The sequence below is a fragment of the Amphiura filiformis genome, chromosome 9 (assembly GCF_039555335.1).
Source record: "Amphiura filiformis chromosome 9, Afil_fr2py, whole genome shotgun sequence".
NCBI classification, from domain to species: domain Eukaryota; kingdom Metazoa; phylum Echinodermata; class Ophiuroidea; order Amphilepidida; family Amphiuridae; genus Amphiura; species Amphiura filiformis.
Genome location: NC_092636.1, coordinates 34422681 through 34483628, shown reverse-complemented (window position 1 = coordinate 34483628; position 60948 = coordinate 34422681). Strand labels below are relative to the sequence as shown.

At 36.6% G+C, this 60948-nt stretch overlaps 2 protein-coding genes and 1 long non-coding RNA gene across 4 annotated transcripts in view; 1 reads left to right on the top strand and 2 right to left on the bottom strand.

Moving 5' to 3' along the window:
* Positions 1 to 5239: 5239 nt before the first annotated feature.
* LOC140160913 (sodium channel and clathrin linker 1-like) lies at positions 5240 to 29664 on the bottom strand. The gene is given in 22 exon segments (XM_072184247.1): positions 5240 to 8271; positions 8753 to 8853; positions 9472 to 9567; positions 10151 to 10229; positions 10677 to 10736; positions 11293 to 11429; positions 11902 to 12094; positions 12801 to 12943; positions 13870 to 13944; positions 14588 to 14758; positions 16385 to 16478; positions 17385 to 17471; positions 18169 to 18260; positions 18582 to 18743; positions 19337 to 19402; positions 19744 to 19794; positions 20744 to 20954; positions 21758 to 21813; positions 22647 to 22719; positions 23217 to 23269; positions 24843 to 24910; positions 29513 to 29664. Coding segments are annotated over 22 exon segments (2271 nt in total). The 5' UTR covers positions 29550 to 29664; the 3' UTR covers positions 5240 to 8105.
* Positions 29665 to 46682: 17018 nt separating this feature from the next.
* LOC140160308 (uncharacterized) lies at positions 46683 to 50575 on the bottom strand. Its single transcript, XR_011859936.1, has 4 exons — positions 50359 to 50575; positions 48722 to 48844; positions 47791 to 47918; positions 46683 to 46717 (listed from the first exon to the last, which is right to left on the bottom strand). It is a non-coding gene; the product is annotated as an uncharacterized lncRNA (long non-coding RNA).
* A 1189-nt stretch (positions 50576 to 51764) lies between these two features.
* Positions 51765 to 60948, top strand: part of LOC140160911 (ganglioside GM2 activator-like) — a 15486-nt gene continuing 6302 nt past the window's right edge. For both annotated transcript variants that reach the window (XR_011860028.1, XM_072184246.1), the window contains exons 1-3: positions 51765 to 52105; positions 57225 to 57422; positions 60605 to 60757. Coding sequence is in view for 1 of the 2 variants with exons in the window: in XM_072184246.1 (XP_072040347.1) it covers positions 51950 to 52105; positions 57225 to 57422; positions 60605 to 60757 (507 nt within the window). In the remaining variant the exon portion in view is untranslated. The remainder of the gene's footprint in view (positions 52106 to 57224; positions 57423 to 60604; positions 60758 to 60948) is intronic.

Below are 60948 nucleotides of genomic sequence, written 5' to 3'. Positions count from 1 at the left end.
ATGTCTGAGGGAAGATGCACACCCTCAGTATTTGGAAAAAATTAAAAATAAAGGCTGAATGAAAGCCATTTCATGGACCATGAAAGGGGACACGGTCAGGGGTGTACCCCTGCATGGATCGGCCACGGCATCATCCGCATGGGAGGCCGTTTATCATGAACAAATTGCGATTTATATCTTCCATAAAACATGTAAAAATGTAAAGCCAAACAAAGGGTTTTTATTAATTTTTTCCAACAAAATTGTAAAAAAAAATAAAAAATTAGGACCCTCGAAAAGGGGGGGGCACGGGCCCGGTGTGCCCATGCCTGGATCCGCGCATGCCCCATTTCAAGACTGATTGACACCACTCATACATGTTGTCTGCACTTCCATAATATGAATATCCACACAGCACATTAGGAAGTCAGGAGTTACACCCTACTCTTTACTTCCCTGACTGTGACCCATACTAGGCATTACATTGTCCACACAACAAAGAATGCAACACCCCCTCCAAAAGACACAGCACTCTCAAAGTTCATTCACCCAATTCTATGTGTGACATGCATTGAAGAGCAGAAATATGAATTTATTATGCACCCCATTCAACATGGACACTCTGGCATCATGTGGCTCCACCAAGAATTTTAAAATCTTTGATGGTCTTGCCTTGTGCGAAATAGGTAAAACCATCATCAATCATTGCGGCCACACTCAACTATCCATGACTTTGGCTCAACACTTTATTTGAATATTTGAACAATCCTTGCCCTTGATTATAAGGGGTTGTACAATAATTATGTGTACCAACGAAAGGTGAATCCTCAGGCTAGTCTGCAATAAATTGCTCTCAATTCCCTTTGAACTTGTCTAATGATGTGATGAACGCACAGCAAGCACAAAATTTTTTATGTTTTTATGGCATAATATCGAAATGGTTGTTCCCAAAATCGTTTGGCCACTGACCCCTTTTTTTGACCTGCTCAAAAATGGTCCCCCCCATAATTACTATGCACCATCCCTAATAGGACATTGACATTGCAAAACAATTGAGTAAATTGTTACACATTGAGAAATACTTTCTCAGATGGCCTCACATGCATACATAGGATATTGCTTGTCCTAATGAATAAATGCAATCAAGCAGCAATCATGTTTACTTACAGACCTGACCAATTCTATGGTCTCTCATACAATTGATTTTACAGCTGGCTCTTACATAAAATGTAAGCGTAATACTTTGTTCATTACCAAATATGCAAAATCATTATCCCGATAAGTTTTTGATAATATGCCCCTCAAATAAAATTTTATAAAACAGGTGGAAAATGACACAGCATGGACACTAATTTGCAAAATCTTAATTTTAAGATAATTTTGTGCCAGTTTGTCAACAAGTATTTTATTATAAGGTGATTCTTGATCCGCAGATAAAAGTTACTTTTTTAAAGAAAATTTCAAAACTTTGGACAGATTACAATAAAACTTTTGAATCAAAATTGATTCTATATGAAATTAGTCTGATATTTAATATACGGTACACTTACATTGATCCGCAGATAAAAGTTACTTTTTTAAAGAAAATTTCAAAACTTTGGACAGATTACAATAAAACTTTTGAATCAAAATTGATTCTATATGAAATTAGTCTGATATTTAATATACGGTACACTTACATATTTCCAGCCGTCTCCATACAATGCTCGCCATCCACGAGAGACTCTACCAGCTTGTACATGTAAGTAGTGGACCACTTCTTTCCAAGATGGAAATCTTTGTTATTCTTACATGCCAGATAACACCTCTTATCTCTGTCAGGAAGTCCATTTCCTCCCTTTCATTTACAAATGGGATTCTCTTTGAGTTTATGAATACACTGATAAGCACAGACCAACAGATTGTAACCATGAGACACTTAAGTATCCTGGCACATTCATTAGCTACACCATGATAAAACACCAATTTATATTAATTTTTAGTCCAGAGGGAACGTCTCATCTCAAATGACACTTTGGAAATGACCCCCCCCCCTATAACTGAATCTGTGACATGACAGAAGTAAATGAATTTGATGCCCTGCAGGCCTGTACACACAATTTATTTTTGGGACCTTTTTTTTTAATGAAAAGTACGCTTGCACATATTTTTGTTTTAAGTAGACCTATACACCCTAAAATTGTCCTCTTTTGGACTTTTTGAACACCTATTACCAAAATGTGGACATTTGGTCAACAAATAGGCAAAAGCCCATCCTTTGTGGATTTTGAAGCTTACCCCAAAAGGGGAAATTGGGGGGTGAAAAATATTAAAATCAGCTACATAATTAGCATACATTAATTTTTAGGCATTAACAGCTGAAATCTATGAGAAAATGCTGACAAAACTTGGGACAGGCACAGGTGACCTGGGGAAAGGGGGTTGCCATATATAGCTGGTTAGGGCATATTTACAAGACAAGCAAATCATTTATGCGTATTACCCTGCTCAGAATCGAATGTAACAATGCCTTTTATCATGGGGCATCTGCCACGCTTTTACCAGGTGAGCCACGGACAGAGCGGATCAATAAATGGACATACAGCTTACAAAGATCCCTTTTTTACCTAAATTGTTAAAATTTATCTTTTATAATTTTAAAAAAGCAACATCATATTAATAAGAAGACACAGTTTCACATTTGCACACTGAATAAAATATATATTATTTTCAAAAACAATGAATCAACAATGTACATAACTTCTACTTACAATTGCAGCATTGAAAATATTACAAAAACATATGAATACAATTTTTCTAATGGTACAAAAATAATAAACATTTTTACAATAAAATTTACATGTGATAACATGGAAACTTGTGTTACTTATTTACATTCATTATGACCTTTAGTTAATTTAGACCTTTAGAGTGGATACAGTGATGCACCATGTGCAGTGTCCGAAATAAGGAGGAAAAAGTTGCGGTTGTCCTGAAGACAACCCAAGCATCGATTCTTCTTGTCCGTAAATATTTCAGTTGGGCCAAAATTGTGTGATATTTTTGGGTATTACAAAATCAAATTTGTTAGATGTTTTTATGATCTGGACAATCTGTAGCTAAGAAACCTGTGCTTCCAAATTTGCCATTCTGATCTCGATCACTAGCATCATCGGTTAACTCAGTGAAATGGTTGATTGAAAATAATCAGACCTGAACATGCTGAACAAGCGGACATCATGGCATATGGCGTGCTAACGGTGATCACTGCAGTAGATCTTTCTTGATGATACAAATGACATCTAAACATGACAAGTCAAACATCATGTCAAGTTTTATTTAGTAATCATGATTTTGTTGGTAAAATATAGTGCTTGTCCTTTGGACAAGTACATTGATCATCCTGGTTGTCCCCAGTATTTCTGGAAAAGACGACAAGTGTATATTTCGAACACTGAACATGTGGTTCCTGCTAGTATGTGCAGATCCCAATTGTTGCACAGCTTATACAACAACTGCACTTTGCACATGACATCCACATAGTGTATCCCTTAACCAAATGTCATAATGATCTTTTGCAGCTACTATGTCACATACATATTGTGGTATAGGATGCTGACAGACATGGTGTTAATTGTAAATTCATAAACGGTGTTAATTTCAGAAGCAATGAACCAATAGCAACACTGACATTAACAATTAAGTGAGTTTCATGCATTGATTTTTGTCAATGCACGGATGCAAATTCATTTTTGCATATTACTTTGTGACTTGCCATTTAATTTCCCCCATTACAATGCACTCTCCATTCTGGGTTGTTCATTGTTCTGGTGAAAAAAACTGAAAAGGGTGTGTGCATCAACTTTTGTCATTTGCACATCGACAAAATCACTTTTAGTCATTAACTTCTAATTTTTACTTTGCTATTTATTTATTTATGACATATACATGTTAGCCATTAATAAATCCCCAAGTATTGCTTTCCATATGGGTCATCTTTTGGATGCAAACAGGATGGAGTGAGACAGTCAGGGGTGTACACATCTTTGATTGCGATAACAGGAACAACCCATTAGTCCGAAGAGTCATCAGTCCAAAAATGGTTTCAGTTATGGTTAAGGGCATTTTAGTTAGTATTAAGGTTAGGGTTAGCAACTAGCATTAGGGATCAAGGGTCAGGCTAAGGTTCAGTTATTGGGTTTTTGGACTAATGACCCTTTGGAGTATTGACCTGTAACTGCCAAAACCTTGCTTATATTGTCACAATAATAACAAAACAAATGATTTACAAAATGGTAGATCAGATTGTGCAAGGTAGGGAGGGGAGGTTTTTTTTAAAGAGAATATTAGGCCTATATTACTGTATGTTACTGCTGTGATCAAATTCAATGGAGAGTAATCAATATCTGATTTCGATCTGTAACATTTTTAATCTAAAATTTGTGGACATTTTCTTCAGTTCACAAAAGATATAAAACATAAGGAAACAGATTTTGTTTTTCTCAAGCACCATTTTGGTTACTTGAGGAAAAAATATTATAAAATATCATTGCATCGGTGAATATATTGCATAAAAACAAACCTAAATGTCATTACATTTCTGTAAATAGTTATAATTTCAGGAATCAATTATCAATTTACTATATTTAGTCAAATATCGCCAATTCCAAGTTACATCTAGCACAGTGCACTGAACTAGTAATTGTTTTCTATTTATATCCATTTTATTTATTTTATTTTATTTGAGAAAGCTTCTACATATTATATGAAGCAAACAAATAAAATGAACCACACTCCCAGATTATGAGGTCACAAGAAATTATCAAATTCTTATATGACAATACTGTCCCTTCAAGTTTGATGAGATTTTCAGCATATAGCCTGCTTTACAGTCAAGAATGTTAAATGGGATAAAAACTATAAAACTGTATTTTGTAGGCTATAGAATTAATACTCTGTGAAGAAAATGAGGTTATCCCACTTTTGACACATTTTGGCTTTTATATGCACAAATACAAAAAGATTTTATTAGCCCTAATACTTCACATAGTCAATGAGAAAATATGGGCTTTCCATGATAACAAAATAGGCTATTCCAGTTGAAATCCATACACCCCCTATGGAAGACATGACCTAATCTCCCACACACAGGGGTGTGAGTGACTTTTATTGAAAAAAGAGGAACTTTGTTCAAAAAAGTGGAAAAAAGAGGAAAAGCACTCAATATGCTCAAAATGGGATGAAAATGAAAGAAAAAGCTAAAATTTTGCCTGATAAAAAAAGAGGAATTCAGCTAAAAGAGGAGATTTCACACCCCTGCACACAGTGGTGTAGATTTCAAATGGAGTCATCCATTCAGGTAACCCCATTTGAAATTCACATTCCTTGAGTGGAAGATTAGGGTCATGTCTTTTACAGGTGTATGGATTTAAACTGTAATTTTGTTGAAAAAAAAGTTGGGATGAAGTCATTGATTGGACCATGATTTTTCCTGTAATTGTAGTCTTTTGAATGGTAGATCCCAAGCCCTGCAACACAAAGATGTATTTGATCTGTTTACTTTAACTAGATCAAATTGAATACCGCAAGAACTTGTTGCTAAATTCTACTTCAATAAAACTTACCATTTGACTACTTGTTTCACCTACACTTGCAGTTCATGTTGCAGAAAGATCTTGACACAAGAAGTGCAGTGCTTACCTTCTCAAATTTTGAGCTTCATTCTCAAGAGCAGGGGCTCTTAATTTGTTTGCTTGTGGGGTTATGGAGGGTCAAATTCAGTTCAAAGGCCCAATACACCTTGCTTTGCTAGGTTCACTGTATATTTCACAGCTGTTCAAGGGCCAACGACAATTGGTTGGTGGACCCAATTTGGCCTGCGGGCCACCTATTGAGAACCCCTGATCTAGAGTGACAATAATTGCAAAAGTGGAACTCATAAAATACTAACTTTTTAAATAGATATAAATTTTCCCCTCTATACTTCACAATAACTTATGGTTCCCCCCAGGTATGTAACAGTGACATCAATAAGAATTGATGGTGCATGTTACTTACATGCATGAATCTATTTCCCCCAAAAGTCATTTTTGTGTGTGTAGAGATGGTAGTGCTTAACATTCAAAAAATTTTACAAAGTAATGCAACATTTGTATTTATAGACCATTCATCCACTTCAGCCATAGATGGGAATGTAAAAAAAATGTGAAATAAAAACAAAACCGAGGTCATTATTTTTTATATTGTGATTGTGTCAAAATATTGACTGCAGTTTTGTTTTATTTTACGTTTTTATTTTACATGATTATATTGATAGCCTATTTTAAATGGGTGGAATAAGAATTAGCGTCAACAATGGACTATAATCTAGCAGGTCAAAAAGTTCTTAATTATCAAAATGTATATTGCAGTGATTTGGCCTGCTCAACCCATAAACATTTCAATTTTTTGTTTTTTCAATTTTGCATGCACATACTTATTTCACAAACAAATTATGATTTTTAGAAACATAATAATAATTTATATTAAAGCCATATATAAAAAGGCCATAGGTGTTCAAATCTATCTCACACCAAACATGAATTATACACCCAGAACTAGGAGGAATGATTAATAATTATTTGAGGAGTAAGCAGTTTTAAATCTTCAAGATTATTATCACTACCTTTTCATAATTTACCTTTTTTGTCATCAGTCAAGTTTCAATAGATCCATACCATTCATAACTGAAAACATCAACAGATTTAAAATTACCTACCAGCCATTTAAAAAAAATGAGAACTGGAAATTTCAGAAGGTAGAATAATATTAATTCACAATAGAAACCACCACCCTTGGACTGGAGTAAAGACTGGAGTACCATCAATATAATTAATACTGCTGGTATAGCACCACTGACAGAGTGAATATACTATCACTTAGCACACATGTAGCAATTCTCAAACAGTAAAAGTTCACCTGCTATGGGATATCAAAGCAAATTATGAAAGTATTATGTAGCCAGGATTTGAAAGCAGGGTCTTAACTAACCCCGTCTGCCCATCATTTTAGACGGGCAGTTTGCTCCTGGGACATGCAAGATTAATGCCACTGACAGATACTAAATTCTAAAAGTAATGATTATTCAAGTTCTCAAACTCAAAAAAAGACAAGACTATAGGCAAAATATCCAATTCTTGATTATGAGAGGATGTACCCTCTATGTACTGTTGAGTAGACATACTTTTTGTGGAATAACGCAATCGTGCAACCTACATGACTGAACCGCGACCTTGCCTAGCGACGACAGTATTCAAAGATCATGATGTTCTCAAAAGCTGTGCTTGCATCGTAAGTATTTGGTCTTTTCGTAGTACGCTCAACGAAAATACCTGTACACAAGTTGGCGCCCACATGATCGAGAATTTGATATTTTGACTAAAATAAACCAAGGCTATATAGTTATAGCTATTTTAACTGACTCATATTATCACATTCACAGCCTGGTATACATGTAAACCATAATAAATAATTACCAGTACTGAACATGCTGAAAGAACTCTTACACCAAAACTTATTCTTAATAGAGCCAAACATGAATAGGATTAGGAATGATGTTTTCTCATCAGCTGCAAATATAATGGGATACATATACATACATAACAAAATGATGTTTAATTTGTACACACTGAAAATGCCCACAATTTCCTTCAACCATGGGCACTACTGCCTTTCTCAAAGTGCCCCTGACTGGCTAATTACATGATAATCATTTGAATATCCAGTCAAAAGAGCTTTCAGATCTCTTAATTGTAAGCTTAACCCCCTTCCGCCCGATATCTCTGATTGGTTCAATCCATGATACAGCCTTCTTTGTAACCAATCAAAATAGTTCTTAGAGGCTAAACATTTGACTGGTATTGGCCATGGCATTAACATATTGTAGGATTTTGTTTCAGAAGACAGTAATTATGACACAAAAGTTGGTCTTTTCCAGAATTCAGAATCTGTATGGTGTTTGATGACATTTGAAGCAACTACAAATATTGTTTTAATGCATAAATAATATGTTCTGAAGACAGTGGAAATCTACAACAAAATACCTTCCTAGATATCATAGATAGCTTTATCACCTGCACGCTACTGAACGCTTTACACAATCATGATGGCTAAGGTTCACCTTCACTTGACCCCGATTTGGAAGACCTGGATCCTCTACGGTATTCACCATTAGACCTGGCCAGCAGATCTGCTGCTAACATTCTTCCTGTTCTGTGTGGTAGCGGGTCTGTAGGACCAACATCTAAGTCTGATATCCTCATCATATCTGGTACCCTGGGCATAAAGTAAGCATTAATAATAGTAATAATTTAGCATTATTTTGGAAATTAAAATTTGAAAATTGTTAAGGATACTTGTCACATGCATTTCTAAAATCCCTGCTTAGGTAGTAGTATCGGTACGTTTTTTTGCAAAAAAATCCCCAAAATGTGCTTTGCTCCCAATTTTTTTAGTCAATATCAATCCACTTTTTTGGCAAAGGTTTGTAGAACAAGTTTTGTACATTGCATTACAGGTACAATATACATTAGGTGTGTCACAAGCCAGACAAAATCTTGAAGTCAAAGATTGACTTCAAAATTTTGTTTGGCTTGTGACTCTTTAAGAGTATCCTTGACAAAAAATTCAGTCAATGAATTTTCCATGCCCCATTTTTTTTCCTGGGTAGTCCAGCTAGTGATCCCATGTTTAAGCTCAACACCATAAATAGGTTGGCTACCCACTGGTTGAGAACTCATGCCCTTATGCTACTCACCTGTTTGCCCTGGAAGATTCCATTTTACTCTTATCAAGCTCCCTCTGTAAGTACTTCCTGTCTTGTTGAATACGTCTTTCTCTTGCCAACTGATCAGAAAGCTATGGATAGAAATAGAAATAATAATCAATTCAAACATTCCAGTTTTTTTGTTTACCAAAATCAAAAACAGCAGAGTATAATACCAGTATACCTTAAACGTTTGCCTAATGGCGCTATGGGCTCACTTGACATAATTGAATTTTAGACACAAACTAAAAGTGCCCTCCCATAAAAATCCCACTAACAAATAAGGGCATGTACCTGTAATTCTTGTTGGGATTTTTAGGAGGGAGCTCTCTATTTGTACATGAAATTTACCCCAGCCCAGGTGCGCCATTAGGTGAACGTTTATAGTAGCCTTTGTCATATCAAATATTGCAAGAATTTGTACATTACTTTCTACTTGGGACAAACAAGCAGATCATCAACAAACTTTTGGTATGTGTTTTCCCATATACATCACAATTATGTAACTAAATAAATATATAAAATAAGGACAGAAAATATGGAACAGAATGATTTCTATAATAAATGTTGCTACAAGACAAAGTATAGATTGGCCTGTAGAACCTGTCATTTCATTCAAGCCATTCCCTGACTTCATTTGTTAGTTATTGGTTTGGGGGTAGGGGTTACTGCTGGTGTTACTGTCATCGAGTATACAAAACTCAACATACCTGTTTGGACACATCAGCTGCTCTCCTCTCAACAATAGATAACTGTTTGCTTTGCTTCTGATTGGATTCAACCTGTTCAGCTAGCTTAGATTCAGTCTGAAAACACAATAGAAATCACACAGTAAATTAGCTGTGCAATGTAGGTGCAAATCATAAATTTCAGACAACAAAGATGACATTGTAACAGGTTCTTATATGAATGCAACTTCTATCATATTACAATGATTATAGTGACATTCAATCATCACAGATATGATATCTGAATTGTTTTTCATCCTTTAGTTCACATGGGAGAAATTCTGTATTCACCACTTCTCACACACACATGTATCAACATGCAACATGCCAAGACGTGGCTGCTGCTCTGTTATTAAAATCAAGGAATATATTGGACCACTTTTCAAAGTTTACCACCAAGTTGGAAGATATAGAATTCATGGTCACTGAAGTATAATTTTGTTACCCTCTACATGTTCACAAAACACAGGAAAATTTTCTGGTGGTGTATTCCAATCAGCCAGCACAAGACCTTAGATATTTTCCCGTATTTTGTGAACCAGTGGGGGTAACTAATATTATTTTCATTTTAATCAAAAATGGTTTTGAATGTTTTTTTTTAGTTATCATCATCATCATCGTCATCATCATCATCATCATCATCAATTTCTTCAGTAATTACCTGGAGGTATAGCTCTCTTTGTTGGGCAAGTTGTAATGACAATTCTTCTGATCTCCTTTTATGTACTGTAATTTCAGACCTGGTAACATGAATACAAACAAAAATAATATTGAGAAACATTTACAATACCAGCTGAATCAACATCTACATTTTTTAATTAAGCAACATGACATATTACTGCAATAAGATTTTTATAAAATCAGTTCAGTATTCTTTTCCAAACCAGATTAGCATCCATATCATGAAATTGATAACATATTGCCAATTATATGGTCTTATACATGTAAATGATATAATATGATCAGCTCATAATAGGAGATAATTATTTTGTTTTTGTTACTACAAGAGTCAATAAAGTCCCACATTACGCCTGGGTAAATTCACAAAAGCGTGCATCAGTCATGCAATACACAAAATCCATTCTATATCAATCCATGATGTTATGAGTCCTGCCTATTAGGAGCTGATCTGAATATAGACAATATTTTAGTACCAATTATGCATTCTAAACAAACATGTTTCTTACCTAAGTTCACCTACTTTTGACTCAAATTTGTGAGTCAAAGTTTTAGCTTCTTCACGCCATCTAAAATTTAAAAAAGAAAAGAATTGAAACATCAAATGAAATCAAACAGCTAAATAATAAGAGTCAACATAATTAATTGTCTCATTCAAAAGTAGAAATGACTAATGGAACTGTAGCCACCTTTTATCAACTGCACATGAATTGAAAGATACAATATCCAAGTTTAACATTGTCAAAAGTTATAAACTTAACTTTTATAACTATTGTATTCTCCCAGGTAGGAAAGCAAACAGAAGTAATTCAGTATTTAACTCAAGGGTTTAACCAGAGACCCGTCCTCCCATGATTGTGATGGACAATCAAGAAGTTGGACACCCAGAAAATGACCAGGCCTTCCACAACACAGCCAATAAAAATCCCAGATGAGATAATTTTATAGTGCTATTTCCTTTTAAAAGTCTACATTTTTGTAAACACAACAACTTATAATGCTTCTATATGTCTATAAGATGGCAATTTCTGATGTATTTACTGTCATATCGTAGTAGAGCCGCAATTTTGACCTGCAAAATTTGCGTCGGTCAGATTTTGGATCCTGGCCTCCGATTCAACTTACTTGGCACTCATACGTTGATGTGATGTGAGCATTTCCCTGAGTTCTTTACTTGATTGCCTACTGCTTTCTTCAATACTTTCTATTCTAGCTTCATACTCTCTCCTCAGTAGAGTCATCTCTTGCTGCAAACATGCTACCTGTGAAAAAAAAAAAATAGATTTGTGTTCAGTTATATAAGGTATAAGATTTGGCATGCATTTGGTTTCTAGTCTTATTTGATACAAACTTACAAATTTGGTGCAACAAGTGATCTTTGTTGAGGCGATTTGTACTTCTTATTTGCCAAATGTTGAATACTAGTAATTAATTTATTTACTCATTTACACTAATCAAAATGATGCAGGTAAGAATATCTAAAATTTGAATTATGCATCCCTTTTCCCAGATATTAAAGTGGATTTAAGAAGTTCCAATGATTGGCTGATAATATGTCAGCTACAGTATGAAGCCCCACCAGTTGGCAACACATTGATGGCACTCGCATACTACTTGTAAAACAAATAATTATTTCATTTTGAGATAAACATGTTATCTTGGAAAAATCATTTTCATACCTTGAGGAAAAGAATTATAATATAACTCAACAAAAAACAAGAATAACAATCCTACCTCATTCATACGTTTTCTTTCACCTGAAGCCATTCCTTTCTGTGCATCAGTCAGTGTTTTCTTCACATCATCAATTTCTTCCAGTAACTTTAGTCTTTCTTCTGACAGATTCTCAGATTCTTTGGTAAGTTTGTTCAGTCTTCCTTTTAGTTGGTCACTGATGAGTGCATTCTGGGTTTTCTCTTCTTCGTGACTGTTTGATTGTAAACAAATAATAACATAAAGAAAGTTTGTATAAACTGAACTTATATAAAGTCTCTGAAATATGAAATCATTTGACTTAAAAGTCTAAAATCAGGGAAAATGTGACACAACATCCAATGGGGAATAAACAAAGTTAAAAATCCTAAAAACCTATTTAAAATAGTCTAATCAATGTACACTAAGGCAACTCTTATTCCATGAATAGCACATTTTCATATGACATAGCATATCAAACATGAACCTGTTCTCCTTTTAAAGTACCATCATTATCTTGTGTAATTTTTATGTGTCAACTGGTCAATATATTTTGTAAGGTCTACCTCTCAGACCTAATTGACCATTCAGCCCTTCATGTGGTTTCAAGAAGTTGCTTTATGCATGTGTGAATGGCTAAATGTGTACATCCATATCAAAGGATGCACTTGTCGGCTGCTACATGTGTCTCATTTTACAGAATTAGCTAGAACAAATACCAGACTCATCTCAAGTGGAAGTGACTTCAAACACCCCCAAGTCATAGGGTTTGAGAATAGAGCTAGAATATTCCTAAACCATGTGACTTGGGATGATTTGAAGTGACCTTCACTTGAGATGAGTCTGGTATATATCCCTAGCTATTATGTAAAAGAGACACATGTAGCAGCCGATAAGTGCATCCTTTTGATATGGATGTACACAAATATGTGTATCTTTACCTTAGCTGCATTCTCTTGATAGCCTTTTCCATGCTTTCCACTTGTAACATGGCTTCACTCCTTAACCTCTCTGCATTGGTAACCCTGTCTTGTAGCTGTCTATACTGGATGTCTTCAGGCCCTTGCTGCCTTCTTTTGTATACCTGCAATTGATCACACAACATTAACAGCATTTATGCATTGAATTCACAAAATTGAACTCAGAAAATGTGAGCAACTTCAGAAAATGTTAGGTTTTTGGGGAAAGAAAATGTGTATCTTCAATACAAAAGGTCACATTTTTTAAATGATAGTCGGCTTTTCCTCCCAGCTACATACACTTTCAGTACATATCATTAGATTTATAAAGTTCACTTCGAGGACTGTTCAAATTTTAAAATTTGCCATAAAATTTGTATTATACCACGAATTAAAAAAAAAAAATCAAAATTATTTGATATGATCAGGACATCCCTCATATTCAGAATGTAATTTAATAATGTCCCAGAAAAAATAGTATGCAAATGTTGCTATCCGTGCCCTTACTGATTTTTAAAATTCTTTATGTTAGCTAAGAAATATCTATATAACTTAAGTTACCAGTCAGTTGACTGATCAATTTTATGCACCACTTAGTGTTCTACATATGCTACTGACATTGTTTTTCTTTCTCAACAATCAATACATTAAAAATCAATATACAGAAATAATTACCATCGATTGAATGTCAAAAAGGGTTGCCTGTAAGAACTAGCAATTAGTGCTTCACTTGCTGGCATTACATTTTCACTGATCTAATTTCCAAATGCTACCAAGGAATATCTATATATCTAAATTGTTTTAAATTTTTTAATCCAAAAACTTGACATGTTTATCTCATGAGGTGTTGGATTTTGAGATTGTTCATCAGGAGATTAAAGTTGCACCTGTAACTAGCATTTCATGTCCCACTTCCCTGAGATTTAACACCTTAACAATACTGCAAGGTAAACGTCATGTATACAGGTTTCTTACACTAACATGACCATTGAGGGTCTGAAATGCTTCATATTTTAGTGGTAATTGTTGTCTTGTCAAATAAATAACTTACTGTTTCTAATTCTTGCTCCACAGCTCTCTTCTCCCTGACAGCTCTGTCAAGTTCTGCTTGCTTCTCAGCATTCTCCTAATACAATGAAAGCAGCATTCACCAATTCTCAAATTATGATCTTATAAAACAAAGGAATTTATATTATATTTTTACTTGTATCAGCTTTCAATGTATAATTTAATTTTTTTTATGTCATCAGGTCGGTGCATGAAAGTTGTCTAACTATTTTTGTCATTTTGCACAAGATGGACTTTTGCACTTTTCACCGCATCTATTGTCATCCATGGATGTAAATGGGCAACATATCCATTTCCTGAAAATCCACCTGGTAATTGCACAGATGGCCGCGGGTTTGCGCGCGGTATGGAACATTTAGAGGGGTTTGTCACGGGAATATGCTGCAGGGTATCACCCCCTCCTAAAAATGTGTTTTTGGCTTTTTTTATGACTAAATATCATCATTTAATTCCGGAAATGCATATTATATATATTTTTTTTTTACATTTCCAAAATTCCGGTAATTTCCGAAAGATTTACATCCCTGGCCTCATCAACTTAACAATCACAATCATCATCATCACCACCAGTATTAATTATAATTACCAATACCATCCCCATCACTATCAGCACCACCACCATCACTACCAACATCATCATCAACAATATCATCACTTTGAGCCTCCGTTGCTCTTTCATATGAATCCTTACATATACTTACTGTTTCCATGGCTTGTATCTCCTCCATGAGTTTTGCTATATTAATATTACACTGTTTGCGTACATTGTCCACCTCCACACGAGTTCGTTTGCCAGCCTCATTGATCAGCTTTGACAGAGCTTCTTGAAGACGGTTCAGTTCCTGAGCCTTCTGCTGTTCCCTCACGAGTGCCTTAACATAAGAAAGTTGTAAGTCCTCCATGTTAATAACTTAGTTTGGTATGAATATATGCAGCAAAATTATTTGGTTTGGCTCAGTTGCCAATATGAAGTAGTTGTTGGTAAAAAAAGCAGTTTCTCCAATATCAGTAATGAATCAGTAACAATTTTATTTTATTAATTTACAATAATGATATATAGTAAATACCTGACAAACTAGACTTAAAAGACAAATATTTCATTTCATTTTATCTATTGGCTTAAACATTGGCTAATCTTTACACTTCAGTCACAAAAATTATAATCATTTTCTGAGATGTTTTAATTGATTAGTTATTTAGTTATTTGTTTTACTTTGTTTTTATACAGTCAAGTTTTATTAAAAAACAATGTCAAATTGTAGAAACACTAGTACAAGGATCTAATTATGAACTATATTATATAAATCAGTCAAGCGTACTCATTACAGCTTGTCTCATTAGGCACAGTGAATGAGCAGGTCACTAGCAATAAATAATGAAGTGTTCTTGTTAATTGACACTTGATGCTCTATATCAATGACTTTAAGCATGCATGGATGATTTAGCTATTGACATTATAATACTACAGGCCATCTGTGTCATGTTTATATTCACAATATCTGTGCAATATCACATAGATAAGAGAAGTACATTATTTGTTAGCTTAGTCATTTTTATAAGAATTTCTTGGGATCACTTAATTGGTAAGATTTTATTCGTATAAAATACAAGTTGCTTCTCATAGTGCAAAATAATAATATAATAATAATAATAATAATAATAATAATAATAATAATAATAAAAATAAACAAACAAAATTGACAAATGAATAGAATAACAGAGAAATAAAAAAAATATAAAAAAAATATATAAATAATAAAATAATAAATAAATAAATTTAACAAATAAATAAATAAATAATAAATAAATAAATAAATAAATAAATAAATAAATAAATAAATAAATAAATAAATAAATAATTTAAATAAATAAATAAATAAATAAATAAATAAATAAATAAATAATTAATTTAAATAAATAAATAAATAAATAAATAAATAAATAAATAAATAAATACTCTAATAAAGTATCCACCTCATAATACATACCCACTGTGATTTTTCAATAAAAACATGACCAATATGCAAATATTTAAATGCTATAGCAAGTGAACATGGTGTGAGTAAGCTTCAATCTGCTCGCTAAATTGCATGGACAAAACCTATTCTAACTTAAACGTCCATCCACTTCATTGCCAAATTATGTCTTTTATGGTAGAATTTAACTAAGTAAATCACATTCTTGCTCAAAATTATGTAATTTCGTAGTATTTACTGCAACAAAAATATACTATTCTGTGGGTACTTTGTGAATTTTGCCCCGATGAGTAAGCTTTTTCCCTTTTGAACATTCCATGACTGTGGGCATTTATTACAGAAACCCATTTTCAACATCATTCTTCTCACACATGCTCAGGCACGTCACATAGTAATAAATGTGTAAAAGACAATCACATGGCAATGAATGTGTAAATTACTCATTTTGGGGACACCAAGGCAATGTCAATAAAAGTGTCTTTGGTGCTTTGAGTAATTTTTCTTCCATGAGATCTCCACCACCTACTTGATCTTTTCCAGTATAGCATTCTCCACCATCTGAATGCTATCTCTGACTTGTGCTAAAGCCTCATATTCACGCTGCTCAACTTTGGCACTGCAGATAAGAACAAACAATCAAACATATAGTAAAATTCCAAAACACATCTACATGTCATAAATTGTTCAAGACAACAGATACTTTAAAATGCTAAATTAATACTTTTTGTGTGTATATATTTATACATAACCACTAACCATCCTTTTATGCAGCTTTCCTGTAAAGAACCTGTATAAAACTTGAGTTACATTAGTGTCAATTACAACAAAGTTGTAATGGTGGTGCTTATTAGGGAAGGGCTCGCCTTTAGTTTGAAGTCTTGTGGATGATTTTCTGCTGCCACAGACACAACAGCTAATTTAATTTTCTGCCCTCATCTTCTGTAGCAACTAAAATTTGCCTCAGCGTCTCCTACTGGTATAACATTGAAGAGAAGAACAAAGGTCTGAACAAAGCCAACCCCGTAAGTGGAAAATCAAGGCCAAGAACCAAAGGTCGCTGCACAGAACTGAAATTGCAGCAACGTAAAAATGACTGCTAAGACATCACACCATGCGCCCCCTGGGGTAAAAGCAGGGGGCGGCCAAAACGAAGGGGCGGCGGAAGAAGAAGGGGTGGCAAACAAAGGTGCGGCGGAAGAAGGGGTGGCAAAAAGAAATAGTAAAGAAAAAAGGGCGGAAAAATTTTTAAAAGTATAAAAAAATTTGAAAAAATTGTACTATACATCAAAATGTGTTGCTTTTAGGGCGCTAGCGCTTAATCCTTTTTTTTTTGCTCTTCACTTTTTCAAACCACCGTAAAATAAATTGGGTCAACCTTTTCGGGCTGCTGAGGAAGGGGCGGCAAAATTGAAATTTCTTCAGCCCCCCGGGGAAGGACCAGCCACGGTATGCCACTGCACACTATTATAGCCTGGTTCTATATAATATGTATAAATGCAGTACACCAATATGTGGTACTTACTTTTTACTGTGTAATTTCTGCAGCTGATCTTCTATATCTTTTCTACTGTTGTCGAGTTTGGTATTTTCCTCGGTGAGGGTTGTGATTCTGTAAATAAGTATGAAAATAAATATACAATTTTCTGACAACTTTTTAAGTGGCTGCTATATATAAATATAAACGGGGGGTATCAAAAGGTTTTTGAAATCACCCAGAAATGAAGGAGCTATATCGATGAAATTTTGTCAGTGTAATCACTGGTCCTTATGTACATTATGGTCCAACAATGGTTTCATAAGTATGTTTACTTTCTTTACAGGTGGTGCTAGATGACCGGTATGTGCATAACCTGCAAGATGGAGAAAATTGAGGGACATTTCCAAACTGGCCACATGTCCCTCATAGATGAGCCAAAAAGTGGACGTCCATCACTTAGGGATGATGTGGCCACAGTGAAAAAAGTGGAGGACCTTATCATGAAAAGGTTATGCACTTACCGCCCATCTAGCGCCACCTGTAAAGAAAGTATTAAATAATACTAATGAGACCATTTTTGACCATAATGTACATAAGGACCAATGATTATACTGACAAAATTTCATCACTATAGCTCCTTCACTTCTGAGTGATTTCAAAAACATTTGATACCGCCTCGTATGACTTCAAAATGTGTGGTTCTTGACGCAAAGCGTAGGTCGCAATGCCTCCACCTTGATGTGTGTCACTGTAAAAAGGACAATTTCAGTTGAAAAAAAGTAATTCACCAAACAGTTAGATCCCTAATAATTGTAGACTTGTTACAAACCTGTCTTCCATGTCTGCTATTACTGCCTGTAACTGTGTCAGTCTACTGTCTGCTGATTCTTCTCTGTCTTTGGCCTGAGTGCTCTCTCTTTCCTAACAAACAAACAAACAAACAAACAAACAAACAATCAATCAATCATAATTATGCAGATTGCAATACATTCTACTATAATAGATGTGATTATTTATAATGAAAATATCCTTATATCCCTGCAAAGCATACCCCAAAAAAGAGGGCTGTGATTCCCAATCTCCCACCGTAACCTATTCCCATGTCTCTCCCATTTGGTAAAAAGATTGTGCCCTAAGCCAGCGTGCTAACTGGATATTAAAATCAGCTGGTACTCAACTGGGCTAGCTACAACCCTGATCTATCCCATGCACCTACCCTGAGCTGTACTTCCATGCACCTACCCTGAGCTGTACTTCATGTTTGAGCTGTTCTAATGTACTTCTCAACTCTGTCAGTTGGATGTTGGCTGTTTTGGAATCGGACTTTGCCTTTCTGAGTTGATCTCGTAATGATTCCTGTTCCTGACTCTGTGAGCCGACAACTTGCTGTAGATGCTGATTAGCCTAGTGAGAAAATAAACAAACAAGCAGTGAATGATATGTTCATTCACTGGGCCATTTTGTGAGCATTGTTGTTGACATAGTCTATGAATTGCTTCATAAAAACTGCAATATGTATCTTAAAGGGTACAGGCTGCATCAAAATGATTGTTCTTCGTCTGTTTTTGAAATGCCTGCCTCTTCCAAATGCACCACTGGATTACCAGATTATTTTTACATATAGTATAAAGATGAAAGTCTGGTCATTTCATGAGGATCTAATGACGGGTTTGGAAAAGACCGGCTTTTTCAAAAACACCAAAAATGGATGGAGAACAATCACTTTGACACAGTCTCACAGTCTGTCTGTCAAAAGTGTCAGCCTTAGTTGTACGACCTATTCCAATCTTCCTAATCTATTTTAATACATGGTGCACAATCCTGGTACACAATACTATTATTTAGACTTACAACTTGGAATTGTTTTTATCACAAAACAAGATTGGCAACTTATTAATACCTCACTAAACCTCACTCTCTTGTTTTACTCAAGAAGGTACTGTTAAGTGTAACCACCAGGATCAAGAAACATACCACTTTGTACACTTTCAACTTACCATTTCAAGTTTTTGTACAGTGCCAAGAAGTTCCTGGTTTTGATCTAGAAGAGCTGCACCTTTTTCCTATAAGAAACAAAGAAAATAGCATGAAAAATATGGCACAGACAGAACATGGAACTCCAAATAACATGGGATTATAGCAGTACTTACTACTAAGGCCATTTTGGTTCACCCATGAGATTTCATGCCACTGAAATAAGAATCCTACACAGAAACTTAAAAATTAAAAAAAAAAATCTTTAAACCAGAAGAGGGGTAATATAGGGAAAGAGTGAAAACACTAACAAAAAGAATTATTCTACTTTGCACCATGTAAAACCCACTTCCCACTGCAATATTGATCAAATCATGGGGTCACTATGGTTACTTGGATATAAAGTTTAGGAAAAGAAAAACATGCGTACCTGTATAGCTTGATGAGTTGTTGTTTGTACTTTGCTCTCGTTTAACACATCCTAAAATAAATAGGAAATTATTTATGAATATCAAAAAATCGAAATGTGACATGAAGAGAAACTAACCTTTTATATACACAATAGCTTTGATTATGTTCTACATTGTATTGATATTATGTGTTTGCTTGCAATGCAGGGTAAATGTACCTCATCCTTAGTAGCAGTCCTCGGTGGCAGTAGTAAATCATGTGCACTGTCTCATTAATGAAGTCAAACATGCCCAATGGTGGAATATTTCTATGCATTCTTTACATGTCCATCAAAGTGTTAACATCACAAACAGGATCAAGCTAAAAATTATAACACTATGCTATTACACCAAGATAGAGGACACAAAAATCTTGTTGCTTATTTTGAGATACAGTAAATGTTTCAATTCTTCAGAGTTCCACGTTACGCACTTGTCATAATCGATTGCCTAGAAGAGGCCAAGTCTCCACCTCTTCTATGCGATAATGACCAATGGGTCAGCCGCACTGTTGTTGTGACTGTTGAATGTTGATCAGCCAATCAGCATGATTGTTTACCATTTCTGTATACATATACTCGAAGCACAGCACATAGCTCTGAAGAATTGAAAGATTTGCTGTGATATCCTAGGCTACCATTGACTATTTCATACAAACCAACTGAGAGTGCTTGCATACAACCACCATGGAGCCATATGAGATGCAACCTTGTTTCAGCCAAAATATAAATTGTGCGCTTTTGTCAAGATAAGGTAGTATACTCTATAAAAAGAAAGTCCAGTCATTGAAACTTGAGTCCCTGATCAGCCTTCTTGCATATTGCTATTGGTATTTTCTGTTTTCTATTAGTAGACTCAACATAAATCAATACTCTATAGTTTTTCTAACCACTTCTGCTTGATTCCACACATCTATTTCACTACACATCATTTGCAGTCTATTGTCTAACCCCCATATAGGTCCCAACTCTCAAGACTTACCCTGTGTTCATTAGTCAGTCTATCTAGCTCCTGCACAGTCTCTTGCCACATCTGCAGGGCAGAGTTCTTCTCATCAGTAAGAAGACCAATCTGCCTCTGTAGATTATCTACCAGCTGTTGGTCTGAGATTTCCCCAGATAACCCCAGTCCTCCTCCATCATGGGTGGCCTCTAGTTGCCCTCGAATACTTGCTTTCAGCTCATTGTGTAGTCTACAAGGGAGTTAATTAAAGGAAAAGGTAAAGGCATATTAAGTAATATTTTAAGTGAGTAGTGCATTTTTCTTGATTAAAGTTTCACATTGTACTATTTATCCAAAAATGGAATGAACAAAATTAACAATTTACTGTATAGAGGCCTACATGGGCAAGCACTTTTATTAAATCACTGTAATGAGTGTCTCATCTCAAGTTGAGAGTAACAGCATGTTATATTGAAACTTGTAGTGGCAGATTCAAATCGTATGCGCTAACCTAAACCCATGGGGCATATACACACATGTAGAAGGGCGATGTGTCTGTACGCTGGCAACGAAACCAGGTAAACACACTGATTCGAATCTGACACTACATAATCCAACATTGTCTTACTCTCAACAATAATGACAAGGCCCTATGAAAAATGACATTAGTTTTGTTAGGGAAGAAGGGAGTTAAAATGTTGATTGTGTTTTGTGTATTCTTTTATTATGTTATTAAACATTCTTCCTGTTTCATTACAGATAGAGGGTCAGCCTTGTAATACTGACAGGGTTCCTGCACCTTGAAGCCTTTAAAATTCAAGGACTTTTCCAGGACTTATAAATATAATAAGGTCCAAAAGCATGATTTTCAAGGACTTACCACAACACAAAAAGCTGCGTATTAACAAAAGTGACAGCTCCTCTCCACTCCTCAAATTTTGTCAAATTCCAATTTTCAAGGACTTTCAAGGTCCTTGTGCAAATTTCCAGGACCGAGGCTCCGTGGGAACCCTGAATACAACTTAATAGTACCTGCTCATTATATATTCTTACCTGCTATTCTCATTGATCAATCTTTCAATCTTCACGTTTGTATCTTGCTGTTCACTCTGAAGTAGGTATACAAGATTTAAAGGTTAACAAAGAATCAAAATTGAATCGTTCTAATCAAATCTTTTACTGTGTTTACTGCTATAGATATCAACAAGTAGTAAATGTATACAAGGTTATATATCTAAAATGTGACCATCCACCACGAAGTGGTAGTAAAGTCGGCTCTAGAACATTTTCTGTTTATTGTAGATTGGGAAAGAATGCACTTTCAGCTTTACAATGACACCTCAACCAGCTTCATCGGACATTTAGAAGTGAAGTTATGGTTCATCAAAGGTCAAATTCCTAATATAGTTTACATAGAAATACATAATTGTTTTTGATTGTATCTCAAAATGGAAAATGCCGACTTTACGACCAGTTTGTGGTGGATGGGCACAATTAGATAGAGGTGTAGTAATGAAAATAAAGTCAGTGATGTACTGTACATCTACACGCTTCATTCTAAGTTCATCAGAAGTAGTCCACTTTTTACGCCCAAATGCACATATAATCACACCATTTTACAGCAGTATAGCGCCAATTTTGAGCATGTTTACCTGCTGTGAATATGGCCATTATCACTAATTATGATTGTATTGCTCCTTACTGGGAAGCACCGCTGGTCGGTCAGTGAACCAGACAGGGATGGAAATACATGGAATTTAAAAACATGGACAATGCCAAAAAATGCTGAAATTTGCAGCAATGTGGACTAAGAAACTTACATCTTTTAACTTGACAAAGCCAAAAGCACAGCATACAATTTCAAGAAAAAACACCTAACATGTTTGAAAAAACCTTTTTGGCAGGGCATTTCTTATACATGGTTCCTATGATGTACTGGTACCTTGTATGTGTTGACTTGTTGTCTAAGCACAGAGAGTTGTTTATCATATTCAACCATCAGAGGTGATAATAAGCTGAAATAAACAAAACAGAAGTAATCCCAGGTCAGTAAAGGTAAAACCACAACAGTGCATGATACAAGTAACACCATGCAGCAAGCAATGGAACATCATATTTGGAACATTGTATTTCCTTCCTTTAGGGCAAATAAAGCTGACACACAAGAGAAATGGTATGGGTTCTATAAAAAACAAGGCTTGATAAGGGTGTCACTTACATACACAATGGGCACGGCTTTTCTCAGAGGGGTATTAAAAACGTGCTAACTCACTAACAGCAAGATCTAGCAACATATTCATGTGATTATGGGCCGACTCATTTCCTATAAGATCAATGTATTAATATTAAGTACACTGCACTTTTGTAGTTAAATGGCTAAAACTGGACAAATAGGGCTCCTGCCATCCCACTCGCCTTAAGTAATAATCATTGTGAAAATTTGTCATTTCAACAACAATAATATTAATGACAACAATATTTATAATTACCAAAAACTATTCCAAAACCTTACCTCTTGCTTGTCAACCATGGTGCTTCAGGGTCGCCTGGTTTATGAAGATTTGCCTACAAAAAGAACAGAATCCTGATTACTAAAATGAATTAACACTTCATTTTGAGCACAGACCATTTGTTGTGTTGCTTCAAGTCAAAATAAAATAAATAAATTAAATGTTAAAATATATTTAATTTGATAAATAATTCATGATAACTTTGTATACCTCCTTACTTCACAATTCATATGATATGGTTAATATACTTTAATTGAATACCTGAGTGGAAGAAGGGCCCAACTCCATCAAAACTGTTTTTGAGATATTAAGAAAAAACTTAATATTTTGAAAAGTTTTATAGACAGAATGTTTTCATCTTCAGGGGACCTACAATGCATGAACATACAATATTACATGTATTCGAAATTATATATGATGTTTTCATGGCAACGGTACAGGTCTTAATACGAGCTGGAGTTGGGCCCTTCTTCCACTAAGATACTGCAAGTACCAGTTCCGTAAGCAGATGTGTTATAAATAGCTACAGAAATCCATTACTTGCACAAGTAGAAGCATGCAATATGTTAGCAAGAAAGTTTATTGTAGTGAAAAGCAGATTTCATGGATGAACAAAATTCCTGTTTACCCCAATATTTGTGGAAGAAGGGCCCAACTCCATGGAGTTGGGCCTTTCTTCCATGAAAACCATGATTAAGGGTACATGGAAGGCTATTTAGAGCGAGGATTTTGGCTCATCTTTCACACACAAGGAAGAACAGTCTGCTGGCAATAAAATCATGGGTCTAACTCATTTTTGTAAAAAATTGGAGTTGGGCCCTTCTTCCACTCAGGTATTCAATTGCCTTTTGAGTAGTAGGTGTGGCTTGATGAACTTACATCCAGATATATGCAATAGTAAACTCAGTGATGCCAGTGACTTGTCAAAAAACAACTAACAATTGAATTGCGACGTGTGAGCCATAGGGAGCGTAGTGCCTCAATACAGGGGGCCAGTGGCGGATTTAGAGGGGGGCGCACGCGGCGCGCCCCCCTCTATTTTGTGCAGATCGGCGCCTGACTCTGTGTATTTTTGCAGAGTGGCGCCTGACTTTGTGTGGGCGCCGAGCCGCGGCGGCGGTGGCTCGGCGCCCCCTCTATTGAAAATTCCTGGATCCGCCCCTGGGGGCCCCTGTTACAAAATTGTGATATCTTTATTATTTTTTCCTGATTTTTTGTCAAACTAACCACAAATGAAATGATTGCAGCACTTGGCTCTAGGTCCAGTAACTCTCCAAATCCCATTCCTCAAAAAAACCCAAATATTATTTTTCTTATTTTTTTTTGAATTTATAAAAATTCAGAAAACTTGCATCTCTGTAAACTAAATTTCGTATACTTTTTACTGGTAATTCTGAAAATCAACCAGAAAAGATTGAGCCAAACCAGGGTATATCAATATGACAGAAAAAGAAGCAAACATATAAATAAAGGAAGGTGAAAATCAGCAACTTTAGGGTTGAAAATGATCCTAAAGCACCTTCTTCAATAAAGTGAACAAGGCTATGATAGATTAATAGGCCTACTACAAGCTATTTGTTACATTTGGCTCGCTTTGAAATTTGAAACAGACAACTCAATGGGCTTACCTTTTCTCTTTCATCAAGAGGTAAATATTTGTCTTGGTAGTATTGGACTACTGCATTCAGCCTTTGAACTGAAAGTAAATTACAACAATACAATGAAGTTTAAAATTTGAAATTATTTTATCTTGTAAACAGCAAGTACATTGGTCTACTTAGGCCACCTTAATTAAATCCCGAGTCTCAAAGCTTGTGAGAAATTGAAAACCTAATTAATTTTTTTATTATTATTATTTTCATGTGTCAGTACAGGCTTTGGGACAAGCGTCTTTTTGCAGAAAGTATCCATGTCTGTTGTGTGTATGTCTAAAATCCCATACAGCACTAATTTAAGCAGCGCTATTTTTAATGAGCTCACATCAAAACCTTAGCAACTATCATAACAACAAGTCCCTATACCTATTTTTAGCTGTTATAAAATTATGTCTTGATGAAATTTGCCATATAAGGTAAGGTCACTTGTGGCTACCAGTCATCTCATTTTAATCAGAGAAAGTTAAGCTATTTAAATGTATACTGCAGTGTATGGAAAACTAAGCTATCTTTTGATAGTACCAAATTTATAGTACCGGTACGGTAATTAGAACAAATATGAAGTATCTAATAATGGTGTCTCCAATGGACAAGGTACAAAACACATCAAGGACCAAATGATGATACAAGAGGATACCTGGAATATAAACAATAGAAAGATTCAAGTCAGGTGTACAACTTGATGTGGGGAACAAGACAAAGACAAGATAAAAACTAATGCACTGCAGTACTGCACTAATAAAAATCCAAAACAACAGGGATAGTAGACAAAAGAAAAAAAAAAACAATACAAGTGATAAATAACAGGAAGAAAGAGAAAAATAAACTTTTTAAAGTAGTCACTCCCGGCTAATATCAATAATAAAACCACAGTATAATAATAATAATAATATTTTAAACAATAACAATAACAATAATAATAATAATAGTAATAACAATAATAATATGCTCAATGCAGAAATATGCCCTATAGTATATGCGCATTTGGAAGGAAATTCAAAGAAATTCCCAGTTTGCGCAGGCTGCTCAAACTCGGAAATTCGACAGTTTGAGCAGTCAGTTTGCGCAGCTGCGCAAACCAGAGAATTCGTCCAAATGCGTAGCTTAATGATTAGTTTTAGATGCTCAAAGACAAAGTCAGGAAATCACTAAAATGAGCATGCTCAAAGTCGGGAAATCACTAAAATGCACATGCGCAAAACGGTGCGTCCTTACTGGATATCCAGGCCCTAGGGCTAAAATCAATGCGCATGCACGCAAAACGGTGCATCCTTTCTGGATATCCAGGGGCTCACAGTCGCATGCCATAGGCTCATAGCTCAGCCAGCCCGACGATCTCATATATAATGAGTTTCCACTGTATACCATCCCATGATACTGCTTCAACCTGTAAAGTGTAAGTAGGTATGCTAGGTGAATTCAAATTTACCATCAAACTGCATCATTTTAATATATTAAAGCCCTTGAGTAAAGAAAGCCAAAACTGACAACCTTTTTGTCATAGCACTTTCCGTTGCAAAGTTACATCTTGTCAAAGATTGACTTTCATCAAAAAGATTCTGCTAGCAAAATTCCCCAAAACAGCATTTCGGTGGTGTTTCTAGATCTTAGTCTCATGATGATAGCAGCTTTTTTAAAGGAACTGCTATCAAAATCCCTCTAAAATTCCATGTGCGATTGTCTTATCACCATAAAAAATCATATATTTGGGTCAAGTGAAGTATAGAAAACATATTTATGTAGGTTTCCTTGACCAGCCTGTCCAATCTGTTCTTTTAAATTTCGATGTAAATACAGGGTGTCCCAGAAACAATTACAGAGTGAATAAAATTGAACGTAAGTCGAGAAATAGACATCATAATAAAAAAATTCAAAATGCAGCGCATAGCCTATTTGATTGTGCATCACATACGAAAATTGTATTTGATTCGGTTCACTGGTTTCGAAGAAATTACGCTTACATAATGCGTGTCTCAATGCAGTTCATTCCAAGTTTGATCAACAGGCGCTTTTTCAATACTCGCTCACCGCTTCCTAAAGTTTGTGTATCTCATTAAATTTAGGCCACATTATCTATTAATATCCGACGGTGTTATGTCATTCATGCTTTCACTGAAGATGAATAACAGTTTGTCCGCGAAAACTTTGATTTCTGCAATTGGAAGCTCTCCAACTTCAATTCTTTAGGTTGTGCAAAATACAACAATGAACAAGAGTTGAGTGTTGGACTTCCTCATCTTCAGAATTATCTTGTGGGATTCATTTCCGACATGGTCAAGTAATTATAGCATAAATTTTAATAACATGTTTTTTCCTGGCCTTACACAAACTTTAACCCATCTCACAACCTTACTATAAATATACAAACCCAACCAAGCCTAACACCCTTGCCCACCCCAAAAGAGAATTAGGGGTGAAATTGATTTCACCCCAAATCGGACCATGTTTAGTATTATTAAATGCATGAATATATAAAGTTTCAATTACTAGTTTATTTAGCCTCATCTCACCAAAATAGCTATTTTTATGGCTTATTATAGGAAGGAGAAAGCTTTCACATAATTTTGGAAATTAAAAAAAAAATCTAAAATTCTGAAAATACCAAAAAAAATACATTTAAGTGCATAAGCTTTTTTCTTCTGGGGAAGAATTTTTTTCTTGCATGCAACAGCCTTTTTCTTGCAGGTTAGAAATTTGATAAATAGGTCCATGCATGCATTTTGTATATGATGACCTATTTATCAAATTTTTACCCTGCAATAAAAAAGCTGTTGCATGTAAGAAAAAATTTCTTACCCAGAAGAAAAAAGCTTTTGCACTTAAATGTATTTTTTTTGTATTTCCAGAATTTTAGAAATTTTTTTTCAAAATTATGTGAAAGGTTTCTCTTTATTTTAAAATAAAAATAGCAATTTCCATGAAAATTGAAAGGAGGCAAATTTAAAGTTATTAAAACGTTATAAACACATTCATGCAATGCATTTAAAAACATTAACTATAGGTCAGATTATCTGTCACTTTCAGGTGAAATCAATTTCTACCCTAATTCCCTTTTGGGGGTAAGGGCAAGGGTTTTGGGTTATGTTAAAGGTTAGTTGGGCTTGGGTGGTTTGAATACATGCAGTAAGGTTTGTGGGTGTGTAGAAAACATTTCAAAAAACTTAGAAAGTTTTTTTTTTTTTTTTTTTTTTTTTTTTCCCCAATTTTTTTCTGTGTCCCCAATTTTTTTTCTGGGAACAGCGCGGCGCTGCTATCATGATTTCGAGGGCCTGCCGGAGTTTCGATTATTGGAACTGGACGTCATCTGTCAATCAAATTCGAGCACGGTTTCTTTACAAGTGTCGTGATGATGACTTGCTGAACACGGATTTATAACCGGGCGCCTTATTGTTACTTTTGCACCTTTCGACATGCAAAGTTGCAAACCATCTCAAAAGTTAGGTCTTTATTATAGTAGGAAACTTTCTTAACCGAAGGCACCATGTCCACAATGGCAATGGCAATGCCTAGAAAAGCTGCTTTTTGCCTTGTAAAAGTACAGAATTTTTCGCCATTTGCTGCTATTCCTTTTCTCCGATCAGCACCAGATAGACCGGTCTTCCTTTTACGCGCTGATATCATTAACCTGTGTTAACCAATCAAAGATCTATATCTGGTTCCATACAGCAATACGCAGTATTGCTGTCTGGTAAGCAGGTACTAATTGAGACGTCGTGAATTGAGACGCCGGAGCCGGTCAAACACAGAGGACTAGCCTACATCCCGTATCCTACTATCACTCAAACAAGCAAATCTCTTCACGAATTCACTCACCTTGCGATCCTACATCATCAGTTGAAACAAACATCTAAGTTTCCAAAAACAACTTTGTCATTCCTCAAAACTACAAGTAACTTCATTAATAAAAAATTGAAAGCATACTATTAGTATTACCCGTTATTGAAAATTTTGTTCGATTTATGTGAACCAAAAGAACGCACGAGTCGAGTTCAGTTTACCAAAATGGTAGCTCCTGCCTCCTGGTCACCTCAGATATGACGTCAGTATCAAGCTGCTTATTAAACGGTGGATCGGATTGGTTGAAATCAACGCCACATTTTTGACCTTACAGGGGTCAGAGATATGCATATTCATATATGAAAACAGCGATGCGGATATAGTATCATCACCGAGAACTGAGAATTGCGACATTTTCGATGTTTGTACCGGGAATTTCAGACACGTGAGACTCATGGAGATTTCAAAAATTCGTCCAAAGTTATCCAAAGGGTTGGGGATCGCATTTTTAACTATCACTAAATGTTTCGGAATTGAGGTCGGCTAAAAAGTAGACAGTTTCGGGGACTGTAATTGGTGTAGATGTCACATTTTGAACAGTGTCAGTGAGCGATAAGACAGTGACCAATTTCATGCTCAGCACAAGTGACTATCTTTACTCAGGGTATCAAAGATCGTAATTGACAGTGACATCAGACGCGATCAATTCTTTTTATCCCTGTCTCTAATTATAAGCAAGTGACTGCCGTTCTTCTCTGAAACCCAGTGTATGTAGTTACATGTACATCTGACATGCAAGGGTGACGAATTATGTACCTGGCTGGAGCAGGCGACACTTCAAACAATCTTTGTACTAAAATTCCTACCTTGATCCCGCAAAAATTCAACCTCCTCGGATTCCATATTTCAAATTTATTGGTTATATCTTATTTCTATCTAATTTAGTAAACATTAGACTAAAGGAAGCAAACATAATTGTTTACATTTCTCAAGCGTCGTCGTTCAATATTTCCGCCATATTTGAAATTCCAAAACGAGACTGATGGGTTGCCAGATCCACTGTTTCATTAAAGGAGCACTGTTGTTTTATTTTATTTTAAATACAAATTTCCAAGATTGGTCCCGGGGATTGGTCTGTACCCATACGGAATTAAAGGGAAGTCCCTCTAAACGCTAAAAATCCTAATAGGCTAGAAGAAAAATTATTGATCTGTGTATGCATCTTCCTTTTTAGCCAAAAACACTTGCCACAAAGTAGCAAAATTGAAAATTCACCCAGTTTGGACCGGATTATGGACTACTAATTATAGTCCGGAACTGAAAATGTTTGGCAAGACAACTTTCAATGTATAAATTCAAGGAAGCAAAATTTGACAAAAACTGTCAAGGCTAATTTTTTAAAGGTATATAATCCGAATGTCAGACGACTCGACCTCCGGACTACTCGACTACGGACAAGTCGACCTTCCTGAGAACTCGAGCTTTATATTCCCCGTGCACTTGATGCATTCATCGCCGATGGATGACTAATGACTTGCTGATTGTGCATTTCATTTTACATCATGTTGAAAGATTTGCTTGCTCCATGTTTTCCATAATATTTATGATGTGATGATTAGATCTACTATGGTTTTATTTCCTATGGTTACATGTCAATCATTTTAGTGATAGGCCTACTAGTAATATATCCAGACTTTTATTACAATATCCCGGTACAAAATTCCAACATAGTCGTATCGAGGCTAGTCTACTGTAGTAGACCAGTTTAATTGATCATTCCCTAAATTAATCTCTCTGACCTGACCATGAAAAACTCATCATTCCTGTTCTGATTCAACAGCTCAGATGTCCATGAGAAAACTGCTTTTTCTCTGGGCAGGGCAGTCACTGGAGATAGTTTCGTCATAGATTTTAAATGGTTTCATGCATGGAAACGTATGAATTGTTTATCAAAAAAAAGGAATGTTCTCTGGGCAGGGCAGTCACTGGAGATAGTTTCGTCATAGATTTTAAATGGTTTCATGCATGGAAACGTATGAATTGTTTATCAAAAAAAAGGAATGTTCTCTGGGCAGGGCAGTCACTGGAGATAGTTTCGTCATAGATTTTAAATGGTTTCATGCATGGAAACGTATGAATTGTTTATCAAAAAAAAAGGAATGAAGCGCAGTCTATATCGAGGCCTACAAAAACATGTGAAAACACTCAATTTTTTGAAGTTGTTTCTTTCTTATCTCTCTCCCGGGTTATTATAAACTGGTATATTATCTGATGTCATTAATTAATTATTTATTTATTTATTTATTTATTTATTTATTTATTTATTTATTTATTTATTCATTCCTATGTGCAAGGAGTCTTGTTTGTTTGTGTTTTGGCTAATAGGGGCTGATGTTCTGTTTGCGCATATCAAGTGAATATTATTATTATGATCATGTAATGTACTTCAATACATGTCACTATTATTGTGGTTTTATTGTTAATTAATTTACTACAGTGATATTAGCCGGGACTATAATTAGAATGGTTAAGAAGTCATAATGAAGAACTTTATTAGTTTATTTGCTTATTTTTCTCTTTCTTGCTGTTACCCCTTATTTTTATGCATTATGTATTTATTATGTCATGTTTTACTATTATTATGTTTGTTTATTTATTATTGCAATTTTATTTATTTCATTTATTTAATTAGCAATTAATTAATTTTGATTATTATTTACTTGGTTGTTTATCTAACATTTAGTATATTTCAACATTGCGTGAGGAATTATTTATGGTATATTGACGATAGGTTATAATAATAAAATTATTGTAAAAGATAATAGCTTGAAATAGCTCTGCGTAGGAAAGGGATGGGATATCTTGGAAATATTTTGGTATTGTCAACTTGATAAGGTGATTAGCGCAATGTCACATTGTACAATAGGAACAATAGCCGAATGGCTAGGATATTGAATTCTTTGGTATTAATCATTGTACTAGTGTGCTATTATTTATCAATGGAAATCTATAAGTATAATGCAGATTCTAATCATCGATACCAAGTTGAAGAAAAGTTATAACAGTAAGAAGAATAGTTTGGATTTCAGATTATTTCCAGCTTCAGAGCACAAGAAACTCACAAGCATGATAGCGCATGATAGGCATATCATAAAAGAATTCAAAAACAGAGGGAAACAGGACAATAATTATTTTTTATTTCTGAAAGGAATTTAGGCCTTGATATTTGTGATTATAGTTGTAAATGTAGAAATCTACGTTTCAGATACATTGATTACAGTATGTATTTATTATTATGTTAAATTCCTTCTGTATTTAAAGTTATGTTAAAAATAATTAGCTAATTTCTCCAAGACAAATGCGCACAGCGAAACAAACGCGAGCAGCAGCTTGGAGGAGATATTAAACTATTTTTGCTCCGGGATTTTTGAGGTACATTCGGCACCCACGTTTTGCACCGCGGGTATTTTAGTGCTGCCGAAAGCGCCGGGTGAGACAGGGGTTGAATCAACGGCACTGCAACCGAGCACGCAAAGGTGACAGAACGGACCCGGACGTACGATCGATTACTTGAGTCCCCGGGCCCCTCGGCTACATGTCTGCATAAACTGGCATGTTCTCATCACTAATCGCCTGGGGAATTACGAGTCTATTACGGGCCGTTTGCCCGTGTCTTGTGCCGTGTTTTTGTGCTTGCGACGTATCCAGATATGTTTGTTTAATTTAGGGCATATTATTGCAATTTATTTATTTATTTCATTTATTTAATTAGCAATTAATTAATTTTTATTATTATTTACTTACTTGTTATCTAACATTTGGTATATTTCAACATTGCGTGAGGAATTATATTGACGATAAGTTAAAGGGGCATTTCGTGATCCACAGCCTCATCCCCCCACTTTTCCCAAAAAAAGTTGAGATTTTTACACCACTGGATACCTCTGGCTACATAATGTTTATGTACCAAATATTTCTTGCAGATTAATTCGTTTAGCAAAAATATCGCCAAATTTGAATTTCGTTCTGGTGCACCAGAACGAAATTACAACACGTTGTCTATGGAGCAGTGTAATACACATAATCATGCATAACTCGCAAACGCAAAATCAGAATCAACTGAAATTTTGGAAATAAACTTTTTCGTGGATATCTACTTAAAAATGTCACAAAAAGAGGATGCTAGGATCACGAAATCCTCCTTTAAAATAATAAAATTATTTCATTTTATTTAATTAGCAATTAATTAATTTTTATTATTATTTACTTGTTTATCTAACATTTGGTATATTTCAACATTGCGTGAGGAATTATATTGACGATAGATTAAAATAATAAAATTATAAAAGATAATAGCTTGAAATAGCTCTGCGTAGGAAAGGGATGGGATTGTCTTGGAAATATTTTGGTATTGTCAACTTGATAAGGTGATTAGCGCAATGTCACATTGTACAATAGGAACAATAGCCGAATGGCTAGGATATTGAATTCTTTGGTATTAATCATTAACTAGTGTGCTATTATTTATCAATGGAATCTATAAGTATAATCAGATTCTAATCATCGATACCAAGTTGAAGAAAAGTTATAACAGTAAGAAGAATAGTAATTTGGATTTCAGATTATTTCCAGCTTCAGAGCACAATAAGCAAATTAATATTAATTTTAAAAACTCACAGACACGATAGCGCATGATAGGCATATCATAAAAAATGCAAAACAGAGGGAAACAGGACAATAATTAATATATTTCTGAAATTTAGGCCTTGACATTTATGATTATAATAGTTGTAAATGTAGAAATCTACGTTTCAGTTACATTGATTACAGTATGTATTTATTATTATGTTAAATTCCTTCTGTACTTAAAGTTATGATAAAAATAATTAACTAATTTCTCCAAGACAAATGCGCACAGCAAAACAAACGCGAACCTTATCACTGGCCAAAACTTTTTATTATTTTCATAAAAAAGTCAATAGATTATCATGGATATTAAAATTGTTTAAATGACTTCGATTGGGACTTCATTTAGATAGAACCTCATTTTCCAACTCCCCAGGGGGAACGGTTAAGTTAAGTATTCAAATATAAATATAAAGGGAAGTGAGTCTTTTGGTGAAAATTTGATCGACAATGTTTAAAAGGATGGTTCAACATCATCGGACGTATAACTATAAATGCCAACAACGTAGATAAACTTTGTAGTATGATTGATAGTAAGTTTATTGATAGATATATCCTAATCCTATGGGATAAATCTTAAAAAGGGTCAGGCTAAAACAAGTGTTCCCTATAATAGATCAGTAAAATTTGTGTAATAAACTGAAATAATTTTATAAAGAATCTGTCTTGTCATATTTATTTTTATAACAAAATGACCACTTCCTACAATAGGCCTAACCTATAACTTTCAAATCTAGGTGTTTAATATGCCTAGATTTGGAAGATATGTGTTTAGGCCCTACTTCAGTACTTTATTCATGTATGTCGTACACAGGTATGACACTTAACTGATAATGAATTGTTTCACCCATTTGCAAATTCAAATATTAGTTGTTACAGGTATGCTTTGTCACATTCGTTCAAATGATATTTTTCAGAAGTTCCCCAATCAGGGATTTCCCTTCTAGGAAAGGAGCACCTGCGTAGTACAACGCACTGTTGTGGATAATGCATGCAACACCATCGAATTCGTTCTTCTCTTTTGGGTTCACGTGTTTATCCTGCAGGCATGATGCATATCATATCTTTTTGTCATTAAAAACTGAAAGTTTCAACATGTTTCAACATATGCAACCAAAAGACCTAAGTTTTGGATTCTGCCCTCGAAAGAACTCATTTTTAGATTTTCCTCGAAACGGGTCCCATTTTTAAGCATCTGTCACATTCTTTTATTTCTCTTGACAGTTTTTCATTTGCCCGCCCTATTCCTAGGATCTTAAAGGAACCGAATGTTTTAGCATCTGCCCGCGAAAGGCCCCCATTTTGTTAACATTTTCCCCGAAAGACAGTGGCTAACCAGTGGGGGCCGGGGGCAAGCTCCCTCCCCCGACACAATAAATGTGAAGAAGAGCAAAAAATATGGAGGGGGAAGGAGAGAAAAGAGGGAAGAAAAAAGGTGAAGGGAGAAGACAAAAAAAAAAGGAAAGAAAGAAAGGAGAAAGAAGGGGGAAGAAGAAAAAGGGGAAGGGAGAAGAAATTAGGAAAAAGGAAAGAAGAGGAAAGGTGAAGGAAGAAGAGAAAAGGAAAGAAAAAGAGGGAAGAAATGATAACTGTTGTACACATTTTAGTGTAGCTTCAAACAAATCTATACTACTTTCATTGTGAAATTTGTACTCTTTCAACATTTCAAATATTAAAGGTCGGATTAAAAAACTTATTTGGGCCTCGTCAAGATAGTCTTTTTCAAAACCAAAATTCGGGAGCATTGGAAGCACCGCTCATTTTCGCATTGGAAGTCTTTTTCAATCCGATATTCTTGTGAAATTTTCAAATTTATCAAATATTAAAAGTAGGCCTTTTCAACTTTTTTTTCAAATGTTCTATATCAAGTTTATAGGGCCGTCGCGCCGCAAAATACTATTTCAGTAGATAGTGAAAAAAAAACCCAAAAACCAACAAAACAAAGCAACAAACACGAAATATCAAAATACTAAACGTTTTTCCTAATAGGCCTACATTCTGCCAAATGTGTGCATTAATTTTCAGTAGATAGCGAAATAACATAAAACATCAACAATCCCCGTTCATATCTTAAACGTATTGATGCGATGTCAAATAAAACACAAATCTCGTACTCCACCACCCCTGCCAACGCGCCGTGCCTGATGTTGAAGCGATAGAAATTAAGGTTTTACCGTCGTTACTAAACCTATCGACGAAATTTTTTTAAATTGACATATTTTGTACATTAATATGTGTAGATAATAAATCAGGAAAAAAAACAGGGGGTGCCGGACCTCACTTTTGAGCTACAGCCGTTTTAAAAGAGGTGTACATTTCCAAAAATCTCTGTACGCTTCAATGGCAAAATCAGCAATTTGCCCAAAATATATCACCTTTTGCGTTGTATAAAAAAATTGTCGAGACAAAATTTTTTTAATTTTATATATGTTATGAAAAAGAAAAAGCTCTGTAAAATCGCGCAAAAAAAATTGGGGGTACCGGACCTAGTTTTCGCGTAAATTGACCAAAATAGGTCAAAAATGCATTTTTTCTGCGACACCATGCGTAGTTAATTGCGTACATGGATATTTTGGTGCGTGCCAACGCGCTGGTATGAAGCGCGATCTGATGCCGGATCCATAGACATACCACCTAGACCTATGACTTTGCTTCGCGTAGTGAAGTCAACACTGCATAGCAACAATTTTGACAAGGACGCAACCCAGACGCAAATAAGCAGACGTGTTCGCGTCTACGGAACATGCTGCATTTGACGCGGGCGATAACCGCGCAGTAACCACGCAAACGAGCGCGTCAGAATGTACGCAATATTTCTCTGCGCCTAGTAACCCCGTCAATCCGTCAATATCACCTTGGATACGGGGCTTCACCTCCCGCTGTGGTAAGGGATGGGCAGTCATATGTCTAGGTACTTGTTTGTCTGGGGCCGGATCAGCGTCTATTTACGCATATGGCCACAAAAAAGGAATTGTCTGTTTACGCAGGAAATTTTTCACTGTAAAAAAAAAGTTACCTAAGATAGGCCTACTTAGGCTAAAAAGTGTCCATAATTAGGAACAATTATAATGATAAATCGATTATTAAGGCTAAGAATATCAAAAATTCTTAGCCTAATTCTAATTTGGTGTATTTTAGTCACAAGCGGGTGTAAGAAAGACTCCCATTCTGCAAAGATATTGGGCCAAAGAGTTATCAAGTTACACAAAGTGAGTTATTTTCAGCTTTATGTTCACCTGACTCGAATGACCAAAAAGAGGATTTATTAAACATGTTAAAGCGAAGCGTTTGACACCATGGGCGGAAGTGTTTGACTATAATAGGCCTACAATTATTATAGGCATTGGCCTACTTAGCATGCTTAGTGCCTTTACCGAGAGGAAAACTTTTTGGTCACAAAATCTATACGCCTACGGAATTATCTCGAGTTGGATTCATATCATCAATTGTTGCAGTTCAATTTAAACCAAAGTTAAACGCTGGGTTGCCTATAGCTGTAGAAAAACGTTTGGCCAATTATGATATCATTTTTGTAAATGTAGGCCTATGACACATTTTTTTTAAACTGAATAGTTTTGATGGTGTTGTCTATATCGCATGCATTATGAAAATAGCAATCAAAAACATTGAACACTTGCTGCAAAACATATTCTTAGTTGGAACAATGGTGCCAAAATAATATATGTCTACAATAACATTTTCACATGTTTTTAATTTTGTTGTAGCGTGTTTCATTATGAAACGTTCTACAAACGTATAACCTTTAATACGCCAATATACCGTAGTGCTTACCCAACATTTAGGCCAAAATATTATTAAAACGAATTAACCAATTTACCCAACACTCGTTTAGGCCTAATGTTAAAAAAAACCTGATTCTGTGTTTGTTTGGTAGGCCTATAACTTCATACCATCTATTGGACCCTACTGTCGTATAGGCCTACTTTGGGGAGGGGTCCAGGTCCGTTATTACTGGAAGCACGCTGGCAAGATTTGGTTTGTAGGCCTACATGTTGTATTTAATATATTAGAAGCGACCACTTTTTTTGCGCTCAGCAAACATTGTTTTCTTTATTTTTTGGCCCTAGTTATCGCCGGTGCGCAAAAATAGCATTGACACGCACAACACGCATCGTTCCTTGCGATGTCTGCAACGCAACGCAGAACACGACGCGGCGTACGCACGCCTTGAAAACAGGCGCAATAGTCAAGTCGAATCGGCTGACGACGGTAAAACCTTAAGTCTTATACTTCGTTGCCCACCAACGTACCCCAGACTATGCGTGCATGCATGGGTTCCATTGCCCACCAACGTGCATTACGGTTAAACGTGTCAAGTGCAGTGCTCCGTTGCTCACCAACGTGCTGGTAAACGTGCTGAAGCCTGTGAAATTAACACAAGTCCCCGCGCGGCCGCATACTCCGTTGCCCACCAAGGTGCATATGTTAAGCACGGGTTCCGTTGCCCACCAACGTGCTTACCTATGAAAAACATGTTGAGGCGAATTGGAATCTTACTATAAATAGGGAAATGTTGTATGTATGTATGTATCTATCTATGTATGCTATAAAGGCTCCGTCAGTTTCGATCCAAATGTCGCCAAATTCATACGGGAGATCGATGAATATACGGGAACATGTTTAAACTTTATTTGGTTGAAAACGGTCAAGAATTGGCCTCAAAATCAGTGAAAATGTGGTACGTTGCTATGCTGGGTAAACAAAAAGGGAGTCAGTTGTCAAGCTAGCCCGTGCGCGTCGTACGGGCGTATCTAATGCCAAGCCGCTCGCGTAGCGCAGCGATAGCGCGCGGGTAACGCAGCACTACGCCATGTCGCGCGTAAACGACGCAGAGTCGCGCAATGAATGATAATACGGGTGAACGACCGACCGTAGGCGTAATAAATACGGGGAAAAGATGTGTGTTAAAAAGTACAAACAACATGAAGAGGTAGGCCTACTGTAATTAAAAAAGAAAACAAAATGAGGACAAACAGGTAGGCCTACGAGTATGTGTCACAGTAAGAAAATGAAAACGGGAATAAAATAGGCTAAAGAAGGAAAGAATAATAAAATCTAATAAAATTAGATGATTTAAATAAAAAAAGCTATTAAACTGAGGACAGAACTAAATAACAAAATTGGCCCATGTAGAAGAAACTAAAAAGAAAGAAAGAAGCTAAAATGGAAACTTAGGCTTAACGAGGGTCAGACTCAGATAAATGAAATTTACCTTTTCAATGATTCTACCTGTTCAGTAATTCCTCCCGTTTTAGTGAACGCTCCCATTTACTCACCTAGCGGGGACCTGCGCGTAGCGCGGGTGTCCCGCTAGTCTTACTATAAATAGGGAAATGTTGTATGTATGTATCTATCTATCTATGTATGCTATAAAGGCTCCGTCAGTTTCGATCCAAATGTCGCCAAATTCATACGGGAGATTGATGAATATACGGGAACGTGTTTAAACTTTATTTGGTTGAAAACGGTCAAGAATTGGCCTCAAAATCAGTGAAAATGTGGTACGTTGCTACGCTGGGTAAACAAAAACGGGAGTCAGTTGTCAAGCTAGCCCGTGCGCGTCGTACGGGCGTATCTAATGCTAAGCCGCTCGCGTAGCGCAGCGATAGCGCGCGGGTAACGCAGCACTACGCCATGTCGCGAGTAAACGACGCAGAGTCTCGCAATGAATGATAATACGGGTGAACGACCGACCGTAGGCGTAATAAATACGGGGAAAAGATGTGTGTTAAAAAGTACAAACAACATGAAGAGGTAGGCCTACTGTAATTAAAAAGAAAACAAAATGAGGACAAACAGGTAGGCCTACGAGTATGTGGGTTAGCCTATAGTTAGTCACAGTAAGAAAATGAAAACGGGAATAAAATAGGCTAAAGAAGGAAAGAATAATAAAATCTAATAAAATTAGATGATTTAAATTTAAAAAAGCTATTAAACTGAGGACAGAACTAAATAAATAACATGGAAACGGGAAATCACAAGCTAAGCAGCAAATAAAAAATGAAGTCAACAGGGAAATGTAAGAAAGGGCAGATTTAGAAAATAATGGGAACGGGATTGAGTAAATAAAAAACATGGTAACGGAAATTTGCAAGCTTAGCAGCAAAATGTTTTTAAAAAATGGAACAAAATTGGCCCATGTAGAAGAAACTAAAAAGAAAGAAAGAAGCTAAAATGGAAACTTAGGCTTAACGAGGGTCAGACTCAGATAAATGAAATTTACCTTTTCAATGATTCTACCTGTTCAGTAATTCCTCCCGTTTTAGTGAACGCTCCCATTTACTCACCTAGCGGGGACCCGCGCGTAGCGCGGGTGTCCCGCTAGTTAACACAAGTCTCATACATGATGACAATAAACACGTTTATACTAAATGTATTAATGAACTTCTGTATTTTATAGACCAGCGCGCCGCACAGTAAATGATATACTCAATTTCAGAGCATAAATTATAATAAATAAATAAATAAATAAATAAATAAATAAATAAATAAATAAATAAATAAATAAATAAATAAATAAATAAATAAATAAATAAATAATATAAGCAAGTCAATATTAATAGCGAAGCTTAAATCAAACCCAACGGAAAATACAGGTACATTGCTAAAATATTATTTCTTGGTACTGAAATCATTTTTATTTCATGTCAAAATTTTTATAGTCCTAAGACAATTTATCCATCCATTCAAATATTTTGTTCCATCTATTCCAATATAAAGAAGTTTTAATTAATTGTGTTTTAATAAATGCTCCGCGTGGTGGTAAGAGCTGTATTTAATTCGTACACAGAACCCAGAAGTAGCTACTAGAGCTTACTAGCAAGCCAAGAGCATTTCACATAATTTCATGACTTTTCTATAGAAATACGCGGTCTGATCATGATTCTGTATCTTATTTTTCTTGTGATATTTACTCTCCACGAAAACTACTAGTTTCCTTTTTATCTGACTCTTTATTAAATTATAGATCCCATTGATCATGTTCATTGATAACAAATACCTGACAATCATTGATTTTATATAATACCAAAGAATTTAACCTACTGCACCATTCTGCTATTGTAGGCAAGTAACAATGCGCTAATCACCTTATCAAGTGGTCAATACAAAAATATTGCCATACCGTATCTCTCTATGCAGAGTTCTAATTATGATCTTGATAATCATGTCTAAACTCTTGTTTATATATGGAATATTAATTCATATTACGATATTATTTCACACAAAACATTTAAATGTAGGCCTACTAATTATGTTAGCTACTCAACAAAGAAATAATGATAAATAACAACAACTTCGTGCATGCATTTATCACTATTCATGAATGCACCAAGTGCACGGCGATTCTGGAGGTCGACTTGTCAGGGAGGTCGACTTGTCAGGGAGGTCGAGTTGTCCGTGGTCGAGTAGTCCGTGGTCGAGTAGTTCGGAGGTCGAGTCGTCCTGATACCATATCATCTAGTGCCAGCATGAGGGGGGACAGGGAAGCTGGTCTCTATGGCAAGCCACATCATTCATAAATGCGACGGTCCGCTATACTGGTCGAGGAGCCCGCTATACTGGTCGAGGAGCACGCTATACTGGTCGAGCAGCACGCTATACTGGTCGAGCAGCACGCTATATACTGGTCGAGTTTCACCACGCCGAACGGCGAGTTTTCACCACGCCGAACGGCGAGTTTTCACCACGCCGAACAGCGAGTTTTCACCACGCCGAATGGCGAGTTTCACAACGCCGAACGGCGAGTTTTTCTGGCGAGTTTTTAGGCCTATAGGATTATAATAATGTTTAAAAACAATTTTGGTAAACTTTTTTCGGGGGTGGGTCTTTTATCTAGTTTTTTCGGTATATCTCTTATAAAACGAATCAATGTGCCCGGAAGTTTTAAAAGCGGGGTTCTCTTGCTCTCGTTTCTGATTGGACTTAAGCCGGTAAGCCTACACAGGGCATTTAAACAAGTTTTAACCCAATTAACGCGATCCACGATTTGCTAGTTTTGCCCTACACGCGCATGTATTATTTGTATTGCTACTTGAACAATGTTCAGAATGTTGTATGAACGGGGTTCATTCATAGGATTTCGGGCATGATCGTTGATTTATACGAGTGTTTAAGCGGTCATGCCCGAAATCCTATGAATGAACCCCTAATTCAATGTTAGTTGCAAATTCAATCAGTCAGGTTATTTATTAATGTTATTTATTGAAGATCGGGTTAAGTGTCAACCGGTATTCTCTGAAATTTGTTCATTTTTCGTGCGCACTCTTTTGCCCTTTAAACACCCCCCCGGGTACTCACATGTATACGGGGATGTGCTGCCCATGGTTTTAGTCTCAATGGGTTTTAGTCTCATATATTTTCCTACTTTATTTCCCCGGATAGTACTGCAGCATTATACAAGGAAAGCCGCATTCAAAGACCACCAAAAATGTTTGGTTGTAGGCTACTTGTAGGGCCTACTCCACCGACCGATCCTAATGTGCAGGGCCGACCCATAATAGGCCTATTAATATGTAGGCCTATTACGCCTATTTTTTAATCCAAAAATTAAAAGAGTCTATTTTTCTTTTCAAAAAGAAAAAAAATCCAGTTTTCCCAAAAAATTGTTTTCCTTCAATAATTCAAAGCACATTCCTGACAAGCACTTTTTAGTGTGTAATAAACATTTAGACCATAATCAGAGAGGATGCCCACAATTAAGAATTAAAAATAAAATAATGAAAAATCATAAAAAAGTGAAATGTAGGCCCTATATGATGATATTATATGATGTTATATAGGCCTACACTTAAAACCAAAATAAAGAAATACTTAAGGGCCACATAAATAAAAATCACGAGCTATCTGGTCAAGAATGATAAGAGGAATACCGGTAACTAGAAAAGAGCGGGAACATTTTTACGTTAATTTATAGGCCTAACCGGCGTGTCCAGGATCTTTTCCTGCGGGGGCTCAGCCCCTCTTTCAGATTTATGTGGGGGGCTTGATGGCTAAAATCGCCAAAAAACGGCTGATTTTACATGATTTTTAACAAAGTGCGGGGGGCTTCAGCACCCAAAGCTCCCCCCTGGACACGCCACAATACGAAAATGAAAAGAGATCAGAACCTTTAAAATAAAACACAGCACAATTTTCCTTTAATTTCATTTATGATATTTCAAATTTATTTTCCATTTTTACACATTAAACAGAACTTCAGTCACATTTTCAAAGGGCAACACCTGATATATAGGCTACATGTAGGGCCTGTCATTTTTCATAGAGCGACCAATTTTCAGTAAGCTAGTGAGTCAAACTTTGGAGCCAAAAACAGTGGGTTGTAAAACACGATATCGCCTTCATATTGCAAAATTGTTTTTAAACATAATTTATTATACTACGTGTAGGCCTATTATTATTATACTACGTGAATATTTTAGATCGACGTCAGAAAAACTCGCCGTTCGGCGTGGTGAACTCGCCGTTCGGCGTTGTGAAACTCGCCGTTCGGCGTGGTGAAACTCGACCAGTATAGCGTGCTGCTCGACCAGTATAGCGTGCTGCTCGACCAGTATAGCGTGCTCCTCGACCAGTATAGCGTGCTCCTCGACCAGTATTAGCCTGAATCCTTCCAGGCCCAGAATTGCGGCGTCTTTTATTACCCACAATCCTTCACGTTGCCTTATTCAGGGCCTGAATTCGTAACATGAAAAATTTTGGTGCACTTTTTTCGTCTGGAGCCAGAATTCTGGCTCCACGAGCGTGCGCAGTAGGAAACTTTTTCTCATAGTCTCCAACACCGCCAGTTTTGTTCCGCTCAAACCATGGCAGCTGAGGCCCGGGTTGAGGAGACTATGTCATGAATAAGTAATGAGTTTGCGTCATAGCTTGCATATTGTTGAAATCTGGACAATCATAACTACAGCCAGCGGTGTATAGACAGCATTAATTGATTTTTGCGGGGATTTTTGGAAAAGCAACAGTTTAAGTTTTTAAGTTTAATATTTTTGTTTTCAATTTACTTTCATTGCCACAAATCATTATCATTCTTATTCTTTAATATTCTTCTTATTACCATTATTAGTAGACCTTTTTCCAAGGGGGGGTTGTGAAAAGTGGACTTTCTTCCTAAAATTTAAACCCCGGATTTGGACCTTCTTATTTAGACCAAAAGTTAAAAACTTGAATTTTGGCTTGTTACGCTCACAAATTGTGATATTTGGGGACTTTCTTTTTATACTTTCTTTTTTTACTTTTTGGTTAAAAAGAAAACCAATCAAAAAATGCCGTTCTCTCGACTTTCACTTTAACTGATTCCCCAAAAACCCAGCAAAAAAATCACGCTGTAGTCCTACTACTTTCAACCAGGGTACAGGGATGTTGTTTCATATCAGTCTCTAAATATTTCAACAAAACTGATTGCAGAATTTTGCCCTATGCCTTCATTAAGATTTCTCAAAAGCAACCGCAAAAAATCGGGTTTATATAAAGGGCATTCAACGTTTTAATAAATAAATTCAACTTTGAACTTTAAAAAAAAAAAAAAATATTTTGACATTTAAAAATGTTTTTCTTTTTTGGCAGAGTTTTTCATGTAAACACGTCTTCATGACCTTATGTTCTTAGGGAGTGTTCATGACTTCTTTGGTGGGGGTGTAAAATGTGGGGGGATCAAAAAATATTGGGTTCTAAAAAGGGGAATAAAACCAGTCCTTAATAGCGGAGGCCAGGGTAACAAAATTGAGGGTAAAAGTCCGGGGTAAGATGTACCAGAAGGCATGCACATTTTAATTCTTTTAATGAAAAATTGTGTTTCATTTGATAAATTCTAACATTTACAAGTTTGTGTTTTTTTACTGGAAAACGTATCACCGAATACATCAAATATTGATTAGTCCTGAAAACACACAGATACCGGCACATGCTATATTTCTTTTCATTTTATTTTTCTAACACATGGCTGATACAAAAAGGATAACAACTTGATATGGTCAATAATGTTTAAACAAACATCAATTTATTTTAATTGAAAAATACACTAAGAAAAGTTGCATTAATAAAAAATCAATAAGAAATTGGAGGAAATAAAACTGCTTTTAACATGAAGTACCTGATATCCAGATTACTCAGTTTACTTATTTTTGAAAGTTGCCACGTCCCCAACTTTTGTCCAATCTGCAACCCTAATAAACTATGACCAAAGAGGCCTAGCCAATTCTGAACACCTTTTCATGAAATTGTACATCACTCATCACTGTCAGGGCCTAGATTTCAACGAGCATCACAGAATCGATTCTCGTAATGATTCTTGTAAGATTCGGTCTGCGAGAATCAAAATCTCTCTTTGTATCATACAGTAAGTGCAGTGACTAGGATGGATTTTGATTCTTGCAAACCAAGGCGAAATCTAGGTTTCGACTGTGCTGATTTATACAGAGCCCTCGAAGTGACATGGAAGAAAAAAACGGGGTCTGAGATAGCCTTGAGATAGTAACTCGGGGTCCAAGATAGTAATTCGAGGCCCGACTTAGTAACTCGGGGTCTAAGATAGTAACTTGGGGCCCAACTTAGTAACTCGTGCCCAAGATAGTAACTCGGCCCCGAAATAGTAACTCGGGGTCCCCAAACTACTAGTCAGGGCCCCAATTTACTATCTCGGACCCGAGTTACTCTTGGACCCGAGTTACTATCTTGGACCCAAGTTACTAAAGCCGGACCTCGATTTTTTTCTTCCATGTCACTTTGGGGGCTCCGTAATCAGTGCAGTTGAAATTGCTGCTTTGGAAGTAAGGCATTTTGTGATTGTGATCCACAGCATCATACCCCCCACTTTTCTCAAAAAAAGATTTTTATACCACTGGAAACCTCTGGCAACATTATGTTTATGTACAAAGAATTTCTTGCAGATTAATTTGTTCAGCAGAAATATCATGAAATTTGAATTATGTTCTGGTACACCAGAACAAAATTACAACAAATAATCATGCATACCTCGCAAATGCAAAATCGGAATCAACTGCAATTTTGGGAATAACCTTTTTTGGGGGATATCTACCTAAAAATGATATAAAAAGAGGATGCTAGGATCACTAAAATTGAAAATTAACATTATCTAATTATTGTCCACTGTTTAATACATTATACAGGTACATGTATAACCTACACCACATCCCTCTCTTCTAGGTTATTTATTATTTATTTATTACTATAATTCATAGTCTGTAAAATGGGTACATACATGTACAAAAGTCATACGTAGCTTAACAGGGTAAGGGGACAGTTATTGGCAAGTTAAAATGGGCGAGTAAGAGCGAGAGAAAATGGCAAGTCAGATAAGTTTAATATCCCCTGGTCCCTGCAGAGGTTAAAGATTGATCCCTGCTGAGAATACAGGAAGTCTCACCATTGAGTTAAGATTTTTTGGCAGACGAGTTACGACAAGTCCCATCGATGAGTTAAAATTTACAGCAAGTCCCATCAGCAAGTTATGGCAAGTCTATCAGCAAGTTAAGATTACAATTTGATTTAGGGTAAAATGGATTTTTTTCTCATCATCATGAACCTCAACTATAGAAAAATATTAAATTTGTGTACATCGTGGAACATTCAACTACGCTTGTTACTCCGCAACTAATCATGCTAACTACACGCGCATACAATGCTACTCTACGTGTCCATATTAGCGAGGCTATCTGCGTACAACTGCTTACTACGCACAGCCACGCAAAGAGTATGTTCCACGATGTACACAAATTTGATAATTTTTCTATAGTGAAAGCCATTTTCCATTCATCATTACGGCATTCCTGTAACTCTCTTACAGGACTTGATAGCGTTGCTGTAGCTCGCCGATTTGATCGTGTTGTCGTAAATCGCCATTTGGACTTGATGGCTTTGCCGTAACTTCGCTGGTGGGACTTTGATGGCTTTGTCGTAACTCATCTTTAGCTTACTTTGTGGGGTAATTGAAAAAACCACACCCTAATCTCTGGGGGGGTAACTTGCCTTTTCTTTAACTCACCTTTTTTTAACTCGCCTTTTTTTTAACTCGCCTTTTTTTAACTCGCCTAGTTACCACTGTGTCCAGTATTTGTTGACTTAATTGTAGTCCACATTATCATAATTATATATTATGAGTTCCACTGTGTGGTAAAACATGTTCCAAATTAACAGTGATGGCTAGTGGCTACCAGCCAGCTAGTCCACTAAACCTAATTGATAGGTAGGCGTGAGGCCGTAACAGCCATATGTTGACAATGTCTTTTTCTGTCGATAGTTTTCCCTCGAAGTTAAATTCGCTTGATTTTTAGTTGAAGTGCCGTTGAAGCTATGGAGCATTTACCTGTCTCTTGCAGGTGGTTCCTTCCAATAAGTTCATATTTCATCTGTAAAGAAAAATAACCAAAATATCAATTAAAATATTTAGATTTTAATATTGAACAACCTACAGATCCCCAAAAGTGACATAGAAAGAAAAAATATCTTTGGGCCTGAATTAGTAGCACGGGCCTGACCAGGGTTGTCACCAGGACCCAAATAGTACTGGTTAGCATAGCGAGCGAAGCTCTCGCGCCTCGCACTATCTTTTTAGTTGAACGCTAGGGATCGGGGAATAGGCTTTGAGGGTACCACCCCCTAAAAAAATTTTCTATCTGTTTTTATGATGAAATATCATCATCCACTTCCGGAAATATAAAAAAAAAAAAAAAAATTGAAAAAAAAAAACATTAAAAAAACCCCAATTTAGTGAGTGCCAGGCGGCCCAGTCCAGCGTGGTGACAACCCTGGGCCTGACTATTAATAAGGGGCCCATGCGACTAAGTCAGATACTATCTTGGGGCTTGAAGTTACTATCTTGGGGCCTGAGTTACTAAGCCAGGCCTTATGGCTAATCCTTTTATCAACCAATATAGCAGTTACTCATGGACTGTCTTTTGGAACTTGAAGGAGAGCAATAAATAGCTCTTCATGAGCCTTCAAGGAGAGCCGTTTCACATGTCAAACATCACTCTCCTATATCAGATTTATAGTACTACACCCCTGGCCAATTTAGTGCCTAATTTTGCATTTTCTCAAAAATTATAGCACATTTGATACAAGTAAGATATGTATATTATAGGTGCAAAGAGTACAACTACGGTACTGCACTGAAAATTCAGCAACTCAAGGCAAGTAGTTATTGATTTATTGATCAAATACTGGTTTTCCTCATTTTTGACTGTAACTCCACAACTGTTGTTTGTGCTGAAATAAAATTTCCAGTGCAGTAGTTGTAGTCCTTGTCCCTATAATATACATATCTTACTTGTCACAAATGCACTATAATTTTTGAGAAAAATGCAAAAATATGCACAGAATTGGGCAGGGGTGTAGTACCCCCTTAAGGAGAGCAATAGAGAGCAATGCTCTCACTCTCCTCAAAAGGCAGTCCCTGGTTAATCATAGTACATGTACATACCAGCTTTTTGTTGTACCAGTACTGTTGAGTTCATCACTATACATTCTGATTAAAAGCCACCACCTCCTGAAAACAGTTGCTGCAACGTAACTGTACAGTTCACATCAAGTTGACATCACTGGTATCACCTAGTTGGGAAAATTCAAGAAACAAAATATTAAAATGGAGAAACGCGTTTTACAAGAACAAGCATGTTTCACTGTGCCTCCAGGTTTCTGAAATTGGGCTGCTCCATGCTGCAAGCCCCAGAGTTACATATATGGGAGGCCTAAATGCGGTACCAATTCAAAATATATTTATGGAAATTGTTTTACCATTTATTTGCACACAAAAGTAAACTGCGGATTTACTCAAGACCTTTTAGATAAAAATTTGATCATTGCATCTGTGTGTGACTTGTATGGCATGCGAGTTGTGTTGGAGATCAATGGTGGTGCATCCGTAGTGTAATGCTAGCACACGTATTGCAATTTGGCATTTTGCCCATTCATGCCTAAAGGCTAAACTATGATCAGCTCATCATCATGTGTGAGATGGGAGTCAGGACTAACTATAAAAAAAGCCCAAAATTTTCCGCTTTACAAATGTCAAATTCCGCTTTTTACCGCCTTGTAAATTTTGCGATAAAAAATTTTCACAAAAAAAGCCTTACGCCTTAACATTAGAGATTGTCAATTTCGCACAAATAGCATTTGATTTAAGCATTGCTTGCGACCACCTACATGGCAGTGCGTGCATGCCATTCTACATACACATCAATACCATGTTGTTTCTTGTTACAAGTCTTATTTGTTCCACCTTATAAAAAACCGAACAAACTTAAGGTGCCCTCAAAGATCATGTTGTCCGCCCGGGGTTGTCTGCATCCCAATTTAAATGCATGAATGTCACTCTCCTCAAAAGGCAGTCCCTGGTTACTCATTGTACATACCAGCTTTTTGTTGCACCAGTAGTACTGTTGAGTTCATCACTATACATTCTCATTAAAAGCCACCATCTCCTGAAAGCAGTTGCTGCAACTGTACAGTTCACATCAAGTTGACATCAGTATCACCTAGTTGGGGAAATTTAAGAAATAATATCTTAAAATGGAGAAAAGTTTTACAAGAGGGGCCTCTAGACTTCTCGCGTAAATTCACATAATCATGCGCCAGTCCTGCATTACACAACGCACAACAAGCGTAAAGCATTCATACACTCCTATCAAAGCAGCCAATCAGAAAAGTATGAAACATGCATTGATTGTGTATATTGTGCATTCTGCGTAGTCTACGGCAGTGTTTCATGCGTGTTCGTGTCACATAGGATTGATTCATTTTTCGGGCGGGTTTATATTTGGTTCTAATTTCCAACATTTTGAGTGATAATTTGTTACATAAAAAAGTTAAAATTATGTGTTTTTTCTTGTCGTGTATGACATGCGCTTATTTTGGGGGCTTTGGGGCGCCAGCCCCAGGGTAAAATCAGGGGCAGCGAAATTGAAGGGCTGCAAAAACAGGGGTGGCAAAAACAAAAACAAAGGGGGTGGCAAAAGAATTAATAAATAAAAAAGGCAGAAAAATTTGATAAAGCATACAAATTATTGAAAAAATGTTGCTATACCGGTACATCAAAATGTGTTGCTTTTAGGATGCTAGCACCTGAAATCTTTTCTTTTTTTTTGCTCTTCACTTTTTCAAACAACCGGGAAAAAAATGGGTCAACCTTTTCGGGCTGTTGAGGAAGGGGCAGCAAAATTTAATTTTCTTCAGCCCCCCGGGGTTGGGGCGGCCACGGTAGGCCCTACGCCACTGTATGAAATAGATTAATAAACACATTTTACTAGTCTTAGGCCCTATTGCTCGAGAAATTAGGCAAAATAATGCACTTGCGCTGATGTTGATTCGTCTAATTTTGTCTTCACCCTTTGGGGCTCATGCATTAGACGCACCAGCATCAGCGCATGTGCATTATTTTTCGAGCAGTAAGTAATACGCATTCATAATTACCTATAATTATTGAACCCCAGGCCCAGGCCTTGCCGTTTGACTTTTTTTGGTGAGCGATCGCCGCCACCGCCGCCCCAAAAAAATTTCTAGTGAGCGATTTTCCACTGCGCCATGGACACTAAATATTACTACGCTGCGAATCTCACAAAATCAGCCAGCGAATTAAGTCAATTGTTAAAACGATTTAGAAAGGTACAAATATTAGTGCCTTTCGCGTGCATTTGAACGTGAATTTTAAAACCGAAACTCTTATTTGAATATACCCCAATAAGTGTATTGTGAAAATTCAACCATTTGCGTACCATCATTCGCGTACCATCAACCACTCGGCTTTAAAATCTAGACAGCAATGCCTGGTGCTCAACTGCGTGCATGCCATATCAAATCAATTGTCATTGATACAGGTTGTTTATGACTGATGTTTTTCGTGGCCTGATCCCGGCCTGGCCTAGCCTACAATATAAGAGTGAATCAGTCATGAGTCACGACACTGCTCTTGTTTACGGTGTAAAAGATGGCCTTATAAACCATGCACACTACACGTGAAAATAATTGAAATAACTTCAGCTTTTATACTTACATTGTTTACCACCAGTGCCACTGCACCGCACCGTGAACGCCGAGGCTGTGCATAGTCAGTGCATCCATGTCACTGTGGTCTGAGCGGGGTCTGTGGCGACGATCTTTCATTCTCAAAATCAAGTTAAATATTGCGATCTGACGGTGTGCAATGGACTCAATATGTTACAAAACCACAAAAGTTTCACCATGATGACTAAAAATCGTGCAAAGTTGATTATTTTGGTTTAAAATGGGAAAATTGTAAAACTTCTAATGGCGGACGCAACAGAAATTTTTTTTAAACATCAGCTACCAAATTTGCTGGCAAAGAGGTTTATTCCCTGCATCGGTACTCAGCTGTTTGTTTTCAAGCTCGCTTTATGTATAGCGAACAAAAGCTACCCAAATCAGCCAAATTTTGGTCTTCAATCAGGGATCCGTTTGTCTTTATATTCCCATGGTAGCATCATGAACGAAGAATGGAGCACAATAGTAGCTGAATGCAATGACGTAATCAAAATCTACTAAATATTCATATTTTAGCATTTTTCACTGCACCAATATTGGATTGCTGAACGATTCAGTCCTCACCATCAGCACAACCCGATGACCGTGCGTAGATGTTGAAAGGACTGGAGGATTTAGTCTAGACCAGTATAGCGGGCTCCTCGACCAGTATAGCGGGCAAAACTCGCATTTATGAATGATGTGGCTTGCCATACGCAAGGGGTGTGCCCCGTGCACCACTTTAGGGGGCGCCGCCGAATTGCTGTCTATGTTAGATCCGCCCCGTCCGGCTAGCTCCCCCGGCCATATTTTGTCGATTTTTGAGCACTCCGCGCAGTGGCGGCACCAGAAATTTTGTTCTGGGGGGGGGGGGGGGGGGGGGGGACAGAACATCCGGCTGTGGGGGCATCTAATTTTGGCTAAAAAGTGGCTTCATTTCACCCCTCTTTTCAATTAGTTCTGGGGAACCATTGGGGGAGCAGAGCTTCTGCCCCCCCCAGCACTGCCACTGACTCAGCGCAAAAAAAGGTCGGGTCAACAATTAATAATTAAGCCATTAACATGCCATGATTCCGCGGTATGGTTTATCTGCTGCCACTTCAAAATTCATGGCATTAATAGCTTGTTAGACAGACGGCCTGGCAATTGATCGAGACAAGCCACAGCTTTATAGCGAAAATGGGGACAGCACATAGTAAACTCCCAAGAGTAAAGTGTCCTGAAAATGACTAAAAATTGTCAAATTGGGAGTAAATTTGGTTTTTCCCCCACCCACGGTGACTCACCCCCACTAAAATCCTGGAATTTTATTTCAGTTAGGCAACTGTGCCGTCAAGAAAATGAGCAACAAAAGTCATGAATGGTCCTTTAATTCCGGAAACAACGCCCCCAAGTCCGGAAGTAAATGTAAACACATGATCACACCATACCACATGACTCGCCAAAGTGGGAGTATGATCAGTATCAACAGCTATTTTGTAGAAGCTTACCGGGGATACTACAGTAAACCGAACTGAGAAGCCACTAGCCGGGGTTGACATTTTCATTTACTGACATTGTGTACTTTGTATTTTACTACAGAACATCCAGGTACCAGGCCCACCATGACAAACCGTATAGTTCAAGTTTTGCTACTTTTCGTGGCAGTCAGTTGTGTTGCTTCAAAAAGCTTCAGCAAGAGTGATGAATTTACACATCAGCAGATAATGAAACTACTTAGTCTTCCACAGAAATCAGAAATGATACCAAATGTCTTTAAGGTAAAGTAACAAATGGACTATTTGTTTAGGTGTAGACACAGGCCATTGTTATGGCTTTCAGTGGGAGTTGTCTATTTAATACGTAGACACATAAAGTTAATAGAGGCCATCAGCCTTTCGCCATCTTGTGGGTATAAATGATCTGTGTGTTCATGCGTCGGACACTACGCGCAGGGCGCAGCTTGCCACGCAGCTGTTATCACGCATCAACGCGGTGATTTTGCTGTTCACGCATGGAGATCGAACGACCATCACAGCGTGTACCCACAAGATGGCGGCATATGACGTCACGCTGACGGCCTCTATTTGAATGGACAATCGCATTATTTTTGGTGTTGTCGATCAGGCTGTAGATGACCCCACATCATTATGAGTGTTGATTATGTGTAACACGCTCGTAGTTTTTCATAGAGGTGTGCATATGAATCGCCTTACTCGCACGCGCTCCGTAGCAGCATGGTAGGTATTATAGAAGGAGGTTCCACAGAAAAATCCTAATCCACTCAATAGGGTTAAGCCGATTACGCTATTCATCACTTGAATGGATTTAATCAGTGCAGTCCCTCAAACACGGCCTTTGATGTTTATGATCGTTATGCGACAATATCGATCATCTATTTTAAAATTTAATTTAAACAGACCCCCCAGGTGACCCCTACCGGAAATGGATGGTATTAATGCCCTTTTGCATCGGTCACATGATCTTCGATTGCATCATTGTGTTTCCGAGTTCAAGTTGATTTACTAGCGAAAACCTGATCGAATTCCCTCATTTCCTTCCAAAGTTACGGTGAATTTATGTATTTTTTCTGATCATGTTTAGTAATACTGGCGGGTGTCTGCGGGACTTTTAAACCAGTGGAAATGATTTGGAAAGGTTTTCCAAGACTGGCAATGTTGTTTCTATGATCCGCCAAGCTTGGCCATAAGAAATATTGGCGTTATAAAATTACCGAAGTAAATTGTTTTCCTTTGTTTATGGTCACGGCCACAATGCTTTGTGGGTAAAATGACGTCATTCTGCTTAGAAGTCGCGATAACGGTGGTTCATAACCGCCAAGCTCAATAGATAAGAAGCTTAGCAAATCGATAGTGCACCATTCATACCTGATTGCTCAGTATCAACTCATAACGATCATAGTACAAAGGGAACTGGGTTCGTGAATTCTCCTTCTATAATACCTACCATGGTAGCAGTACGCGCAACAAAAGATGTGAAGTTGTAAACAAGTTTCGTTCATTTTATAGAAGGGGAAGTTTTTGTGACGGTAACTGAGTTTTTGCTAAAAAAATAGCTTACAGTTATTAAAACAAGTACCGTCGGATCCGTAGCGGTCGCTGCGGGACAAGGAATTCAATTTTGCAGTGTTGGTGTCTTTGAAGCAGGTTCAAGTTTGACCCCTATTTTGACCTGTAACCCCTCTGTGAGCTTAACCTTTGAGGGCGCTCATCTTAAAATAATGCCAGAAAGGGTATTTCCATCCACACCAAAAAAAATCAAAAGTTGAAAAATTGTGTTCGAAAACCAATTTTGGACACTTTTGATGTCCAAACGATTTTCGGGAAAAAGCGTCCTGACATCAAAAGTGTTCGAAACCGATTTCGGACACTTTTGATTTCCAAACAATTTTCGGGGAAAAAGCGTCTTGACATCGAAAGTGTTCGGACACCGATTCCGGACACTTTTGATGTCCAAACGATTTTCGGGGAAAAAAGCGGCTTGACGTCAAAAGTGTTCGGAAACCGATTTCGGACACTTTTAATGTCCAAACGATTTTCAGGAACATCAAAAGTGTTCGAAACCGATTTCAGACACTTTTGATGTCCAAACGATTTTCGGGAAAAAGCGTCTTGACATCAAAAGTGTTCGAAACCGATTTCGGACACTTTTGATGTCCAAACGATTTTCGGAAAAAAGCGTCTTGACATCAAAAGTGTTCGAAACCGATTTCGGACACTTTTGATGTCCAAACGATTTTCGGAAAAAAAGCGTCTTGACATCAAAAGTGTTCGGAAACCGATTTCGGACACTTTTGATGTCCAAACGATTTTCGGGAAAAAGCATCTTGACATCAAAAGTGTTCGGAAACCGATTTCGGACACTTTTGATGTCCAAACGATTTTCGGGAAAAAGCGTCTTGACATCAAAAGTGTTCGAAACCGATTTCGGACACTTTTGATGTCCAAACGATTTTCGGAAAGAAAGCGTCTTGACATCAAAAGTGTTCGGAAACCGATTTCGGACACGTTTGATGTCCAAACGATTTTCGGAAAGAAAGTGTCTTGACATCGAAAGTGTTCGGAAACCGATTTCAGACACTTTTGATGTCCAAACGATTTTCGGGGAAAAAGCGTCTTGACATCTAAAGTGTTCGGAAACCAATTTCGGACACTTTTGATGTCCAAACGATTTTCGGAAAAAAGCGTCTTGACATCGAAAGTGTTCGGAAACCGATTTCGGACACTTTTGATGTCCACACGATTTTCGGGAAAAAAGCGCCTTGACATCAAGTGTTAAATCCCCTAATTTCCCTTAATTCTTGTCAATTTCCTTAATTCACCAGAATTTCCTTAATTCTCTTCAATTTCCCTTAACTTCCCTCAATGTTCCCAATTTCCCCTAAATTTCCCCTCATTTTCCCAAATTTCCCTTAACTGCCCTCTATTTTCCCAAATTTCCCTTAATTCACCTGAATTTCCTTCAATTTCCCTTAATTCTCTTCAATTTCCCTTAACTTCCCTCAATGTTCCCAATGCTCCCTCAATTTCCCCTCATTTTCCCAAATTTCCCTTGAATTCCCTCTATTTTCCCAAATTTCCCTTACTTCACCTGAATTTCCCTCAATTTCCCTTAATTCTCCTCAATTTCCCCAAATTTCCTTAATTCCCTCAATTTCCCCAATTCCCCTCAATTTCCCTTAATTGCCCACAAAATCAATTAATTCACCTGAATTTCCCTCAATTTCCTTAATTCCCCAAAATTGCCCTTAATTTCCCCATTCCCCCAATTTCCCTCATGTTCTCCACTTTCCCAAATTTCCCTTAATTGCCCTATAGGCCCTCTCCCTCACCAAGTAGTACCATAGCCATGCGACAAACGATGTTGACGTAACAGCATTTTTTAGAAATTGTTGAAAATCGTGTAATGCCCCTTTAATGACCTAATTAGCATATTTCAGGACGAAACTCTTTTCCAGTATGGGGCTGGTACCTGCCTTCCCCCTCACCAAGTACCATAGCCATGCGACAAACGATGTTGACGTAACAGCATTTTTTAGAAATTGTTGAAAATCGTGTAATGCCCCTAGTTTAATGACCTAATTAGCATATTTCGGGACTAAACTCTTTTCCAGTATGGGGCGGTATAGGCCCTCCCCCACCAAGTACCATAGCCATGCTACAAATGATGTTGACGTAACAGCGTCTTTTAGCGTTTGTTACTAACGGACTAACGGACGGACGGACTAACGGAGAGACATGGTGACTTATAGAGCTGCTACCCGCAGCTAATAATATTTAACTGACTAAGAATGAGAATAAACGATGGGAATTTTTATTTTGACTATCCTCTACCTGTGATAGACATGGAGGAGGAGAGTCAAAATAAAAATTCCTATTGTTTATTCTCTCATTAAATTTAATTTACATGTACACACGATTGGTTAAATAATGCAGTTTAATTAAGTATGAAAGGTGAATTCAAATTATAAAAAAAAAGGAAGGTTTTTATTTCAAACTCTAATTGTGACCTGCAGGTCAAATTGCTAGAATTGCACATTAAACACACCTAAACAGACACAATGCAATTTGCAGGCAGCAGCTTAATCAGCCAATATTGCAACATTGAAACAAACAACTATACAAACATCCAATCCAACCCAACCACATCCCCCCAAGTAGGCAATGAGGATAAAGTGCCATGCCCAAGGACACAATACGTTGGCACGAGCGGGGCTCGAACTCACAACCTATGTATTATGAGTCGGGCGCCTTATCCACTCGGCCACACATGCTATCAAACCACATTTGCCATCAAACCACATCATTTTATATAATCAAATTAAAGCCCTTGAGTAAAGAAAGCCAAAACTGAAAACCGTTTTGTCATAGCACTTTCCGCAGCAAATAGCTACATCTTGTCAAAGGTTGACTTTCATCAAAAATAGTCAGTCAACTTTTAATGCATTGAATTAAAAAACAAAAATGCGAAAATGTTGAGTCACCAGCCCTTAATAATTCTATAACCCCCTATTTTGGGTATAAAAAAATTATAACCCCCTATTTTTGGTCTGAAAATTCTATAACCCCCCCCTGTATTTTTGGGACCCCCCCCCTCCTTCTGAAGAAAATGCCAGCCCCTTATGTATTTTTCCTTGAAAATCTGTTCTTTTAATTTTCCATGTAAATTATGTATTGTGTTTGGGCCCGGTTTGGGCCAATTTGGCTGAATAGCAAATGTGTTAACTGAGGTTTGCCTTTCATACTTAGTATAATTATTTTGATATAAAATTCCCATCTAATTTGTAGAGTATAGTACAGGGATCTATGTACATCGATTTTTTTATATGGGTGGATCAACTTATAGTAAAGTTACAGTGTTAGCTTGGTTTTAAATCTCTTAAAGATAGTTTTAATTACTGGCCACTGCTCCCTCAGAAAAATCATATCATGTTTCTTAAAAGGGCATTTTGTGATCCACAACCTTGTCCCCCCACTTTTCTCCAAAAAAAGTTGAGATTTTTATACCACTGGAAACCTCTGGCTACATAATGTTTATATACCAAAAATTTCTTGCAGATTAATTGGTGTAGCAAAAATATCGTCAAATTTGAATTTGGTATATACCAGAACGAAATTACACACAGTGGCCTATGGAGCAGTGTACATAATACACATAATCATGCATAACTTGCAAACGCAAAATCGGAATCATTTGGAATTTTTTGGAATAAGCTTTTTCTGTGGATAGCTACTGAAAAATATCATAAAAAGAGGATTCTAGGATCACAAAATACTCCTTTTAAAAATTACAAGACAAAATTGAAGTATTAATGTTTTAACTTGTATTAGGTTTGGTACCCTTTCAAAAACACTCTTTATCATTTTTTTTCTTGTACAGGTCAAAATTGGTGACAAAGCCTTCCTAGGAGCATTTACGTGGTGTAATTGTAACAGCAGTGCTCCTTTGAAGTTTAATTCTCTGTCCATCTCACCAGATCCAGTCAAATTGTCTGGTGATCTCACTGTTGCAGTCAATGGAACAGCTGATGTTAATGTGGTACAAGGTCTCAGTGCCAAGCTGGTCATCAAGAAGAAGGTAAGAACATGGTACCAATTGTGTAATTCTCAGTTGTAGGTCAACCAGATACATGCCCAAAGAAGTGACTTTGTCAACTTAAAGAGGGGCCTACCATTAAAACAAATTGAGTTGTATTGCTCCAGCGGTTTTGATATGAGAAGCAAAAATGTGTATAACAAAATTATATTATCCCATAGGATAGGTGTGGTTACCACGATTCACCACGTTTTTGTTCACACAATTTAAACAAAAAATATTCCACAATTGTTCATACCATGGAAGAAAGAGATACCTACCACGTGCTTTATTTTATTATCATGTGCAAGTATTAGTCCTATTTTAATCAAATTCAAGAAAATAAATTATAGCAAGCAGTCAGTACTTCGGATTGAAAAAGTGATATACTGATGTTAACCTGCTTTTACAAGAAAAGAGCTTTCGGGGCACTCAAATATGACAGTGTACACATGCATGACCAAGTTTTTTCAAACACCCCTAAACAAGTTTTACACTACCAGCAAATTTAGCCCCTTAATAAGGTAATTTAATATAGAATTTACCCCCTAATGAGTTTTTGACTAGTAAAAATGCAACAAATGTACCCTTTTTGGAACCATAATTTACCAAAAATTTGAAAATGTACCCTAAACAAGTTGTTCAGATTCAGAAAACTACCCTTATTCTTGAAAATCAGTGTTTTGGACTTGACTTGTTTTTTTTGGTCACGCATGCATACAGACCATTTATGGGAGTGGCCCCCCTGTGAGAGGAGGGACTGATTTGAAGTCTTCTTAAAAAGCTTAGGGCTACATTAGCAGTAGAGACCAGCGTTCGAAATTTTGGTTGTCCGGTTGCCCGGGGCAACTAAAAAAGTCGCCGGACAACCAAAAATACTGATTCGGTTGTCCGCCGGACAACCATAAATCTAGTCAAAATCTAGTCAAAAGTCACATTTGTAGGCCTACGGACAACCAAAAACTTAGACAGACAACCAGAAATTGTAATCTGGTTGTCCGTGGGACAACCATTTATTTTTCCTAAATTCGAACACTGGTAGAGACATATTGATTTTTAACCTTCTGCCTATATGTATTGCAACAAAGGTCTGGGGGAAATTATGAGGTGACAGCCAGCCTGAGCCAGGGTTGCCAAACCCGCAATTTGGTAGCCCAATTGGGCAACTTATGAAGATTTTCCCCAAGACTTTTGACAATTTCCTGTCCCATAGAAACCAATGGTTAAGAAAAAAAATTGGGTGACTTTTCAACATTGGCTCCCACGACTTTGATAGTTTCCTGCCCCATAGGAACCAATGGTAAAGAGAAAAATTGGGTGACTTTTCGATTACTTGACCCACGATTCGGGCTGACATTTTTTGGCAACCGTGGTTGCAGCAGAACTGAAACAGATATTAGCTCCAACTGTTCCCTGTAAACATCCTAAAAATCTTAAATTTAATTAAATCCAGGAAGCAGTCACCCCTGGGAGGGTGTCAATATCTGTAACTTCTTTTGTAAATAAAACCAAATAATGCAACGAAAACCAAATAATACAACTTGGTTTAGTTTCATTTCCTGTTTTTTTTTTTTTCAACTTACTTTTGGTTTCTTTTCAACAGGCTATCATTCTTATTCACAGGGATTGAGTTTAAAGGTGTGCGAGTGCGATCACACACCATCTCACATCTTAATGAATTGCCTTGCCGGGTGCAATTTATAGCACACCTCAATTCTCGCTATTCGCAATAAGGCGCGCCAGCGTTTGCGATGTAATCGTGATGTATCATGGGAAAATCGTGATGTATCATGGGAAAAGTCGACATCAAGTCCGCATAATCTGAATATTACCATGCTATTACATAGGAACACGTGACAATATTTTTAGTTTGTCAATATAACGGTATTACACACAAATCGATAGAGAAAAAATTAATTGTGCACATTTCAAATCACAGTATTAAGTATTATTGAGTATCGATTCGTGTGTAACACCTTTATTTTGACAAACTAAAAAAATATTGTCACATGTTCCTATGTAATAGCATGGTAATATTCGCATTGCGCGGACTTGGATGTCGACCTTTTCCCATGATACATCACGATTACCTCGCAAACCGCTGGCGGCGCCCTTATTGCGAATAGCGAGAATTCCTAAACTTTGAGTGTCGAGTGCACAGCCCACCTTTACATTTCCAGAAGTGCGATTTGTAGCACTTCTGTTATTTTCAAAACTCAATCCCTATATTTATTCATTACTTGATTGTTAAACTTCTTTGGTTATTTATTTATGTTTTGAATTTATGTATTTTTTACCTCTTATTGTCTCCCTCTACCCAAGAGTATTATACTCTTGGGTAGATACCATTATCTTAATATAATATATGGGTCCTAACATAATAGCTGCTGGGAAGGTAAACAGACTTGTTGTGTCTGAGAGGTGACAAACCCCCACATCAAAAAGGAGAGTCAAGTCTGGTCCAAATGCACTTTAACATGTGAGCAGTATTCCAGCATGACCCTTGCCTTACTTTATTTTACCTGAATTTATTTTACCCGAAGAATAATACCTGACATTAAAGGCCCATTCAGTGATTTGTTCATCCTAATGATCGTAAAAATCATGATCAAAATTCAGATTTTGGTACCTTTGTCATTGTCATAGATGTGCTAACATAGCCTGCTAGTGGTTCAGCTGTTGTATTGATATCATCATAATCATTTAGTGATGTGCGCCCATGATATATTAGACTAGCAAGATGGCGACCTACAGTACCGTAACAAATAAATCAAGTTTTATCTAATCTTTGTGTTCTGTGTGATCCATCCTGATATGTGTTAATAGCCAACACAATAGCCGTAAGCTGTGTATTTAAGACAAAATGAGGCATTTACATGAATCTGTAATTTATATACTGACAGAATATAAATTAGCTACATGTATATGAATGGCGCTTCAACTTCATCAATACTGCTGTTTTCTTAATTTTTTGCCAAATTTTTCATTTCAAAAATCCCAAATGACAATTTGAATGACTTTTCCTTCACTTTTAAGCAATTTGTAAACAATTTTTACACTTGCGCTGGCATCACTGAATGGGCCTTTACATGTAAGTGTCAATGAAGACTACATTGCATCTCTAATATAATATGCTTCTTTGTCTATTTATTTATTTATTTATTTGTTTGTTTGTCCTCCTACAGATTGCTGGAATAGAAATTGAGATACCATGTGAGAGCAACATAGGTTCATGTACTTACAATGATGTGTGTAGTATGATTCCATCCACACCCCCAGCAGATTGCCCCGCTCCATTACCCACGTACAAGATACCGTGTTCTTGCCCAGTTCCTAAGGTAAGCTTGTAATGTAGAGAAAAGTATTGTTTTGAGACCCATCCATGTACATATCACCTGATTTTACACAGTAGATACCATTATCTTAAGTGAAACAATTATTATTATTATTATTATTATTATTATTTATTCTTTCTTTATTGAGGGTTATACTGCTTCAGTGACAAGCACTGCTTTTCAAGCAGGCCCTC